This window comes from Arvicola amphibius, chromosome 3 (genome assembly GCF_903992535.2).
Source record: "Arvicola amphibius chromosome 3, mArvAmp1.2, whole genome shotgun sequence".
In the NCBI taxonomy this organism is placed as follows: domain Eukaryota; kingdom Metazoa; phylum Chordata; class Mammalia; order Rodentia; family Cricetidae; genus Arvicola; species Arvicola amphibius.
In genome coordinates, this window is record NC_052049.1 from 107,082,830 (window position 1) to 107,154,918 (window position 72,089).

Sequence of the window (72,089 nt, forward strand, 5' to 3'; positions counted from 1 at the left end):
TGCTTATGTCTGAATCTGTCCTATTGTATTGTCTGTAATTTTCTACTGTCTTGAATAGCATTTAAATTAGGCAGCTTGGTTCCAGCTGCTCTGGATGTTGGCTCCACCTCTCTCTAATTTTAAAATTGTGGACATACCATTTTTGCTAGCTCTAGGGCCACCACTAGGAGCCGCACTCAGCACTTTAACTCTGAGAATGAGCAAGCAGCACATAAACTCTTTTTATCTGAGTTACAGCCAAATCTTCCACGCAGATCACTGCATAGCCTGGAAAAATCTCTGTGTATGGCAGCAAGAATCAGCCTTCTTTACCTTCCTGAGCTTGCCTAGTAGACCTGAGCCTGCTGCCTGCCCAGGCAGAGAGCCCAAAGCCACCAGCATGGTCTCAGGTACTTTGTTCCCAATTCCGAGTGGGCACACAAACATCTGGGCCCACAAATGTTCCATAGCTAGAGTTTGCACTGGTGGCAGAGCCCAGGAAGCCTTGTTTTAAAACAGTGCAGCTTTTTTTTCCTGCTGTTATTGCTGAGTCAGGAAAATCTCTCTGTGTTATGCCACCAGCAAACAGCAAAAATCTGTGTTAAACTCTGTTTTTTATGTGTTTAAAATTGAGCTCTCTCAGGTTTTTAAGTAAATACAGTTGGCCACGTTGGGCCTCCAAAGTATAACACGAGGAGGGTGTGTGTTATTCCGGCCACCTGGATAGCTTACACCCAAAATAATCACACAGAAACTGTATTCATTTAGACACTGCCTAATCCATTATTTCTAGCTTCTTATTGGCTAACTCTCACATCTTGATTTAACCCATTTCTATTAATCTGTATATATCACCATTAGGTCATGGCTTACTGGGAAAGATCCAGCATGTCTGATTCTGGAAGCTCCATGGCAGTTCTCTCACTCTGCTTTCTTTTTCCCAGAATTCAGTTCTGTCTTCTCTGCTTACATAAGTTCTGACATCAAAAAGCCAAGGCAGCTTCTTTATTCAACCAATGAAAGCAACACATAGACAGAAGGACCTCCAACAACATAGAAATCACAGATAAAGAGGGTTTTATGGAGTCTAACACTATAAATTTTTTTCTGTGTGTTCTTAAACCTAAACAAGATGTTACCCATTTTCCAGGGTAAGGTGCATATCTTGTGACAAGCATGCCTTTAAAGTTACTACAAATTCAGGAATAGAAGTTTAAAAAAAATTGAACTCATTAAATGTAAGTATAAAATGTCATATCAGTTATAATGATTTTTATGTAGAAATGGCAGCAGAAATAAATCAAAATTAACCAATGACAAATTTAATAGCTCCTTAATTGATTTTTAAGTGACTTTTAATATAAAGTCTTTATTTGTACAATAATTTAATATATAGATTAAATCCAATTCATATGAAGAACTAAAAATATACTTTAAATTCATTGAAATTGGTGGACTAAGAGAAAAAAAGGGGAATTCAGATCTATTCATGAAAATACAAATCTTAAAATATTACAAAAATATAGTTTATTAGTTTAGTTTTTCTAATAGAATATTAACAGTGACACCTAAAATACCTCTGATCTAGCCAGCTCAGGTGTTATTGAACTGAAATACAGCCAATAAGTCAAAATGATGACTGGTGGTTGATCAATAGGCCTCCTAGTGGCCACCATTTGCCATAGGTCTATCCCACCCCTCTTCCTAAAGCCTTCCACATTTTCTACTTCTTCTGTAGTCCAGAAGGTTAACAAACATTGATTTGAATCTACACAGGGAATTATTTGGTAAAAGCACACATTGCGGGGCTACCTAAATGCAAAACCAGTCAGTCTAGAGTGTATGAGTCCATGGTATTTGGAGCCCAGGTGCTTCTGGAGTTTGGGTGGGAACTAGAACCTGTTTCACAGAGGTTACAACAGAAAAATCCCAACTTTCTCAGAGGCTTGGGAAGAAAATAAAATAAATTCTAGCTGGGTGGGGCTGGGTCTCTTCATGCAACTCCAGCTGGAGCCCCACATGAAACTCCAGCCTGTAATTTGACTAAAAAGCTAGAGGCAAACAACTTTTTCATGAATTATTACACTAAACAATGGGTGCCAAATGTAGCACAAATAAATAATAAAAACTATGAGACAGATATTGAGGGTTGAACCTGAAGATCAGTAAAGTAAAGCATTCAGCCACTAGAGAGCTCTTACCTCTATGACATTTCAGACTGAAAGAGAGTCTCATCACACCCTATATTCTTCTCTACTGTTGGTATTAAAGGTTTTCATCACTAACACCTTCCCTCTATGGCTAACTAGTGTGACTGCTGGAATTAAAGGTGTGTGCTACTACTGTCTACACTGTAAGATTGTCTACTATGGGTGTTTTGTGTTCTGATCTTCAGGCAAGCTTTAGCTACTAAAATGAAATATCACTGCAGAAATGTAGGAGTGGATAGACAAGCAGAAGAAAAGTGGGGAGAAATATTAGGAGGAAAGAAAAGAAATATTTTTATTGGAATGTGAAATAATAATAATAATAATAATAATAATAATAATGAAAAGTACCATTTTGTAATTAAGAATGAAATGTATTATTTTTAAAAGTAATTTGCATCAACTATGATGAAAAATGTATGCAACATGATAGGTTATCCATTATGGGCATAAGGGTCCATGGAATGTTTAATATTTGTTTCCATTGTTGATTCTATAAAATTTTGATAATATGTGGGTTGAAATTTGAATTTAAAAATTCTAATTATCAAGCTTTCCTAACAAATGAGTAATAATAACAGGTATATAAATGTGAACAGTGTCATTTCAAATTATTTATTTCTTTATAATTTTGCTCTATTAAATAATCCTCACATTACTTCTAACTACTTAAATGTTTTTCTTTCAAATATTTTCTTCAAGGTAATATTGACATCCTTATTCCTCGGGCTGTAGATCAATGGGTTCAGCATGGGAACCACAGTAGTATAAAACACGGATGACACTTTCCCTTGGTCCAGCGAGCTGGCTGTAAGTACATGAATACAGCAGATCTAAAGTAGACAGCAACAGCAGAGATGTGGGAGCTGCAGGTGCTGAAGGCTGTGGACCTGATTTCTGTGGAATGAATTTGGAGGATGCTGGCAATAATGAAGATGTAAGAAGTAATAATGGTCAGGACTGGGAGAGAGATGTTCAATGTACCAAAAAAATCAACATTCAACAATTTATTGATATAGGTATTAGAGCATGTAAGCTTCGAGAGCAGAAGAAAATCACAGAAATAGTGGTTGATCACATCTAATTTACAGAACCAAATCCTAGTCATTAATTCTTTGTGAACTGATGAACAGAACACACTAAAAATATACACTCCTGAAATTAAAGAGCTGTAAATCTGATAGGACATAGTTACACTGTAAAGCAATGGGTTGCAGATAGCAACATCACAGTCATATGCCATTGCAGCTAATGTGTAATATTCTGCAATGCCAAAAATAATAAAGAAATAGAGCTGTGTCATGCATCCAGGGTAGGAAATGAGGTTCTTTTCTGTTAAAAAGCTCACCAGCGTTTTAGGACTGACAGAAGTCAATGAAAGACAAACTGCTGAGGAAATAGTACATGGGATTGTGCAGGGGGGAAAACATATCCCTATCATTGTGATCATGCCCAGATTCCCTATTACAGTGACCACATAGATTCCAACAAAGAGGAGGAAGAGGGGCATCTGGAGTTCTGGCTTCTCTGAGAGTCCAGCCAAATAGATCTCCACCACGGGTGCAATGGTTTCCTGCTGCCGTGTTCTTCATTCAGATCATGAACTACTAAAGGAATTCTTTGGAAGGGTGCTTAAAAAATCCCACTAGATGGACTGAAGAGCCACAATTAATCCATTTTAAGCAATCCTACGCCTAACAATCAGGAGATACTTTGGAAGTGTAGATAAGAACATTCTAAGAGGCAGAGAACAGGGGAGTCTGTACAGGAGATTATGTTTTCTGGGTAGGACAAAAAAGTGACTCTGTGAAATCACAACAATATAGTTTGTTTAAAAAGTGCCTAAAATGATTCCTGTTGATATACCAATATCGAAGGAAGAAATTTCAGGGTAGCACTCCTAACTGAAGAAGTATAGGCAATTTCTGATTGTTATATAACCCTCACACATATATGTAATATATTCATTATTTCATATATATATACATATATATATATATATATACACACTCATTGTAGGAGGTTGAGGGTATGATGTAAATACAGAACTAATATGAAATTCTTGGAATTGAATGGAAAAGTATCACATCCGTTGAAATTAAGAATGCAATTTATTATTACTATAGTACTGTTTATAAAATATGAAGCAGAATAGACAACATGATGGGCTATCCATTAAGGACATATGGATCCATATCATAATTAATATTTGTTTACTTTGTTGAGTCTGTGAAATATATGAGATAATATGCACATAGAAATTTGAATTTGAAATTATATCTTAAAATTACCAAACTAGATAAAGAGTTATAATATTGACAGTAGATTAAGATAAATATCATCAACTCACACTCTGTAACTGTGGATCACTGCTCTAATAAATCATCCTCACATTATTTCTGCTTACATGAATGCTTTTCTTTCAAGTATTTTCTTCAAGGCCACACTAACATCCTTATTCCTCAGGCTGTATATGATGGGGTTTAGCATGGGTACAATGATGGTATAAAACACAGAGGACACTTTTCCTTGGTCCATGGAGTTGATTGATGATGGCTTCAGATACATAAATGCTAAAGATCCAAAGAAGATAACGACAGCCAAGATGTGAGAACTACAAGTACTGAAGGCTTTCGACCTGCCTTCTGTGGAGCGAATTCGGAGGATGCTGGCAATAATAAAGATGTAAGAAGTAATAATGGTCAGGATTGGGAGAAAGATGTTCAATGTACCAAAAAATAGAATCAACAATTCATTTATGTAGGTACTAGAGCATGCAAGCTTCAAGAGGGAAGGAAGATCACAGAAATAGTGGTTGATCACATCTAATTTGCAGAACCAAATCCGTATCATGAAACCCGTGTGAAGTGATGCACAAAACACACTAAAAATATACACTCCTAAAATTAAAGAGCTGTAAATTTGATAGGACATGGTTACACTGTAAAGCAGTGGATTACAGATGGCGACATAGCGGTCATATGCCATTGCAGCTAATGTGCAACATTCTGCAGTGCCAAAAATGATAAAGAAATAGAGCTGAGTCATGCATCCAGGGTAGGAGATGAGATTTTTCTCGGTCAAAAAGCCCATCAGCATCTTAGGAGTAACAACTGTGGACTGACAAAAGTCAATGAAGGAGAGACTGCAGAGGAAATAGTACATGGGGTTGTGCAGGTGGGAACTGAGCACAATCAGTGTGATCATGCCCAGATTTCCTGCTACAGTGACCACATAGATTCCAATAAAGAGGAAGAAAAGGGGCATTTGGAGTTCTGGTTTCTCTGAGAGCCCAGCCAAGAAGAACTCAGTCACTGTGCAATGGTTTCCTGATGCCATGTCTTCATTCAGACCCTGATAAAATAAAGGAAGTTTAAGTTTGTCAGACTGACATTATTATTCTTTTCCATGTATACTAATCCCCATGTAAATTATTTCTGCCTTAGAATTCCTTTTCTCTATATATAATCACCTTAACTAAATCATCATAGATACAAAATTTATGTTTTATTATTATTTTTAAATACATTCTTTAAAATTAACAATGCATTTCATATGAAATACTATCTCTGACTTCAAGCTTAAAGTTTTTAAATAGTTCAAAGCAATATCTCTACATTGAGATTTAGAATGGGTATGTGGTTGGGACACCAGATCTTGAGAGGATTAGAGTCACTAAAGGTTAAGCAGTGAGTATATGAGGATTAAGTACTCATTCTCACTCTCAGTAGTGTACCAATGGCACAGTTGGCTAACACTATGTATTTTTTGGTACTGTGAAAAGAAATACATTTTATTGGCACCTTACCATTCAGAAATTCTTCAATACGATTCTTGCATTGTTAGTTCATATTGACATTCTCTCAAATTAAAATCCAGTCAGCTGCTCCCACATATTAAAACCAGTTAAACAGATTCAGGTCAGTTCTTTTTCCCCCATTATATGTTGTGAACTAAGAAGGATTGTAATGCAGAAACATAAATTGAAAATATAATTACCATCCTCTATCCTTCTGAATTGTGAACAAATTAATTACTGTGTGCAAAAAGTACATTCATTGTGTTAGAGTTTATTCATTAAAAGATAAAAATTTGAAATGTTTTTAAAATGTAAACATTCATTTTGCATGGATAACAACATAATTTCAATAATGTTCACAGGTTTAAGTAGATTGATAAGATAGAAGGTCTTGAATAAAATATTGAAGAAATTCTTGGAAGCCCTGGAAGACTTCAACTTCATGATTTCTTAGAAACTTGTAGTGTGGAGCTGCGGGCTGCTTCCCGCCCGGCTCCTGGCCACCCGGCAAGCTTTACCCGAAATAACAACACACAAATTGTATTGATTTAAATACTGCCTGGCCCATTATTTTCAGGCTCTTACTCACATCTTGACTAACCCATATCTAATAATCTGTGTAGCACCACAAAGTGGTGCCTTACCAGGTAGATTCTAGCGTGCGTCCATCTTGGGCTGGAGCTTCATCGCGTCTGGCATCTCTCTCTGAGGAGAGGCACGGCAGTCTGCCTAACTTAGGAGAGGCGTGGCATCTTACTGATCCTTCTACCTCACTTCCTCTTCCTGTTCTGTCTACTCCACCCACCTAAGGGGCGGTCTATCAAATGGGCCAGGCAGTTTCTTTATTAATTATCCAATGAAATCATCAGATAGATAGAAGACACACTTACATCATTTCCCCTTTTTCTGTTTAAACAAAAAAGAAAAGCTTTCACTTTAACATAGTAAAATTACATATAACAAAACAGTTATCATGCAAAAATTACAGTTACAATATTTATATCTACTTTATCTTTTATCATAACAAAGGAAAACAACTATAACTATCTATCTATTCTTCAGCTCCATCAAAGACTCCAGAAGAACACAATATTACCTAAGTACATAAGAAATAAGCAACTTACAAAACTCTAGAAATCACAGAGACATCTTGCTGCCTGGACAGTCACCTAAAGTTCCTTTGTAGCATTGGGGCATCCATCTTCAGCCTATAGGCCCATAGTTTCCAGCAGACATTTCCATAAAGCAGGAAATTTCAAAGGCAGTTCAGTCAGTATCTGCTGTGTCCTGTAGAATGTCTCGCAGACTCTTTCATGAATCAGGAACCCCAAAGAATCATCTCACATTTAGGCAAGTTCAGTAGTCCTCTCTCTGAGGGTTCTCTGTGTCCAGTTTATGCAATAGTCCAGGCAAGAGCAGTTTCTTGCCCAAATGGCTATCAAACTCCATAAGGATCCTCTTCGATGCCCATCATCTTCTTAAAGTAGATTGGTGCTGCCAGGAGCAGATGTGTCTCATTATCATGAAAATTCCTAAGTTATTAAAACATTAAATGCCATATTTTGCAGTCTTTGAAAGATATGAAGAATGTCTATCTAACTGAAATATATCTCTCCATATATAGAAAATCTAACATGACTACAAGCTTAACCATTATTGATGACTATCCATCAACAACCTATATTTCCTAATTATACATTACATTTTAAATGAACTACACAATCACAATACCTTAATCAGTATCAGAAATACATATACATATAACAAAATTGACCTTAAATCTCTATCAATAAAGCAAAATCTATACCAATGCAAACTATTCATATCTATATCATATCTCCCTTTAAATGTAAAAGAACATTTATAAACAATATTTGGGAAAATGGGCACAGTTATTTCTCTCCAAACTGCTTCCTGCTGAATGGGGACGCTGTTAATTAGGTCTTTCATGGTGTAACCTGTGTGCCAGGTTCATCGCAGTCATCAGTTGGGTGAAGTAATTTTCTGAAGGTGTTCACAGCAACCTTTCAGGAGGGCGTGGTCTATCATACCATATTGGGATAGAAGCAATCCATAGGGTCTCATTTTCTGTAAAAATAAAATAATCTCTTTTCCAAAGTATCATATCCTTAGATCCAAATTCTGAAGTCAAAGTATTTTCAAAATATCTATCTTGGATTAGTTCAGCAGCATTTATAAACAAATATCTTTTAGCAGCTGTTGCTCCTTCCTCAGCATTCAAACAATTCAAAGAGAGCATAATAGCATACAGTATCAAGGTTCTCCGTGTATTTTCCATCTTTGTGCAGTTTTGTTTTAACCTCTATTTTGTTTATTTTTACTTTTACTTTTTGAGACAGGTTCTCTGTATATCTTTGTCCTGGAATAACTCTGTAGACCAGGCTGTCCTTGAACTCTCAGAGATCCACTTGCCTCTGCTTCCCAAGTGCTGGGATTAAAGGCGTATGCTACCACACCTTGAACTCACAGAGATCTGTCTGTCTCTGCCTCCCAGGCATTGGGATTAAAGGTGTGTGCTGCCATACCTTGAAGTCACAGAGGTCAATCTACCTCTGCCTCCCAAGTGTTGGAATTAAAGGTGTGTACCACCATAACAAACTACTTCCTTTTTTTTTTTTTTTACTTTTAAGAACTTTAACCTTTAGCCTGCATATATTTTTAACACAGTGTAAACCACTTAGACATTTTCTTCAACTTTGAATTTTTCTTTTACTGTATATCTCTCTTTCTGACTACATGAGTCTTTACTTTACCAAACAATATCAGTAGGACTAAAGCCGTGACTTTGGCGGCTAGATCCAGCCCATTCCCCAGCTTTCCAGCCTCATGGCAGAGGTACCACAACTCTTTGGCGGTTCAAGGTCCCTGCCAGCAAGCAAGCTGCAACAGTGTTAAACAACATTCAAAAACTCCATAGTCAGGACCGCCTGCTTGAAAGAGCCAGAGTTTGCCCTGTCAGGATGGCTCAGAAAGCCGGCATTTTAAAACGACACAGCTTTTTTCCTGCTACGGCTGAAAACCGAAAAGCATGCAGTTAATTTTCATCAACAACATTTAAGTGTTTCGTAGCCGAACCTCTTAAAGGAGCTGCAATGTTTTGCAGCTGAAGCTGAGTCAGGAAGCCTCTCTTAGATGAGAGTGCTTGCTTGCCAGACCCAAAAAATAGAGCTTTACTCTATTCTTTCCCAAGCTTTCTCAAGCTTTCTGTGGATTCGGTTATCCACGTGGGCACCATTCTGTAGTGTGGAGCTGCGGGCTGCTTCCCGCCCGGCTCCTGGCCACCCGGCAAGCTTTACCCGAAATAACAACACACAAATTGTATTGATTTAAATACTGCCTGGCCCATTATTTTCAGGCTCTTACTCACATCTTGACTAACCCATATCTAATAATCTGTGTAGCACCACAAAGTGGTGCCTTACCAGGTAGATTCTAGCGTGCGTCCATCTTGGGCTGGAGCTTCATCGCGTCTGGCATCTCTCTCTGAGGAGAGGCACGGCAGTCTGCCTAACTTAGGAGAGGCGTGGCATCTTACTGATCCTTCTACCTCACTTCCTCTTCCTGTTCTGTCTACTCCACCCACCTAAGGGGCGGTCTATCAAATGGGCCAGGCAGTTTCTTTATTAATTATCCAATGAAATCATCAGATAGATAGAAGACACACTTACATCAGAAACTCACACACAAATAAAGAAAAATGAAACATACAATGATGCTAATCATAAAATGGAAGAGGCCAGAAAAAATGTAGGAGTGAAAAAAATAAGAAGACCTGTGACAGCTTTTTTCTTGGAGTGACACAGGCAATGTGGTCATGATTTCACAGCAGCAGTGGCTGTCACAATCGCCTGCATGAGACTAAACCTATAAATAATATTTCTTCACAATTTGGATGGTGGGAGGGCATCTGACACTTCCACTCCTACTGGCCATTGGGCTACTCATAGAGTTTGGAATGGTGCCAACATAGTCGTTGGCTTTGTACTTACTAATAAGCTCTCCATACACCAATGGATAGTTTTAAACTTACGACTTATGGTCACACTGGTTAAAATATATTGGTTAGAAAACAAAGCAAAAAAATCATGGACATGGTAAAGATACTTACGGTGAGGAGAGACCATAAATAGGGGGATATTGGATGTAATACTGGTAAGGGTGATAATAATCAAAATATGCATGTGGAAGAATGTGCAAGCACACACATGGGTGCCTGTGTGTGTCTGTATGTGCACATATATGAAGTTGTCAAAAACTTTGATAAAAGATGATAATTAATATTCACATCATCTTAATTTAAAACTATACCCTCTTCCAAAGGCTCAATAGTCACTGTGGAAATGGATAGAAAGCATGTAAGATCCAGAACTTATAAGAAAACAGTTTATCTAGTCAGCTAGTGGTGGACATGCCTTTAATCCCAGCACTAGGGAGGTAGAAAAAGGTGAATCTCTGTGAGTTTGAGGTCAACCTAGTCTACGAGAGCTAGTTCCATGACAGCAAAGGCTATTGCACAGAGAAATCCTGCCTTGAAAAACCAAAAAAAATTACAAATAAAATAAAAATGGGAAGAAAGGCAGTAAAATGTATGATTAAATTTATTATTACTGCATCCTGATAGGCTTATATTAAGTATGAAAATGAACAAACATTCAAAAGTAATGTTGCATGAGAAAAAAGTGTGAATAAATTTAAAACCATGAAATTTTCAATGACACCATCTCTATTCAATTCTAAAACATGATGCTAATTATTTTTATTTTTATTATACATAAAAATATTTTTATTATCCAATTATTCCAATGTCTATAGATTTAACAGGGTTCTCTTAAATTTCTTTTGCTTAAAAAACACCTTATGGTCCCCAATGATCATCAGGATGAATTAAAATGCAAAACCATATTATACTTAACGTTATATAACTAGTATGATGCTTATGTATTACAAGACAGTTTATGATGTTTGACAGACAATATACCCAGTAATATATATATAAGTGACAATTATGTCAGTTTCTTATTTTGAAAGGGGACAAGTTAATTATACCTGTTCATAGACATGTGAAGCCCTAAGTCTGATAATAATTCCCTTTCAAAGAATTAGAGAAAAGATTCCCTTAATTTCTTTTATAATACCACAGTTGTTCAGCCACATTGATCCTGCTAAATTCTTCATGCATACAATCCTCTCCTTCTGTGATGGACACAGTGGCTACTTACAGTTCTAGACTATTGACAGTTATTTCACTGTGTACATTTTAAATTGCTGTTCATTCGACTTGCAAGAGTGTCATTTTTGCTTTGTTATCTGATAAATATGTATTTCTGATTACATCCATTCTAAACCTAGGATTGACTGGAGGTGATACTCCTTAATTGTGTATTGGATTCATCCTTCCTATAACATGCTCAGGGTGATGTAATTTCTGAAGTGCACACTTGTTACACTACTATCCAAATGACAAGTTGGACTTATTTTCATGTTTCCCCAGCAATATAATTCTGCCACATTGCACGTTTTTAAAGGTACTTTTAGAAATAAGTGAATAATTGCATTCTGTCTGACATAAGACAGTTATTACTCCTGACTTCAGAGTCCTAAATGAATGACCTGTGTGATTACATGAGACAAATACACCCTACTTCAGCTGCAATTTTCAAAATCAAGTTTTATTTGCCACTTGCAGACAGTACTAATTCTAGAATTTGGAAAAGCATCTTTGAGCATAATACAGTTAGTATTGAGAAGGCCAGACCAAGTCTTCAATGGCTCCATACCTTTCAGCTTGGTCTGCATCTCTTGTCAACATCTTCCATGTATCACTTTGTGCTTCTGCTGATCCTTAGACCCCTAAAGAGTTGTGAAGCGTTGTGCTGAATTTAACTTCTTAAAGTGCTCTCTGTTAGCAAATAAACATTCTCTAAGGACGTTTATTATTCTAGAAACATGCTCTTGAGAAAAATAAGCAATTATCAGTATTAATTCCCCAATGGCCTAGTTATTCTTCAAATGGATGCCTGTAGTTTCTAAACTTGAACATTATGATAAAGATTTTGATTATGTGGATCACTAAAGAACTGTGTTAAAAATGATTACTTTGATCCTTAGGCATGGGTGTCTGTGAGATTTTATGTATTTTTCAGAAGCTTCCAGCTAACACAAAAGACAGAGCCCACACTAGGATAACTAGACTCCAGAGAAGAAATGTGTTTTCTGTTGAATTATAGCTTATTGATTATACATTTGATAATGTTTAAAATATAAATCTATTCAGTACTTTTCAGATCACATGAATATTATTAAGTTTCACCAAGATTAAAACATGTCTTCCTTTGCTGCTGATTCAATGGATCCCAGGAGAATAATAGGATCATCTAAATGAAGGAGATTGGGGACACCTCTGGAACTATAGAAGCAGATGAGTTATTTCAATATTCAATAGTTAGAAACCAGAAAAGTATAAATTTTCAAACTGTCAAAGTAGTTTATAAGACTAACCTAAGTAGAGTCTGTGCTGACAAGCTTATTTTGTTTTACATAATTTGTCCCTTATTGCTTCTTTTCCAAGTAGCAAAGATACCAAATTCTCTGATTAATAGATATCACATAAAATATAATTAGAACATTATGCCATTCAAAGCTACATAAAACTTGATGTTATAAACAAATTCAGTGTATATTTGGTGCTAATCTGCATATAAAAGATTTATAGGAAACCGACATACATACTCTGACCATTCAGGGAAATGCATCAATGTACATATTTAATGACAACAGTAACTTATTTGAGGTATGGGAAATTTTGACAGGTTGAAAAAAATTCTCAAATACTATATAAATAATAATTCAGAGAACTGAAAGCAAATGAAAGCTTATTGCACATATAATAACCATCTTCAAGTGTTCAGCATATTTTGTACTTAAGAAGTTCTTGGTTCTTATTTTAGGTTTTATTTTTATTAGGACTCATATATATGAATATATATACATATATAAGTGCTAATATTTATATTTATAGTGTTATATATAATAGTGTATAATTATAGTGTTATATATATAATAGTATATAATTGTAGTTGAGTGTGTTATTTCCATCCATGCACAATAGAGTCACAGTAGAATTCTCTTAAGCTCAAATTAGCAGACACCATGAATAAATATACTGAGAATGTGAGGTCTAACTATATGTTGTACTAAATTTGACATATGGAATAATTTTGAGCACTCAGGGTACAATATCTAGAGCTGTGGCCATTTTCCTTGTTTCTCTTCACTTTCATCTAAGGATCAGAGCAAACCTCAATGTGGGGAAAGAAAAGACTGTGAATAAAAATAATAGATGAACTGGTGAATAGTTGGTGGATTTAGCCACCCCCCATAGCATAAATAAGTAAATAAATAAATGAGACAAAATATCTCTCCTGGCTAGTCAGGTTACTATACATAATATTATGGTTCTTTTCATTTTGCCACATTTACTACACTGTTTTTTACATATATTGCTGAATATGTACCATGTTTATTTAAGGTCATCATAGGTAGAATTTTGTTTTATTCTAGGTATTAATAATTGTCAGTAGTATAAGGGCATTGTTTTAGTGAACCCTAGTCCATAGATTTTCATTATTGAACCTTAGATTTTTACACTTAATTATTTTTAACTTTCTACAAGCTTGAAAATCAATAAAAACTAAACATCTTTATGAACTCAGAAATCACTTTTTCATATATTATCTCACAGGAACTGGTTTGCCTGAGAAATTCTATTCAAGACTAAAACTTTTAAATCTTTATGTAAAATAGGTCAGAATATCATTAGTTTAGCATATCTTTAAAGTATACATGAAAATGAACCTTAAAACATGTACTAATTTGAGCATACTTTGGCAGCAATATATACTACGATTGGAATGATAGAGAGAAGATTAGCATGGCCCCTGTAAAATGCTGGCATACAAATTCATGAAACATTCCATTTTTTTCCAAACGTGAGTGTTTTATCACAAGTTACCCCACTTTTAATGAGCAAAGGAAAAGGGAGATAAAGGATATAGTTAGAAGATCTAACAGCCAAAGATGTAGACTTGATCCTTGAATCTGAAGAAAACTTTAGAAGAAGTATGATCAGTATTATGAGGTGGATCCAAAGGGAGGTTGAAAATTTTTTTTATTTTTACTTTTTTGATATCCTTATTATAAAAAGTTTAATGGATGTCCTGAATGTTTTACTGTGCACGATTGAAGCAAACATAAATGAACAAGAAGTTGCAATGGGGGGGGGGGGGGGACTAAGAAGACATTGCAACTGGTCAAGAAGATTGTTGACAATGAAAGGTTAAGAGAGAGAGGGGACAGATTGCAAAACTCCAGCATCCAACTTTAAGTCAACATTTTGTGCATCAACCACTGGAAATGGTTTGTAAATAATTTCTTCATTCCATTATTTGCCATTATAAGGATGATATTTTCTTTGCTGTTTATGATACAGAAATCTTAGGGAAAAATGTTTAATGTAGTACAAGAAATTTTACCCTATTGGAGATTACAAATTGCTCCAGAAAAAAAAATTTAAAAAAAGATTCTCTAAATTACTTAGGATTTAAATTAAGTAAAGAGCGAATCCAGCCACAAAGGGTACACGCTCAGTGTATTCTTTAGAAAAAAGTCAATTGCACACACTCAGTTATTTTCAAAAATTGTTGGGTGATATTAACTGGTTCCAACCCACCATGGACTCACTACTCAAGAATTAAGTAATTTGTTTCAAATTTTGCAAGGTGCCTTGGATTTAAACTGTCCAAGACAATTAACAGCAGAAGCAGAAAAGTAGTTGCCCCAATTAGAAGAAAAATTGCACATATATTCTCTAGATTTCAATGTGGATCTACTTTAAATTCTGAAAAGGCTGATTCTATAATTACACATATTATTAGAGGCAATGTCTATATTGGACCTTCTGATAATGATAATGCTCTTCAATATGTTTCCAGTAAAATAAAACAATTTTTCACATTATAAAGTAAAACACATTACAGTGATACCATATAATCTTACAAGACAAGCAATTATTGAAAGATCTAATTGTACTTTTAAACAGTAGGAGGATATAAGAACACCCATGGATAGATTGCATAATGCTTTACTAACTTTAAATTTTTAAATGCTAATGAATTAAGGACAACAGTTGTTGAATGGTATTGTATTGTGGAAAAAATTACAGAATTGTATCAATTTGTGTGTTACCAGGATGCAAGAAGGTATAACATCAGTATGGAAACGAGTTAAAGTGCTATGTTGGTGCCAAGGGTATGCTTATGTTTCTGCAGGAAACAAAAGTTGTAGTTATCATCAAAATCGATAAAAATTCAACATGAGCTGGAGGAGTCTCTTGGATGCCTTGGCTACTGATATGGGTGGCATGACTCTCAGAAAGAAGAGATGCAAAAAGACTTTGAAGCAGGTGGCTGATCTTCCCACCTGGGGACAGTTTAAGAATTGGTGTGACAAAGAGGAGATGATAGTTTGACTGGCTAGGGAAGCTTTGAATGCTACAGCCCTATTCGTTGCTATGCTGTTTGTGGGAACTAAATAGATACAGATTGTCCTTATGCCTCTAATCCTCCAATTAACCTTGGGGAGATATGGATAACCCTGTGGTAGCTGATGAATCTTCTTGGCCACCTGGTCCTTATCACAACTAAGAATCTGCTAAGCTTATAGAGGAGGGTAAGGAAATTATAAATTATACTGTGGGCGTACAAGGAATTCCTATTTGTGTGGGAAATGGAATTTAATATCTAAATAAAACCTGTCGTGTGGTTATCTAGTTAATTCTACCCAGGATTTTCATAATACGTTTTATATGATTATGTATCTAGTTTTAGAGGACAGGAAATTAATGTTAATAGTTCCCTAAATCTATCATTTTTGTGGGATAAAAGTTACCAAAATGAATTCTGACTGGGTATATTGACATCAGTGTAAGAATGAGAACCTTTGAATGCTTGGAAATACTTCCAGTAGAGACATTATCAACTGGAACCATGATGGCTTCCCTAAAGGAAAATGTTGTCAATCAGAATTAAGATGGCTCAATTATAGTTCAAATGGAACTAAAGAAATTAGTCTACTTTTAATGAACTTATTCAACAGAATGGAACTGAAATGTTAAGTCCTCTCCTGCAATTTGGCAATTCAGTTCAGACTAACTTGTGGAAATTAACAAGTCTCTCCACCTTCTTATAACATGAGAAAGAAAGTTTGACTTTAGGAATGATCACTATATTTATTTGTTTTTTAGATTAAGTTGATGTCACCCTTTTGTAGCATGTGTATCATTACCTTATTTATGAATGAAAAGGCCTGTGCAATGGCTCCCTAATAATTATAATATCACTTAGTGACATTGTACTATCCATACCTGTGTTAATTATAGGATTTTTTAATGCAGCTTTTGAAAACTTATACATTTGTAGAGCAAGGCCAACAGTATGGATACAAGTGAAGATGTCAAGACTATGGCGAGACACACCTTCGGTGATTCTAGTGCTGAAGCTTATTGAAAGAGTACTAAGAGAAACTTGCGTAGGAAGTGGTCTCCTGTGCCCATATATTGTAGACTACTTCCCACTTTCTCTTCTATCAGAATCAGTGTGGTCAGATTAATATTCAGGTCTTTAATCCATTTGGACTTGGGTTTTGTGCATAGTGATAGAAATGGATCTACTTTCATTCTTCTACAGGTTGACATCCAGTTATGCCAGCACCATTTGTTAAAGATGTTTTCTTTCTTACATTGTATACTTTTAGCTCCTTTGTCGAAAATTAGGTGTTCATAGGTTTGTGGGTTAAGATCCAAGTCTTCTATTCAATTCCATTGGTCGACTTCTCTGTTTTTATGCCAATACCAAGCTGTTTTCAATACTGTAGCTCTGTAATAGAGTTTGAAGTCAGGGATGGTAATGCCTCCAGAAGTTCCTTTATTGTACAAGATTGTTTTGGCTATCCTGGGTTTTTTGTTTTTCCATATAAAGTTGATTATTGTTCTCTCACAGTTTGTGAAGAATTTTGATGGGATTTTAATGGGGATTGCATTGAATCTATAGATTGCCTTTGGTAGAATTGCCATTTTTACTATGTTGATCCTCCCAATCAAAGAGCAAGGGAGATCCTTCCATTTTCTGGTATTCTCATCAATTTCTTTCTTCAAAGACTTAAAGTTCCTGTCAAATAGATCTTTCACTTCCTTGGTTAGAGTTACCCCAAGATACTTTATGCTATTTGTGGCTATCGTGAAAGGTGATGTTACTATGATTTCCCTCTCTGCTTCTTTATCCTTTGTGTATAGGATGGGTACTGAGGAGAAAGTGGGAAGTACTCTACAACACATGGGAACACGAGACCACTTCCTTTGTACAACTCCAGCAGCACAGACATGAAGAGCAACATTGAATAAATGGGACTTCCTGAAGCTGAGCAGCTTCTGTAAAGCAAAGGACATTGTCATTAAGACAAAAAAGCAACCTACTGACTGGGAGAAGATCTTCACCAACCCCACATCAGACAAAGGTCTGATCTCCAAAATATATAAAGAACTCAAGAAACTAGCCTTTAAAATGCTAATTAACCCAAATAAAAAATGGGGCATTGAACTGAACAGAGAATTCTCAACAGAAGTTCGAATGGCCAAAAGACACTTAAGGTCATGCTCAACCTCCTTAGCGATTTGGGAAAAGCAAATCAAAACAACTCTAAGATATCATCTTATACCTGTCAGAATGCCTAAAATCAAAAACACTAATGATAGCCTATGCTGGAGAGGATATGGAGTAAGGTGAACACTCATCCATTGTTGGTGGAAATGCAAACTTGTGCAACCACTTTGGAAAGCAGTATGGCTTTTTCTCAGGAAACTGGGAGTCAACCTACTACAGGACCCAGCAATTCCACTCTTGGGAATATACCCAAGAGATGCCCAATCATACTACATAAGTATTTGTTCAACTATGTTTATAGCAGCACTATTTGTAATAGCCAGAACCTGGAAACAACCTAGGTGCCCCTCAATAGAAGAATGGATAAAGAAGGTGTGGCAGGTGTGGCACATATACACTTTAGAGTACTACTCAGCGGTAAAAAACAATGACATCTTGAATTTTGCATGCAAATGGATGGAAATAGAAAACACCATCCTAAGTGAAGTAACCCAGACCCAAAAAGATGAGTATGGGATGTACTCACTCATAATCGGTTTTAGCCATAAATAAAGGACATAGAGCCTAGAACTTGTGATCCTAGCGGAGATAATAGGAAGGTGAACCCAAAGGAAAACATATAGTTATCCTCCTGGATATTGGAAGTAGACAAGATTGCCGGGCAAAGATTGGGAACTTGGGGGTGGTGTGGGATGGGGGCAAGGGGAGATGGAGATAGAAAAGCATGAAGAGGAGGATGGGGAGAGCTTGGGGGAATGGGATGCTCGGGATATAGGAAGGGTGGATATGGGAGCAGAGAAGCATATATCCTAATTAAGGGAGCCATCTTAGGGTTGTTAGGAGACTTGACTCTAGACGGGTTCCCCGGTATGCAGGGAGATGCCCCCAGCTAGTTCCGTGGGCAGCTGAGGAGAGGGAGCCAGAAAAGGCCAGATCCTATAGCCATACTGATGAATATCTTGCATATCACCATAGAACCTTCATCTGGCAATGGATGGAGATAGAAGCAGAGCCCCACACCGGACTGAGCTCCCAAGGTTCTGATTAGGAGCAGAAGGAGGGAGAACATGAGCAAGAAAGTCTGGACTGCGAGGGGTGTTCCCATCCACTGAGATGGTGGGACGGATCTATTCGGAGCTTACCAAGGCCAGCTGTACTGGGACTGAAAAAGCATGGGATAAAACCGGACTCCCTGAACATGGCGGACAATGAGGGCTGCTGAGAAGCCAAGGACAATGACACTGGATTTGGATCCTACTACGCATACTGGCTTTGGGGGGGCCTAGCCTGTTTGGATGCTCACCTTCCTGGACCTGGATGGAGGGGGGAGGAACTTGGACTTCCCACAGGGCAGGGAACCTTTACTGCTCTTTGGACAGGAGAAGCAGGGGAGTGGAGGGGGAGGGGGGTAAATGGGAGGCTGGGAGGAGGCAGAAATTTTTAATAAAAATTAAAAAAAGAATCGTTTGAATGGTTTCGTCAAGGAAGTCCAAGTGACTCCCAAGATAATGCAAGCTAATAATGTAACAATGTAGGGGTTTTTTTACCTCTAACTTTATATTTATTGATCCATCATTATAGATAACCCTGTTTAGTTTCAGAAATCAAAAGTCAACATACTCACAGTTCTACAGAGTAAATAGATGGAAATGATTTTATATTAGTTTTGAATTAAGCACAAACATTCATTGTCTTCCTTGAGGCCCCATTAAAATCACAGTAAAAAAATTATAAAAGAACATAATCAGTACAAGGGATGTTGGTAGAGTAAGCATCTAACTACAAAGCTGAAAACACTGAAGGAATTGAAGGGCTGAATCATTTTATTTCCAACAGCATAAAGTCAAACAAACAACAAAATGCTATTGGTTTTCTGACATGTTTTCTCTGCTGAAATCAGTCATCCTCCGATTGATCAGAAGTCTTAGTTAAGACCATCAGTGGACTCTAAAAGAAAGTGCTCCAGGAGAGAGGGAGGGAGGCATAGAATCTAGTGACTGTTCTGAAATGGAGTTCTTCAGTGACCTTGGGCATAGACATTGTCATTTTCTTCTACAACTTTTTTGTTGTTGTTTATCAGTAATCTGACCTTGATGTATTGAATCAAATACCTAACTGGATAAAATCATACTAAACAAATTTATATTAAAATTGGTCTACTTTCTGGCCCATTCTTTCTTTTCCTTCACAATTGATAGTGATTTTCTGAATGAAACTTGCCAATGGTGAGAAAAAATGTCAAATTTTATCATTTCCCACATGAATAATGACATGAATGTATACTGCAGTGAATGGTGAATGAATATAATTTCTGAGTCTGAACTGCAGAAAGGTAGGAAAGAAAAACACCATAACTCTACATGTCTAGAAATATGAATATAGAATTATTTGAAATTGAGAAGGAGTCAAAAGGCAGTGTGCACAAATAACAGATAATAAATATTAATAGTGCTTCTGTTCCTTCTTTTTAATAATTATACCTCTAGTTTAAGATAATGAATCAACATTTTTTTGTAGGAATATGACACAGCCTATCCTTTGGTTCCATATACACTAAAAAAGTTCTAAATTCTTTTCAAGTCTCAGAGTTACAAATTTTTTATTTCAAATGCTTAATGATACAAATCAGAAATCTACATTTCAAGCCATTTGCCAATAAATCAATGCTATCTACAATATATTGAAGCAACCAAACAGTATTGATAAATTTACTTCCAAATTAATTTAAGTGAGGTTTGTCTAAAAAGAACTGGGCCAATTAAGTAAATATAAGCAACCACACAATGGGCTGTAAAGTATTGTTGGGAGATTATATAGGTTGTTATCTGTGAATAAACTCTATTGCTAAGGAAAACTGTTCTTTGTTAAGAAGAAACTTATGTTTTCTAGTAACTTCTTTAGGGCAACTTTGACATCTTTATTTCTCAGGATGTAAATCATAGGATTCAATATAGGCACAACAATGGTATAAAACACAGATGATAATTTCCCTTGGGTCAGGGAGTTTACTGATGATGGCTGAAGATACATGAAAGCTAAAGAACCATAGAAAATAGCAACAGCCAAGATGTGAGAGCTACATGTGCTGAAGGCCTTGGATCTGCCCCCAGTGGATTGAATGTGGAGGATGCTGAATATGATGAACATGTAAGAGCCAAGGATGGTCATAGCCGGTATAATAATGTTAAATGCACTAAAGGACAATGCTAGTACTTCATTGATAAAAGTACTAGAGCAAGAGAGCTCCAGTAATGGGAAAATATCACAGAAGTAATGCCTTATTAAATTAGCCTTACAAAAAAGCACTCTTAGCAGGAAGACAGTGTGAGCAGTAGCACTTAGTAAGCCCATACCATATATCCAGGCTACCATCCATAAACAGACTTGATAGGACATGGTTACATTGTAAAGCAAAGGGTTAGAGATAGCCACATAACGATCATATGCCATTACAGCTAACATGTGACATTCTGCGACAGCAAAAGCACAGAAGAAGTAGAATTGAGCCATGCATTCTGGATAGGGGACAACATTCTTCTCTGTCACAAAGTTTACCAGCATTTTGGGAGTAATTACAGTTGACTGACAGCAGTCAATAAAGGACAGACTGCTGAGTAAATAATACATGGGTGTGTGTAAATGAGAACTAAACAGAATCAAGATGATCATGCCCAGGTTTCCCACAACTGTAATCAAATAGACTCCTAGGAAGATGAGAAATAGGGGCACCTGGAGCTCTGGATTCTCTGTTAACCCACTGAGGATGAACTCAGTCACTGTTGTTTGATTTACTTCTTTCATCCTCTATTGGAAACTCCATTTAAGATGAAATTTTACATAGAAGTAAAAGTTGAGTATCCATTGTCATATCACTCAATGAATTTGAACAGAATTCAGATATGTTCAGGTATCTCAAATCATCTGTCATCCTCTTTTCTATAAAAGGAGTCACAGATTTTGTAGACCTGGAAAAGGAAATATGCAATGAAATAATCATACAGATGATTACATATTTTGTCTTTATCATAGGAATTATACGTACTGGTACCCATTTTCTATCACATGAAAACCACTCCAGCACTCTCTATTGGCTGTTTCATGCATTTCTCATGAATTATTAGTAGTTTCTATCTTTTGATAGAAAATGTTCTGTATGTGGTAAGGGAAATAAATTGTGCACAAGACATCCATAATTACAATTAGTGGTGAAGGAATTGAGAATTCTTTTTTTAAGGATAGTATCAAGAAGGAATTTTAGTGAGTACTGAAAATTTGCCCATCTTTAATTTCCAACTAGCTAATATACCCTTGATTTCAAAAGGTAGGAATAGAACAAAAGGACTGCATTAGCATACAAACTGAAAGTCATGAGGTACATTCAGTCATTTATGCCCTTGACTCATGCCCTAGACCAAACAGTCTGTAGGCAAACAACTCCCTGTGTGGAATCCCAAGTTATTTCTGTTATGGTTTTCGGCTCTTTAAGAGACAAGCCACGCCCACTCCCACCCCCACCCCCCTTGCCATCTTAGCTTCTCTGCACCTGTGTTCCCCTTCTCCTGCTCTCTTCCTCACTATCTCTGTCCTCTTCTCTCATCCCTTTCTCTCACTCTCCTTTCTTCCCCCTCCTAAGTAATAAATATCTAATTCTACTCTGTAAGATGTGTCTGTCCACGTGTCTCCCACCCCTTCGCCACCCAGCCGCTCACCCGCTGGGAAACTGCACCTTCTGGGGACTCACTGTCGCCTGCCCAGCTGCTTGCCGCTTGGCTAGGCCCTGCACAGGGCTAGAGGCTCTTGGGACCCTCTGTCCGGCCACCCCGCTGCTAGGGACCAGGCACCGGGACCACTGCGAACTGCTGGGACCCACAGACAAAAATCATAAAAATTTCCATAAAGGGAACTAGAACTTAGTTGGATCCTTAGACGTTTTTAAAGGCAGGAACCTATTTCAGGAGCAGGAGCAGGAGGTCTGGCAACTAGCCACACCTCTTTACAACAGCAGTGAGAGAGCAGAGCTCTGATTTACAACTAGCTGGGATCTTTGTTTGAGTTAGAGAAACAATAACCTTGAATGAACTAAAAACAAGACCCAAACTCTCTGACCTCTGGCCTTTTTGGCCACAATTCCTTCCTTTTATTAATTTTAATCAATCCTGTGCTTCTGCAACAGGACAGAGGAACATATCTGCCTTGGGACACATACTTTTCCATTTCCCAGTCTTACCTATCTTTGGGATATGCATTCTCATTTATGCAAGTCCATGCCTTAGGTACCTGGGGAGAAAAAGGATCAAAGCTCTTCCTTGACTGCCAACCTCTGTAAACAAAGGGTTACTGTCAAGAGAGTTCATTAGCAAGTACTTAATGCTAAATAAGTAGATAACACTTTGCGCATGCATACTTCAATGGCTTATATATCTCCTTAGTAAAGAAATAGAAGATCACCAGGGTTAGGAATGCCCACTTGTGAATTGGTCTAGAGTATCCAGCTGTATCAAACTCTAAATATGTCTTATCAAACATATAAAATTCAAGAATCTATTGCTTGTGTCAAACTTTTCTTAGACAAGTTCTAAACATTTTCTAATAATTAACATCTTAAAGTAAACATTGCTAGTGTCAAGGTTTTCTCAGACAAGTTTTAAACATTTTCTAATCATTAACATCTTATAGTGAATATTACCAGAGGATTTTACAATAAAATAATGAAGAATAGAATTGTCTACCTCTTCATTTAATTATAGATATTTAGTTGGAGAAATCATATGCAAAAATGATATGAAAGGAAGATTTGAAATCAAGAAGATAAAACATCTTCTAGTACATACATATACTTGAACATATAAAAAAATCAAAATTGGTTATATCAAGGTAATGTTAGAAAACAGAAATCACAGTATAGTTGAAGAAATTTTAAGAAAATCACCAGCAAACCCAGGTGAGATCTTGAAGTTGTTTGTCCCTTGTTTTCCTTTGAGTCAGTAGTTGTTTCTGCCCACCTACTACAAAGAACAGATATCTCTATTCTGGCCAGATGATAAATCATAAGCAAAAACTACATAATGACTACAGGTTGATACTGTTAACTCATATTATATTGTAACACCAGAACTCTTAGTATCCTAATTACTTATATTTACAGAAGATCTCATTTCTATTTTAATGCTTCTCTTAAGTACACTTCTACTATAAAAAGCTGAGAACCATAAACTATGGCAGAATGTGTCTTCCAAATAAGATGTGTCAGAAACAACCCCCAATATAATATACTAAAGAAGTTGATCCATTTATAAGGAGCGTAGGTCCTGTGGCAAAATTATGAATGCTGATATGAAGGGGGTTAATTACCACAGGTGTGGAATCCTAACATGGGGAGAATACTGTTTATGTGTTTCTTAATATGCTTCATTTGAACTGCTATTGTTTTTTTCAGGCTTCTGCCATTTCATGATGTATCAAAAAGATCTTCCCTTGAGATGGGCTTTTAGCCTTGAATTTCTCAACCTTCAGAGACTTATATCAAGATAAATACAGTTTTGATTGCTACATATGTTCTTCCTGTGACATTCTATTTCACCAAAAAGAACACACCAGGACACACATCCTTCTGCAACTCTTAGTCTGTTCTCTGCATAGTTTTACTGTATTTCTCATGCTCTGAAAAATTTCCCAGGAAATATTTATCTCTGTCACAGAATCACCATTTTCTGTCTGTAAATTAGGGTAGATCAAACCATGCTTGTGGTCTGTGACCAATTTCAGTGACTAACTTTCCCTGCATCCCAGTTTTAGCAAGTTCTCTTAATTCCATTGCCTTCTGTTCAGCTCTATTGGTATCATCTGAGTGTTTGATGCCTTTGTCCTTAATTGAGAATTCATCAAAAGCTTTTTTGCATCAGTAGTCATGGGCCTCCTTTGTCAGATGCATAATAAATATTAATAATCATGAGAAAAATGACAAAATGGAATTTTTGACAAAGAATTGTATATCAGTAAATTGAGTTGAATATATATATATTTCATTAGTTTATCCTTTATAAATGTTCATCTCACCAGCACACCACTAACAATATAACTGATGTATTTATCACTTCCCTAAGCTTCTTTGTAGCAATTTGTCTCCCTTGCTTGTCTATCTTTGTATTTTGATAAGAATATTTATTATAATATTCACCACCAAATTGTTTGCATTATATAATTTCATATTTTCAACTTTCAGCATAATACAACACCAAATATCTTTATGAGGATATTCAGAAAATCTGCTTTATGTGAAATATCTGAGACTATGAAATCATTGAACAAGTGTAATATGTATGTTCTCCTCCCATGTTCTCACAACCATGTTTGCATTCCCCTACTCACTGAGTTTTACTACCACAGAAAATTAGTATAAATGGATCGATGATGCAGTCTTCTTCTTTTTATTTTGCATAGTAAAATGTCCTCCAGATTCATCAATAGTTTTTTAATCAGTGCAAATTGCTTTATAAGGAAAAGAAAGAGTGAAGATTCAGAACTATAAAATTTTTATCCATAATATTTGTATCATTCAAGATTCAATAATTACTAATAGAAAATATGAATGAGTTAGCTATAGTAACCTGTTTCAATAAATCATTTGTTATATATAATACTTATAAAATACAGGTGAAGCAAAGTCTCATAGTAATATGAATCCAAGAAATATCTAATTTTAATGTGCAAATGCTTAATGTGTTACATTTTTGTTCTGCATATTTAATTCTGTCTTTAACAGCATTACATTAATAATTTGGATGAGACCCAATAATAAATTACTGACATTTATTATTAATAGGAACGAATATTTATTTGCTGATAATGATTCAAGTAGATATTTTATGAAATTCACATGGATCAATAATAAAACCAAGTTAAATGTGTTAAGCGTACACTTTCCTGCGGCCTTGAGGAAAAAGAGTTAAAGAGTATAATCTGCCCTTTAAAATTCTACACTATATCGGCAAATAAGACATTGGAATAAATAGGCATTGAAAAAGGTCCTGAACGACCACAGCCACTATGGTGCTCCTTCTTACTCACTGACAGTATCAACAAAAATATTTAGAGAATTACAAAAAGTAAAATTTTCTTTCTTTTTGACCAAAACATCACATTGCATGAGTGACACAGAAAAGTACATGGATGGTGCCCCAGGTCGAAGTCGTAATCTACCTTTAAGCTTTACTCTTCTCCTTCACACATTTAACATAATTAGCTGCTGTTCTTAAAGGTAAGATTTATGATTTTACTCAATAGTTATTTAACAATTTAAAATAAAAATCAATGCTATAAAGCATCATTAGCCTTCAAAATGAGCACCATCTTAAAACTCAAACAAATGTTTATTACCAGAAAGATTTTTTAAATTTAATATAATTGATCATATTTTTCCACTATGTCCAAGTTTTCCCGGTCCTTCACAACTCTTTATACACCCATTTTAAAGTTTTTTTTTAATAAACAACAGCAAAAAATCCACCATAATGACAAACGTCTCAAATCAAGAAAACAAAATAAAATCATGTGACCCCTTCAATAAAACCAATCTGTAACCAAAAAAAAGCACACACACACAGAATCTCTGGAGTTGATTGCCCATTCATCAACTACTTTTAAACATGAAGCCTGTCCTGGAGTGGTTAATCTATCCTACAACACTCTGTTTGAAAGAAATATTTTTTCCTATTCCAACAGGAATAAGTGACAGTTCAATTGTTAACCTTTGACCTATTTACTAGGTTTTCATTTATCCATTCATTTAAAAAATATATTTAAAAATGTATAGAAAGAAAAAACAAAAAATAATAACATTGAAGTTGGACAAGACAAACGAACAGAAGAAAAAAAGGCCAAGAAAAGGAGCAAGAATCAGAGACTCACTCATTTACACACTTAGGAATCCCATAAAAACATTAAACTGGATGCATACATACAGGAACTGGTACATTTTGTGCTTATTTTATGCTTCTTGGGTTTAGATCCAGCAATTACTTAACTATATATTTATTATTATAAGCCAAATGCCACATTTGCATCCATATTAAATTGCATTTGTAGTAATTAACATCATGCCTTAAATATATGAATTAAAATTATTCAACAAGTTAAGTTAATAAACAACTTCAATGTGACTGTAAAGCAAACTCCCTGAGTTAAAATTAGTATACACAGAAGTGTTTCTGTAATTTTATATTATGGTTAATGGGAGAATGCTTAGGGAAGCTGGAAAAATAAAAATTTCTGGATCTTAAATGATTTAAGTTGACATGACAACAAGGGAATATGGGAAATCTCACATGATCAAACCCATAAATGAAGAGCTATAGGTATTTTTCTGTTTTATTGATGTGAGGAAACATCATGGCCAAAAAACATATAGAAGAAAGAATTTATCTAGGTGCTTGAGTAAGTTCCAGACGGTTAGTCTATGATCATCATGGTCAGTAATATGACATCATGCACGCAGGCAGGCATGTACACAGTTGCAAAGAGCTACATCCTAATACATAGACTGAGCAAAAAGAGTAACACTAGGTCTGACATAAGCCTTTGAAACATCAAAGTCAATCTACAGTGACAAATCTCCTCCAACTAGGCCATATCACTTTCGAAAGGTCATAACTCCTAATCCTTCCTAAACAGCCCACCAACAGGGATCCAAATATTCAAATACTTGATCCTATATTTGCCAGTCTCATTGAGCTTATGGCAACTATACAGTCTTAACTGATTAGTCCTAAACACATACACATATGAGCAACACTGAATGGACTCATTATGTTCTTTGTGTATATGCATACACACACATCACACATATATGTATATATATATATATATATACATATATATGTGTAGAACATATCATATAGGTATGTATATATGTAACAGTAATTAAAGAAGTCAATAATTTGACAGCTGTTGAAGAGAGAACAGAAGTTGGAGGAGAGAGAGGGAAATTTGAAATAATAAAATACAGACTATTTATCTATAAAATTCCCAAAACAATTTTAAATTTCAATTAACATTAATAAAACTGTATTTTCAAATCTACTTTTAAAAGGAAGTGAGGTTCTTGGTAGGAAAATTGGTCTGGAGAGATAAAAATCAAACATGTCACTAACAGGAGAACATAGAACAAAGTAGGGGAGTCTTAGATATTTAGGAGCTAAGGACTTGTATTTGAACATACCTCTCCTCTGTTTCACACAGTTCAATGTTGCATGATTTTCTTCTCCTTTACACTAAAAGGAAAAATTGCCCTGAGTATATTAAAGGAAGGGTATACAGAATTATCTGTTGACCAATTATTTCTGAAAGCTGGATTTCAAAGTCATTTGTTGTTCTACTAAGTTGGGTTGGCATAAACATTTTATATGCAGGCACAAATAACAGAAGATTGCATGTGAAAAGAATAGTGCGAGTTACTTATTTCTCTCTAGAGTCTCATCCATCAATTTTCTCTCCAGGGAAATCAACAACCAAAATTATTAACTATTCCCCAGTTGTTCTCTAGTGTATAATGTAATCCAGTGGTAGAATTCCTGGTTCTTTTTAAAGTATAGACTTAATAAAAGCATCTAGAAAGCACTAAAAATCATCCTGAAATTTTAAAGATATACACTAAGGGAATTTTCTTTTTTTAATTTATTTATTTTTATTTAAAAATTTTCACTTCCTCCGCTCCTCCCATTTCCAGGACAAAAACAGATTTAAACAATACATAGCCACAAATCCAGCCTTACAGAAAGTAATAGAAGGAAAATCACAAACCAAGGAGTCCAACAATGCCCCCAATAACTCAGACATCTAGCGACCCATCACCAGCACAACTCAAAGATGGAAAACACACAAATTCTACTACTACAAAAAAAAAAATGACCAGAGTTAATAACCACTGGTCATTAATATCACTTAATATCACTGGACTCAACTCACCTATAAAAAGGCACAGGCTAAGAGATTGGATATGAAAACAGGATCCAACATTCTGCTGTTTACAAGAAACACACCTCAACCACAAAGACAGACATCTACTCAGAGTAAAGGGTTGGGAAAAGGTTTATCAAGCAAATGGACCTAAGAAACAAGCCGATGTGGCCATACTAATTTCCAACAAAGTTGACTTCAAACTAAAATCAATCAGAAGAGATGGAGAGGTGTAACACCCGATTCTGTGTTACCCCCTCGGTACAGTTCGCGCGCCACTGTACCTTAACGCGAGTCGGACAAGGGCCCGGAGATTGAAAGAACACACAAAGAGAACTGGGTCATTCTAAAGGAGATCAGCCGAATGCCATTTATTTAGCCTTGGGGAAAATCTTATATACCCCACCCAGGCAGGTGGGAAATTACCTTATCTAACTGCTGCACAAGGACTTCCACCTAGGCAGGTGGGAAATAACCATACCAACAATAGAGTCAACAATGCCCTACAACAAATCACCAGGCGGGGCAGAGGGAGCACAGGAACAAACAGGATGCTTAGTCATCTGACCAGAAACTGTCCTCAAGGTGAGCCCCAGGAACAAGGGCAGACCCGGGCCCTACAGAGAGGGACATTTTATACTCATTACAGGAAAAATCCATCAGAATGAAGTCTCAATCCTGAATATCTACAGCCCTAATAAAAAAGCACCCACAAATGTAAAAGAAACATTACTAGATCTCAAGGCAGCCATCAAACCATACACACTAATAGTAGGAGACTTCAACACTCCTCTCTCACCAATGGACAGGTCAACCAGACAGAAACCTAACAGAGAAATAAGAGAATTAATGGAGATAATGAATCAAATGGACTTAACAGATATCTATAGAACATTCCACCCAAATAGGAAAGAATATACCTTCTTCTCTGCGGCTCATGGAACCTTTTCGAAAATTGACCACATACTCGGTAACAAAGCAAATTTCCACAGTTACAAAAAAAATTAGTAAGCACCTGTGTCTTATCAGATCACCATGGATTAAAGTTAGAATTCAACAACAATGCTACCCCCAGAAAGCCTACAAACTCATGGAAACTGAACAGTCAACTACTGAACCACACCTGGGTCAAGGAAGAAATAAAGAAAGAAATTAAAGTCTTCCTAGAATTTAATGAAAATAAAGGTACAACATTCTCAAACCTTTGGGACACTATGAAAGCAGTGCTAAGGGGAAAGTTCATAGCACTAAGTGCCCACTTAATGAAAATGGAGAAAGCACACATTGGAGACTTTACAGAACACCTGAGAGCTCTAGAAAAAAAAAGAAGCAAAATCCCCTTGGAGGAGTAGAAGACTGGAAATTATCAAACTGAGGGCAGAAATCAACAAAATAGAAACACAGAAAACAATCCAAAGAATCAATGAAACCAAAAGCTGGTTCTTGGAGAAAATCAACAAGATTGACAAACCCCTAGCCAAACTAATCAAATGGAAGAGAGAGAACACGCAAATTAAGATCAGAAATGAAAAGGGGTCATAACCACAGACACAGAGGAAATTCAGAGAATCATTAGATCTTACACAAAAGCCTGTGTGCCACAAAATTGGAAATTGTTAAAGAAATGGACATTTTTTAGATAAGTATCATATACCAAAGTTAAACCAGGACCAGGTGAACATTCTAAATAGTCCTGTTAGTCGCGAAGAATTACAAACTGTTATCAAAAACCTCCCTACCAAAAAGAGCCCAGGACCAGATGGTTTCAATGCAGAATTCTACCAGAACTTCCAAGAAGACCTAATACCTATACTCCTTAAGGTATTTCACAATATAGAAACAGAACAGTAATTGCCAAATTCCTTTTATGAAGCTACAGTTACCCTCATACCAAAACCACACAAAGACTCAATCAAGAAAGAGAATTACAGGCCAATCTCACTCATGAACATTGATGCAAAAATTCTCAATAAAATACTGGCAAACCGAATCCAAGAACACAGTAGAAAAATTATCGATTACGATCAAGTAGGCTTCATCCCAGAGATGCAGGGCTGATTCAACATACGAAAATCTATCAATGTAATCCATCATATAAATAAACTGAAAGAAAAAAAAAAACATATGATCATTTCATTAGATGCTGAAAAAGCATTTCACCAAATTAAACACCCCTTTATGATAAAGGTCTTGAAGAGATTAGGGACACAATGGTCATATCTAAATATAATAAAAGCTATTTACATCAAGACAACAGCTAACATCAAATTAAATGGAGAGAAACTCAAAGCCATCCCACTAAATTCAGGAACATGATGAGGCTGTCCACTCTCTCCTTATCTCTTCAATATAGTACTCGAAGCTCTAACAATACCAATAAGACAACATAAGGGGATCAAGGGGATCCAAATCAGAAAGGAAGAAGTTAAACTTTCGTTATTTGCAGATGATATGATAGTGTACATAAGCGACCCCAAAAACTCCACCAAAAAACTCCTACAGCTGATAAACACCTTTAGTAACGTGGCAGGCTACAAGATCAACTCCAGAAAATCAGTTGCCCTCCTATACAAAAGGAAAAGGAAGCAGAGAGGGAAATCAGAGAAGCATCACCTTTCACAATAGCCACAAATAGCATAAAGTATCTTGGAGTAACTCTAACCAAGGAAGTGAAGGATGTATTTGATACGAACTTTAAGTCTTTTAAGAAAGAAATTGAAGGCCGGGCGGTGGTGGCGCACGCCTTTAATCCCAGCACTCGGGAGGCAGAGGCAGGCGGATCTCTGTGAGTTCGAGGCCAGCCTGGTCTACAAGAGCTAGGTCCAGGACAGGCTCTAAAAAAGCTGCAGAGAAACCCTGTCTTGAAAAACCAAAAAAAAAAAAAAAAAAAAAGAAAGAAATTGAAGAGGATACCAGAAAATGGAAGGATATCCCTTGCTCTTTGATTGGAAGAATCAACATAGTAAAAATGGCAATTCTACCAAAGGCAATCTATAGATTCAATGCAATCCGCAACAAGGTCCCATCAAAATTCTTCACAGATCTTGAGAGAATAATAATCAACTTTATATGGAAAAACAAAAAACCCAGGATAGCCAAAACAATCTTATACAATAAGGGAACTTCTGAAGGCATTACCATCCCTGACTTCAAACTCTATTACAGAGCTACAGTATAGAAAACGGCTTGGTATTGGCATAAAAACAGAGAAGTTGACCAATGGAATTGAAGAGAAGACCTGGATCTTAACCCACAAACCTATGAACACCTGATTTTTGATAAAGGAGCCAAAAGTACACAAATGAAGAAAGAGGGCATCTTCAACAAATGGTGCTGGCATAACTGAATGTCAACCTGTAGAAGAATGAAAGTAGAGCCATATCTATCACCATGCACAAAACTCAAGTCCAAATGGATTAAAGACCTCAATATTAATCTGAACACACTGAGCTAGATAGAGGACAAAGTGGGAAGTACTCTACAACATATGGACACAGGAGACCGTTTTCTATGTATAACCCCAGCAGCACAGACATTAAGGGCAACATTGAATAAATGGGACCTCCTGAAGCTGAGCAGCTTCTGTAAAGCAAATGACACTGTCACTAAGACAAAAAGGCAGCCTACTGACTGGGAAAATTTCTTCACCAACCCTGCAACTGACAAAGGTCTGATCTCCACAATATATAAGGAACTCAAGAGACTAGCCTTTAAAATGCTAATTAACCCAATTAAAAAATGGGGCTCTGAACTGAACAGAGAATTCTCAACAGAAGAAGTTCAAATGGCCAAAATATACTTAAGGTCATGCTCAACCTCCTTAGCGATTTGGGAAATGCAAATCAAAACAACTTTGAGATACCATCTTACACCTGTCAGAATGGCTAAAATCACAAACACCAATGATAGCCTTTGCTGGAGAGGATGTGGAGTAAGATGAACACTCATCCATTGCTGGTGGTATGCAAACTTGTGCAACCACTTTGGAAAGCTGTCCGGTGGTTTCTCAGGAAATTCGGTATCAACCTACCTCAGGACCCAGCAATACCACTATTGGGAATATATCCAAGAGATGCCCTACCATATTACAAAAGAATTTGATCAACTATGTTCATAGCAGCATTATTTGTAATAGCCAGAACCTGGAAACAACCTAGATGCCCTTCAGTGGAAGAATGGATGAAGAAACTGTGGAATATATACATGCTAGAATACTACTCAGCATAAAAAACAATGACATCTTGAATTTTGCAGGCAAATGGATGAAAATAGAAAACACTATCCTGAGTGAGGCAACCCAGACCCAAAAAGATGAACATGGGATGTAGTCACTCATAATCGGTTTCTAGCCATAAATAAAGGATATTTAGCCTATAATTTGTGATCCTAGAGAAGCTAAATAAGAAGGTGAACCCAAAAAAAAACATATAGTTATCATCCTGTATATTGGAAGGAGACAAGATTGCCAGGCAAAAATTGGAAACTTGGGGGTAGGGTGGGATTGGGCTAGGGGAGATGGGGAGGGAAAAGTGTGAAGGGGAGGATGAGGAGAGCTTGGGGGAATGCGATGCTTGGGATAAAGAAGGGTGGATATGGGAGCAGGGAAGTATGTATTTTAATTAAGGGAGTCATTTTAGGGTTAGCAAGAGACTTGACTCTAGAGGGGTTCCCAGGTGTCCAGGGAGCTATCCCTAGCTAGTTTCTTGGGCACCTGAGGAGAGGGAGCCTGAAATGTCCCAATCCTATAGTCATAATAATGAATATCTTGCATATCACCATAGAACCTTCATCTGGTGATGGATGAAGTTAGAGACTGAGCCCCACATTGGAGCACTGGACTGAGTTCCCACAGTCCAAATGAGGAACAGAAGGAGGGAAGTCATGAGCAAGGAAGTCAGGACCGTGACGGGTGCACACATCCACTGAGATGGTGGGGCTGATCTAATGGGAACTCACCAAGGCCAGCTGGACTGGGACTGAAAGAGCATGGGATAAAAACCAGACTCCCTGAACATAGCGGACAATGAGGGCTGCTAAGCCAAGGACAATGACACTGCGTTTTGATCCTACTGCATGTACTGGCTTTGGAGGGGCCTAGCCTCTTTGGATGCTCACCTTCCTAGAACTGGATGGAGGGGGGAGAAGGACAGTGGACTTCCCACAGGGCAGGAAACCCTTACTGCTCTTAGGACTGGAGAGGGAGGGGGAGAGGAGTGGGAGGAGAGGGAGGGAAATAGGAGCCTGGGAGGAGGCGGGTAGGAGGCAGAAATTTTTAATAAAAATATATAATAAAAAATGTTTGCAGGTGAAAAAAATTTTTTTCACCTCCTCCCCTCCTCCCATTTCCTTCCCCCTTCCCTCCATCGCCCTCCCCCTCCCTCTTCTGTCCAAAGAACAGTCAAGGTTCCCTGCCCTATAGGAAGTCCAGGTCCTCCCCGCTCCATCCAGGTCCAGGAAGGTGAGCATCCAAACAGACTAGGCTCCCAAAAAGCCAGTACATGCAGTAGGATCAAAACCCAGTACCATAGTCCTTGGCTTCTCGGTCAGCTCTCCTTAACAGCCACGTTCAGAGAGTCCGGTTTGATCACATGCTATATCAGACCCAGTTTAGCTGGACTTGGTGAGCTCCCAGTAGATCAGCCCCACCATCTCAGTGGGTGAACGCACCCCTCGCGATACTGACTTCCTTGCTCATGTTCTCCCTGCTTCTGCTCCTCATTTGGACCTTGGGAGTTCAGTCCAGTGCTTCAGTGTGGGTCTCTTTCTCTAGCTTCATCCATCGCCAGATGAAAGTTCTATGTTGATATGCAGGATATTCATCAGTATGGCTATAGGATGGGGCCATTTCAGGCACCCTGTCCTCAGCTACCCAAGGATCTAGCTGGAGACACCTCCATGGACACCTGGGAACAACTCTAGAGTCAAGATTCTTGCTAACTCTAAAATGGCTCCCTTAATTAAGATATATACTTCCCTGATCCCATATCCACCCTTCCTCCATCCCAACCGTCCCATTCCCCAAGCTCTCCCCATCCTCCCCTTCTCACTTTTTTCTCCCCACTTCCCCTTACCCCCACACCATCCCCACCACCCAGTTTCCAATTTTTGCCTGGCAATCTTGTCTCCTTCCAATATACAGGAGGATAACTATATATTTTTCTTTGGGTTCACCTTCTTATTTAGCTTCTCTAGGGTCAAGAATTATAGGCTCAATGTCCTTTATTTATGGGTAGAATTCACTAATGATTGAGTACATACCATAATCATCTTTTTGGGTCTGGGTTGTCTCACTCAGGATAGTGTTTTCTATTTCCATCCATTTGCATGCAAAATTCAAGAAGTCATTGTTTTTTACCACTGAGTACATATTCCACAGTTTCTTTATCCATTCTTCCATTGAGGGGCATCTAGGTTGTTTCCAGGTTCTGGCTATTACAAATAATTCTGCTATGAATACAGTTGAACAAATGCCTTTGTAGTATGATAGAGCATCTCTTGGCTGTATTCCCAAGAGTGGTTTACTGGGTCCTGTGATAGGTTGATCCCGAATTTCCTGAGAAACCGCCACACTGCTTTCCAAAGTGGCTGCACAAGTTTGCATTCCCACCAGCAATGGATGAGTGTTCTCATTACTCCACAACCTCTCCAGAATAGGCTATCATTGGTGTTTTTGATTTTAGCCATTCTGACAGGTGTAAGATGGTATCTCAAAGTTGTGAGAAGTAGATATGGTGAGAGAGAAGGGAGAAAGGAAAGACTGGAGAGAGCTTGAGGGAGTGGGAGGGTGGACATGGATGAAGGGCAGATATAGGAGCAGTGATGAAGATATCTACATTGAGGGAGCCATTTTAAAGGTTGGCAAGAGACTTGGCTGTAGAGGGGATCTCAGGTTTCCTCGGAGATGTCCCTAGCTAGGTCGTTGGGCAGCAGAGCAGAGGGTGCCTGAACTGGCCTTATCCCACAGCCACACTAATAAATATCTTGCATATCACCGGCGATGGATGGAGATAGAGACAGAGACCCTCACTGGAGCACTGTACTGAGCTCCCAAGGTCCAGATGAAGAGCTGAAGGAGGGAGAAGATTAGCAAGGAAGTCTGGACCATGAGGGGTTGTTTCACCCACTGAGACAGTGCGCCTATTCTAATGGGAGCTCACAAATCCAGGGGGACAGGGACTGAATGAGCATGCGATTAAACCGGACTCTCTGAATGTGGCTGACAATGGGGGCTGACTGAGAAGCCATTGATAAAGACACTGGGACTTGTTTCTCCTGCATGTACTGGCTTTTTGGTACCCTAGTCTATTTGCATGCAAAGCTTCCTAGGCCTGGATTTAGGGGGAATGGCCTTGGACCTCACACAGGGCAGAGTTCCCTGCCCACTTTTAAGGAGGGAGGTGAAGGGAGGAAGATGAGTGGGGGAGTGGGAGTGGAATGGGAGGAGGGGAGAAAGTGTAAATTTTTTAATGGAAAAAATAATAAATAAATAAATAAATAAATAAAAGATTATTTATTTATTATGTAAACTGTGTTATGCTTGCAGATATGCCTTCATGCCAGAAGAGGGTACCAGATCATTATAGATGTTTGTAAACTACCTTGTGGCTGCTGGGAATTGAACTCAGGACCTCTGGAGGAGACTGCGCATAACCTCTTCTTTTTGATCTAAATATTCTTGATTCTTCTTGTTTTAAATATTGAGGAAACCTGAAAAGAACAGACTGGGCTATGGCCATGTGTGTAACCTTTTCACATCTAAATGGATAAAACCATAGCAAGCACATTTATAATAAAATGGTATCTTAAATTATTTTTTTAGTAACCCTAACCCTAATCTAGAGTTTCCAGAACAAGAACTTTCATCACTTTCAGGTATCCCTGTCTGACCCCTATTTTTCCTTCAAAATTGCTTATGAGTTCATGAATGAGGCTTATCATTATTCAGAAAAAAATGCCAGTTTTATCTTTCTCCATTGTAAATAAGGAATACAAATGGATGCTACAATGAAAGACTATAACTTCTGAGTCTGAAGCTCAGAGAGCTAAGAGAGCAAACAAAACAACATGATTCTACATTAAGAAGAATTATGATTATAGAATTATAGGAAAATGAGGAGTATTCATGCAGTTGTGTGTACAATATTGCACAGATAACCATGAAATGCATTGTGCCTCCCTTCCTGTTTACCATCGCCTTTCTAGTTTAAGATAGTATAAAAACCTAGTGGGTGGTATGATGATAGAACCTGTCCTCTGTTTACATATGCACTGATATACTGCTGGATACTTTTCAATAATCATAGTTACACAATATTCCAATTGCATAACTTATTTTATTACAATTACTTCACTTATGGAATTATTGATAGTATTTCTTGAAATATTTACTAATTGAACAAGAAAACCTTCTACAAAGGCAACAAAGAAATTTTGCAGAAAATTATATTCACCTATCTTAATAAAGTTATGTTTGGCTTGCCTAAGCAGAGTTTGGTTCATATATGCAAATATAAACAAATAACAAAGGCTTAGGAAATTTTCAGCAGGTGATGTACGATGCTATCTTGAATAAACTCTCATTTACTAAAGAGTAGCACTTCTACATGTGTATGAAGGTGAGAATCCACTTCTACCTTTGGTACATTTTTTCCAAATACCATGTACTAACAATGATTTCACATTTGGTGTTAATAATTACTGTATATTGGCTTCATCTTTTGATGAATTTCAGAGTTATACTCCATTGATAATGAAAATCAGTCATTGTTAAGTGAAAACTGACCTTTTGAATTAATTTTCTTAGGGAAATCTTGACATCATTATTTCTCAGGCTGTAGATCATTGGATTCAACATAGGCACTACAATGGTATAAAACACAGATGACAATTTGCTTTGGCCCAGGGAGCTGACTGAGGATGGCTGAAGATACATGATGGCTAAAGACCCGTAGAAAATAGCAACAGCCATGATGTGGGAGCTGCAGGTGCTGAAGGCCTTGAGTCTTCCCCCAGTGGAATGAATATTGAGGATGCTGACAATGATGAAGATGTAAGAACTAAGAATGGTCATAGCTGGTATAAGAATGTTAAATGAACCAAGGGACCATACTAGTACTTCATTGATAAAAGTACTAGAGCAAGAGAGCTCCAGTAATGGGAAAAAATCACAAAAGTAATGCTTTATTATATTAGCCTTACAGAAAAGCAATCTTATCAAGAAGAAAGCTGAAGCTGTGGCACTAAGGAATCCCATACTATATACCCCAGCAATCATCCACAAACAGACTTGATAGGACATGGTTACATTGTAAAGCAAAGGGTTAGAGATAGCCACATAGCGGTCATATGCCATTACAGCCAACATGTGACATTCTGCAACAGCAAAAACACAGAACAAGTAGAACTGAGCCATGCATTCTGGATAGGAGATGACATTCTTCTCTGACACAAAGTTCACCAGCATTTTGGGAATAATGACAGTTGACTGACAAAAGTCAATAAAGGACAGACTGCTGAGTAAATAATACATGGGTGTGTGAAGATGAGAACTAAATATAATCAAGATGATCATTCCTAGATTTCCCACAACTGTAACCAAATAGATTACCAGAAAGATGAGGAAAAGGGGTAACTGGAGTTCTTGATTCTTTGTTAACCCATCAAGGATGAATTCAGTCACTGTGGTTTGATTTACTTCTAACATTCTTTTCTGGAAACTCTACATAAGAAAAAAATTATATAGAAAAAATTTTAAATATCCATTCTCTTATCACTCAGTGAATTTTGAAACACAATTAAAATATTTTCAGGTATCTCCAATCAGCTGACATCCTCTTTTCAATCTAAGAAGTCAGAGATTTTGTACTCCTGGAAAAAGAAAGTATGCAAAGAAATAATCAATCAGAAGATTGCTTATTTGTGACTTTGTAATAAGAACTATGTGTACTCGTACCCATTTCCTACCACATGCAAACCATACTAGCACCCCTTAGAGAGTCTTTCAAGTATTTGTCATGTCTTAGCAATAGCACCTCTTATTATTAGAAAATGTTTCATGTGTGGTAATGTAAAAACATCATGAAGAGACATCAATGAACAAACTCAAATTAATGGTGAATAAATTTAAATATTGATATAATTGCTTACAGTAGTTTTTGTATTGTTCCTAAGTATATGTGAAATATCAACACATTTGCAACTATATAAAATGCTAAAATGCTTTGCATTTTTGTAATGATTTTATGAAAATCATTTCATGAATGAGCTCAGTGGAAAGATCTTGTTGCTGAAGATACCCTGTACTTGGTCACAGAACATGAAGATATACGGATGATACTTCCAAGCCAGTATCATCCTTATTGACTGCCTTTTACAGGGTTGGAAATTATCTTGGACACTACTCAAGGAGAAAAATGCTCAAAAATATTATCCAGCTGTGCATATTGTGAGTTATAAGAACTTCTGGACAGGCATGACATTCTCATTAGTACATTAGTGGTATGAACAAAGGGGAATCTTGAACAATTTTTTTTTTGCTCCATAGATAAAACTCATATCTGACAATATTGTCAGAATAAGAACTCCTGATATCCTGATATTGCTGCCCATAAATGCACTGCATTTGCTTATGAATATTTCAGTTGTTTATTTTTTTAATTATTTTGTATAGATATTCCATGTACACAATGACCTTTTTGCTTCTTTTATAATATCTATTGAGCAAAGCACTGTAATACCTACACAAAAATTTTGTATACCATTTTTTGTACTTTAATTATTAAAACTTGAGTCACATCTTTTTCTCACTGTTAGGAGATATTTTCTATTTGCTAATATACTCTTTGAAGCCTATTTTGTTTTATATAAAGACATCACCAATAGTTTTGGAGTTACTAGTCTTTTATGTCAGTTAACTCTGTGTTTTGACTTTATTAACATGTGTCCTTATATTAAAACACACTTCAATTCATTTTTAATTAAAAAAGCAATATTAATAGAATAAACTATAAACAGGTTAGCACAAAATATGTAAATTCAATCTAATAAAACACAAACAACCCTTATATTCTGGATCTTTATGCAGTCCTGAGAGGACTTGAAGAAAATTCTGAGAAGTGAAGAACCTCACCATAGAATTTTTAAAATATTCACCATGGTAAAAAGAAATGAAGGCTCACAGAGTGAAGTAGAGGTTTGTCATAATACAATTAGTGGATTTCACATATAGAATTACAGCTTTTAAGGCATCATTGTAGTACTTAAGCAACTTTTGTCTACTTTGGATTATTTCAGAATTGACATAAAGTATCAATATAGCATAATATTAAAAAATGTGTCTTAAAAAGTAACAATAGGAGAATCTGGAAACTCTGGAGATATGTAATGTTCAATACTAAAATTTCATCTTGAGTCTCTCTGTGTGCAACAGTCATATAAACTATTAACAAGTATTTTAATTTCATATTATAAATGGTATATTTATTATTATTATTAATTGTGTTTGTTTCAATGATATGCATGTGCATTGGTGTATATCATGGCACACATGTGAAGGCAACAGAATAATTTTGAAAAGCATCTTCTCTTCTCAATCATGTAGATTCTGAGGATTGAATACAGGTCATCAGCATTGTGTGGCAAGTGCGCTTACCCTCTGAGTCAATTTGTCTGTCCAGTAAGTGACCTAATTTCGAAGAGAATAATGTATGTAGTAGCTTTTCAATCAAATGTAAAACTATGATGAATATGAAATATGAATTAATTGTTTCCAATGTTGTTATTCATCAAAGTTAATTAAAATAATTCCAATAATAATAAAATTTACCAAATCAAAAATTTAAACATTTATATGAATAGAATAAACCTTGTTGCACTTTTTGATTTTAGTCTTAGACTTTTCCCAAGAGAAAGCTGAATCTCCACAGAACAGATCCAATTTTATTTTTAACCTTGCTTAAGGTAACATTCGCAGCTTTAAATAATTTGTCCTTATTTTATTTCAGGATTTATTGAATATTAGCATTATATCAACTTACCATATTCTAGACTCAGCTATAAAATTAATTAATTACATCAATTAAGCCAGTGCCTTCAGGTCATCTCTCATTTGGGTATTTGGAAGTTATGTTATATTGTAGATAGACTAGTAACTTATACAACCATTAAAAATATTCAAAATTATAAACACAACAATTAAATTTATTTAATTATAGAACTTTTTACTCCATGCTAACCTTGATGATTATGAATCACTTCGGAAAGCTTGTAGAGATCTGCACTGCAAAAAGTATCAGAATAAAACTGTACAATCATAAAATAGCAAAATTGTGCATTTGGAAGGCATTAAAGTAAGTAAAATCAGTCTAATTTCATGCTTCAACAGCAGTTTCTAGCATTGTTCTCCCCTACCCATTTTTTTTGCTTTGCCCCAGCTCTCTCTCATTCTCCATTTCCATCTAAATATTACTGAGGTACTAAGGAAATGACAATGACCTCAGGTCATTGAAGCAGGAAAATGTAAAGTGACATCCACTCTGCTTTAAAGAACACACAAAGTAAATCTGGAGTACTAGCACATATTTATTGGAATGGGCTCCAAATACGTGATAAATTTTGCAGAAAAAATAAAGCTAGCAGGTACAGGCAGTACATGTGTAACTTAATTGATTAATACTGCAACCTGATAGACTTAGGCTAAGGATAGGTATGTACCAATACTCACATCAATGTTGTACAATAAGCAAAATTTTGGGCTAATTCATAACCATAAAATTTGGAAATCATCACCTCTATTGAGTTAATACTAATATTAAATGCTAATTATTTTTTATTTTTATCTTTCATAAAATGTTTTACTATATAATTGTTTAAATGTCTATAGATTCAATATGATTCTATAAAAATTTCTTTTGCTTGAAAAGCATCTGATAGTCCCCAGTGATTATCAGGATGAATTTAAAATGCAAAACATGTTACACTTAAGCTTAGTTGTTTCAAATTAGTTACCAAAGCAAAGCTAATTTAGTGGGGCTATACATTCTTTAATTAAGAGGAAAACATCTAATTCAGTCATTGAACTTAATTGCTTGAATTACAGTTATCATAACAGGGAATCACAGATTAAGAGGGTTTTATGGAGTCAAACACTATGAAACATTTTCCTTTGGGAGTTAAACCTGAGCCAGATAGCACACATTTCCCAGGGTAAGTTGTACTTCTTGTGGTCAGCATGCCTTCAAACTTACTTCAAAGAGAAATATAACAGGGAAAAGTATTCACAGACCAACAAATTTCTTAAAAACTTCAAGACTTAATTAGTAATATATGAATTATATGGATGAAAACATTTCTTTGTGTGCAAGATAAATGATTTGATTCAATTCATGTGAAAACACCAAAGCATAAATCCTTATTAGGTCAAGAGAGTCCATGCATCCCTGTATGATGCATAAGGAAATGAACATCTAAAACATCATTTATATGTAAGCCGTGATTAAATTGTGATAATACTTCAAAGAAGAAATAAAATACACATTTCAGTTCAAAGGCATACAATTAGAAAACAGGAAAGATTCAGCATGTGCTGAGGTGCTGAGTTTAGTCTTCATTCTCCTGTGGGAAACATGGTGGTTCCATTAGAAAGCACGGCCCTCTTCTACTCATCCCATTATGCTGTAATTTTAATGCCATTATCTATGTTTTCAAGAATTTGGGAACACTATTATACATAAATACATGCTTCTGTATGGTGAAGACAATGGTAGATATCCTCTTAAAGAGGGGCAATGACAGAAAAAAATTCATACAGAATATACATTTTCTTAAGTAATGTGATTTCTTGAGATTTTCTTATATGCTGAGGGGAATAAAAGGGGAGCGCTTCATTTAGTGTATGATATCTAAGATATTTTAGTATGCTAATATTAATTAAAATAAAGAAATTAGGAACTTATTCCTGGGCATAAAATGTGTTCAGGCAGTGATGTAGACAGACTATTCCAATTTGTACACCCACATTTTTGGTAATTATTTACTTCCTTTTAAATCTTCATTAAAATGGAACTGACTGAACCTTCCTACTGAATAATAAAAAACACTACACTAATAATTGAATAAATGAATCTAGTAAGTAGTACAGTACAAATTTTGACAGTGGTTCCTCTAGACTCGTGAATCACACTCTTTTTCTCTAACAGTCTCAGTACCAATTTTACTTCCCACTCACAAACTCTCTAATACTGATGTGCTCAGTATTGTGCAGTCATCACTGCTGAGGCCCCAGGGCCCTGTGCTTAGTCTCAGAACTACATCTGATGTTGATGTAATGACAACCCTAAGCTATTCTTGAGCTCTAGTGTAGGCAGCACTCTCACCTTTTGCAATCACCTGAGCATTTCTGCCTCCTATCATCTGAAGGTGTACCTTAGAATTATATATGCCAACACCAAATAACATGATCACATAGTCTCCAAGGATTTTCAACTCTCAGGGAGAAAACTCTTGAAAGGGAAGCAAATGGTATATCCCAGCTGGTTAATCTTTTTTTCTGTTATCAAAATCAGTCTCCACCGGTAGTAAAGGTTTCTTTAGAAGTACCATCTAATTATAACCAATATTTTGACAAATGAAATCTCAATAGAATTTGAGATTCTACATTTCTTATAAACTACTAGATAATACTGTTGATATCAGCACACAGTATCATGAGTTGGTCTTAAAGTCAGAAGATAGTCTGACACACCTTATTGAAAAGCAGTTAGAGAATTTCAAATAATAAACTAATTTCTATTTCACAAAAGGTTGCTATTATATCATATCCAACTCAACAATTTGTATATTTGAGAATTTGTGCCTCTTCTACCCAAGTAGGTGGGATTATAAGCAATTAGTAATGTATGAAAAGCTTATTTATTTATTTGTGTATATGTCTGCATGTAAAGAAGTTGCAAGTGCATGCATCTGCATGAGTATGTGCAGGGCAAAGGACCAGTTCTGGTGGTCCTCAGGCTGCCCACATTTTTGGATGTAAGGTCTCTCACTGGCCTGGAATTAGGCAAACAGCTGGTCTGGGTGAATAGTTTCCCCTAGCACTCTAGATGTCTCTACCTCACAGTTCTGTGCTTGCATTTGCGGGTCAACATCCCTGGTTTTTAAAATAGATTTTTTTGATAACTAACTTGAAATCCTGATGTTCTCAAAGCAAGTACTTAAAGAAATGAATTACTTTTTCTACCCCTATTTTTAAATAACTTTTTTATGTCATGATTTATTTACTGGGGGATTAGGTAATTTAATTTGTGGCTTCTTGATGATCTGTATATTGTTTTCTAAAAGCATAATGAAAAAGCAGTGCACTTTGTTATAGAGTCTCCGAATTGGTTTCAGCTGACAACTTGACAAACACCTAGAGTCACCTGGAGAGAAGGAACATCAGAAGAGCAGGCTGACCTTTGTCCCTGTGTGTGAAGCTTTTTCTTAACATCTAATTGGATCAAACCTTAGCAAGCACATTCAGAGTAAAACATGGTATTCTTCCTTTAAATAATAAAAAAATCTTAATTTAGCAAAGGAAAGCAAGAACATTCAATATTTGGAGACTCCCAGGCTATACCATTTTTTTCATTCAAAATTAATCATAAATTTGTGAATGGGACATTATAATTAATCAGAAGACAATTTTCCAATTTTTAAATCATTTTCCTTAGTGAGTAATGATACCAATACATACCACAGAGATAGAAAATATTTTTTCAGGCTGAGAATCAGAATAGTAAGAAAGAAAGACTCCATAACTCTGTATTAAAAAGAAATATGAACCAGACCAATGACTCTTTGCAATGAACACATGCAGGTAAAGGTGTACAGACAAAAGGGTTTACTGCATGACTCACTGTGTCATAGTACAGCTTCCATGAAAAGATATTTCATCTTCTCTTCCTTTCTTTTTTCTTTTCTTTCTATTAAATTTTATCTGGGATAAAAGGACTGAAAAAACATGAGGCAGATTTGCAGGAACAGAAAATGAATGGGATCAAGATGTATGATTTGAAAGACACAAAGAATAAATAAAAAGAAGGTTAAAAAGAGAAGAAACTTGGATATAGAATTATAGGTAATTGAGAAGGAATCATAACATAGTATGAAGAATATTACACAGATAACCACAAAAATTTACAACACCTCCATTCCTGTTTAGCATTGCCATTCTAGTTCAAGACAGTAAAAATAGCTTAAAGGTAGGAATATAAGAGAACCTGTTCTTTGCCTTCATGTACACTAATACAGTGTTGTATACTTTTCAATAATCACAGTAACACAGTATTCATATTGCATAACTTATTTTTTAAATCATTTTTATTATTGATTTTATTGAGTTACACATTTTTCTCTTTTCCCCTCCGTTTTTATCCCCTTCCCTTCTACTCTCTCTCATGGTCCCCATGCTCCCAATTTACTCAGGAGATCTTTACTTCTTTTTTTTAATTTTTTTATTATTAAAAATTTCCACCTCCTTCCCACCTCCCATTTCCCTCCCCTCCTTTAACTCCCCTCCCCCTCCCTTGACAGTCCAAGGAGCAGTCAGGGTTCCCTGCCCTGCCCCTGCAGGAAGTCCAAGGTCCAACCCACTCCATCTGGGTCCAGGAAGGTGCGCATCTAAAGAGACTAGGCTCCCCAAAAGCCAGTACATGCCCTGGAATCAAAACACAGTGCCATCATTCTTGGCTTCTCAGCCAGCCTTCATTGTCAGACACCTTCAGAGAATCCAGTTTGATCCCATGTTTTTCAATCCAGGTCACACTGGCCTTGGTGAGCTCTCATTAGATCAGCAGGCAGTCTCAGTGGGTGGGTGCACTCCTTGCATCCTGACTTCCTTGCTCAGGTTCTCCCTCCTTCAGCTCCTCATTTGGGCCTTGGGAGCTCAGTCCTGTGCTCCAGTGTGGGTCTCTGTCTCTATCTCCCTCCATCGCCAGATGAAGCTTCTATGGTGATAAGCAAGATATGTATCAGTATGGCTATAGGAAAGGACCATTTCAGGCTCCCTCTCCTCAGCTGCCCAAGGAACTCGCTGTGGACATCTCCATGGATACCTGGGACCCTCTCTAGAGCGAAGTTTCTTGCTAGCCCTAAAATGGCTTCCTTAATTAAGATATCTTCTTCCCTGAACCCCTATCCACTCTTCCTCCATCCCAACCATCCCATTCCCCCAGGGTCTCCCCATCCTCCCCTCCTCACTTTTCTAATCCACGGATATCTCTCTTAGGGTGCTCATTGTTGTCTAGGTTCTCTAATGTGAATTTTAGACTCAATTTCTTTGTGAAAACCATGTGAGTGACAATATATGATATTGGTCATTCTGGATCTGGGTTACCTCACTCAATATGATGTTATTTGTTCCATCCATTTGCCTGCAAATTTCAAGAGGTTATTATTTTTTTCTGCTTTGTAGTACTTCATTGTGTAAATGTTAAACGTTTTCCTTATCTATTTTTCATCTGAGGGATATTTTGGCTGTTTCCATGTTCTGGCTATGACAAGCAATGCTGCTATGAACAAAATTGAGCACATATCCTTGTACGATTGAGCATTCCTTGGGTAAATACCTTAAAGCTGTATTGCTGGGTCTTAAGGAAGGTTGTTTTCTGATTTTCTGAGAAATCACCATACTGATATCCAAAGGGGCTGTATCAATTTGCATTCCCACCAGCAATGCAGGAGAGTTCACATTAACCCACAACCTCTCCAGCATAAGTTGTCATCAATGTTTTTTATCTTGGCCATTCTTACAGGTGTAAGATGGAATCTCAGAGTTGTTTTGATTTGCATTTCTCTGATGACTAAGAATGTTGAGCATTTCCTTAAGTGTCTCTCAACCATTTTAGATTCTTCTTTTGAGAATATTCTGTTTAGGTCTGTACTCCATGTTTTTTTTAATTGGATTATTTGTTCTTTTGATGACCTACTTCTTGTGTTCTTTGTATATTTTGGAGATCAGTTCTCTGTCTGCTGTGGGTTGGTGAGGATTCTTTTCCATTCTATAAGCTGCCATTTTTGTCTTCTTGATCATTTTTTTTTGCTTTATAAAAATGTTACAGTTTCAGGAGCTCCATTTATTATTTCTCTCAGTGTCTGTAATAATGGGGTTATATTTAGGAAGTGGTCTGTGCCAATGCATTCAAATGTACTTCCCATTTTTTCTTCTATAAGGTTCAGTGTGGTTGCACTTATGTTGATGTCCTTGACCCATTTGTATTTGAGATTTGTGCATGGTGTTAGATATGCATCTATTTTTATTCTTCTACATGTTGATACCAGTTATGCCAGCCCATTTTCTAAATATGTTTTCTCTTTTCCATTTTATATTTATTGCTTCTTTGTCAAAATTCAGGTATTTTTGACAAATTGCTTCTTTGTCAAAATTCAGGTATTTGTCAAAATCCTAGGTGTGTGGATTAATATCTAAGTCTTCAGTTTGGTTCCATGGGACCTCCCGTTTGTGTTTATGCAAATACCAGGAGGTTTTCAGTACCTCATCTTTGTAATAGAGTTTGAAGTCGGGGATTGTGATGTCTCCAGAAGTTCTTTTATTGTTCAGGATTGTTTTGGCTATCCTGGGTATTTTGCTTTTCCATATGAAGGTGAGTACCATTCTTTTGAGGTCTGTGAAGAAATTTGCTGGGATTTTGATGGGCATTGCAATGAATCTGTAAAATGGATTTGGTAAGATTGCCATTTTTATCATGTTAATTCTACCTACCCAAGAGCATGGGAGATCTTTCCACTTTCTGGTGGCTTCTTCAGTTTCTTTGTTCAAAGATTAAAGGTCTTGTCATACAGGTCTTCCAATTGTTTGGTTAGCGTTACTTCCGGATATTTCATGCTATTTGTGGCTATTGAAAAAGGTTATGTTTCTCTGATTTCTTTTTTTTTTTTTTTCTTTTTTTTTTTTTTTTTTTTGAGACAGGGTTTCTCTGCAGCTTTTTTAGAGCCTGTCCTGGAGCTAGCTCTTGTAGACCAGGCTGGTCTCGAACTCACAGAGATCCACCTGCCTCTGCCTCCAGAGTATTGGGATTAAAGGCATGTGCCACCACCGCCTGGCATCTCTGATTTCTTTCTCAGTTCATTTATAATCTGTGTAAAGAAGAGCTGCTGAGTCATCTTTTATCCTGCTACATTACTGAAAGTGTTTATGAGTTGTAGAAGTTCCTTGGTAGAATTTTTGGGTCACAAGTTATAAACTATTATGTCATCAGCAAATAGTGAGAATTTGAGTTCTTTTCTGAATTGTATCCCCTTGATGTCCTTTTATTGTCTTATTACTCTAGTTAGGACCTCAAGAATTATATTGAATAGATATGGAGATAGTGGACAACCTTGTCTTGTTCCTGACTTCAGTGGTATTGCTGTAACTTTCTCCCTATTTATTTTGATGTTGGCTGTTGGCTTGCTGAATATTGCAGTTATTATGTTTAGGTATGTTTCTTGTATCTCTGCTCTCTCCAGGATCTTTATCATGAATGGATGTTATATTTTATTAAAGGCTTTTTCAGCATCCAATGAGATAATCATTGTTATTATTTTTCAGTTTGTTTATATGATGGATTACATTGACAGATTTTCATATGTTGTTGTCTTTCTTTCTTTCTTTCTTTTTTCTTTCTTTCTTCTTTTGGTTTTTTTTTTTTTTTTTGAGACAGGGTTTCTCTGTACCTTTGGATATTGTCCTGAAACTAGCTCTTGTAAACCAGGCTGACCTCAAACTCACAGAGATCCTCCTACCTCTGCCTCCCAAATTCTGAGATTAAAGGCATGCACCAGCACCACCTGGCTAGATTTTCATATGTTGTACCATCCCTGCATCTCTAGGTTGAAGCCAACTTTATGTGGCAGTGACTACATACCATATTTATATTTTTGTATCTGGGTTATCTCACTCAGGACAGTGTTTTATACTTCCATCCATTTACATGCAACAATTCAAGATGTCACTCTTTTTAACCACTGAGTAGTACTCTAATGTGTAGATGTGCCATACTTTCTTTATCTACTCTTTAATTGAGGGGCATCTAGGTTGTTTCAGGTTCTGGCTATTACAAATAATGTTGTTATGAACATAGTTAAATAAATGTTTTTGTATGATTGGGTAACTTTTGGGTATATTCCCAGGAGGGGTATTGCTGGTTCCTGATGTAGGTTATCTCCCAGTTTTCTGAGAAATCGGCACAGTGATTTCCAAAGTGGTTGCACAACTTTGCATTATCACGATCAATGGATGGGTGTTCCCCTGACTGCACATCCTCTCTAGAATAATTTATTTCTGATATTTTTAGACATTCTGACAGGTGTAAGATAATATATCAAAGTTGTTTTGATTTGAATTTCCCTGGTAGCTAAGGAAGTTGAACATGTCCTTAAGTATCTTTTGGCTATTTGAATTTCTTCTGTTGAAAATTCTCTGTTTAGTTCAGTACCCCATTTATTAATTGGGCTGTTTAGAATTTTAATGTTTAGTTCTTTGAGTCCTTTATATATTTGGGGGTTCAAATCTTTGTCAATGTGGGGTTGGTGAAGATCTTCTCCCATTCAGTAGGTTGCCTTTTTGTCTTAATGACTGTGTCCTTTGCTTTACAGATGCTTATTAGTTTCAGAAAGTTCCATTTATTCACTGCTGCTCTTATTGTCTGTGCTACTGGGGTTATACATAGGAAGTGGTCTCCTGTGCCCATGCATTGCAGGCTACTTCCTACTTTTTCTTCTATCAGGTTTAGTGTGGTCAGAATGAAATATAGTTCTTAATCAACTTGGACTTGAGTTTTGTCCATGGTGATATATGTGAATTTATTTTAATTCTTCTACTGGTTGACAATCAGTTATGCCTGCACCATTTGTTAAAGATGCTTTCTTTCTTCCATTATATAATTTTAGTTTCTTTTTCAAAAATCAGGTGTCATAGGTGTGTGGATTAATATCTGGGTCGTCAATTAGATTGCATTGGTCAGAGTCTCCGTTTTTATGCCAATACCAAGCTGCTTTCATTACTGTAGCTCTGTAATAGAGTTTGATGTCAGGGATGGTAATGCCTCCAGAAAAACCTTTATTGTATAGGATTGTTTTGGCTATCTTGTGGTTTTTTTTTTTTTTTTTTTGTTTTTCCACATAAAGTTGATTGTTATCCTCTCAAGATCTGTGAAAATTTTATTGGGATTTTGATGGGGATTGCATTGAATCTATAGATAGCCTTTGGTAGAATTGCCATTTTTACTATGTTAATCCTACCATTCCAAGAGCATGGGCTATCATTTCATTTTCTGGTATCTTCTTCAATTTCTTTCTTCAAAGGCTTAAAGTTGTTGTTAAATAGGTCTTTCACTTCCTTTGTTAGTGTTACCCCAAGATACTTTACACTATTTGTGGCTATTGTGAAAGGTAATGTTTCTCTGATTTTCCCATCAGCTTCTTTATCCTTTGTGTATAGGAGGGCTACTGATTTTTATTTGAGTTGATCTTGTATCCTGCCACATCAGTGAAGGTATTTAACAGTGATAGGAGTTCTCTGGTAGAGTTTTTGGGATCACTTATGTACACAATCATATTATCTGAAAATAACAAAAGTTTGAATTCTTCCTTTCCAATTCAATTCCCCTTGATCTCTTTATGTTGTCTTATTGTTATTGCTACCACTTCAAGCACTATGTTGAGAAATATTGAGCGAGTAGACAGCCTTGTCTTGGTCCTGATTTTAGTGGAATCATTTGGAGTTTCTGTTCCTTTAATTTGAAGTTAGTTTTCAGCTTGCTGCATATTGCTATTATTATATTTATATATAATCCTTTTATCCCTAATCTCTCCAATACCTTTGTCATAAAATGGTGTTGAATTTTGTCAAATGCTATATCAACATCTAGTGAAATGATCATATAATTTTTTCTTTGAGTTTATTTATATCATGGATTACATTGATAGATTTTTTTATGTTGAACCAGCCATGCACTTCTGGGATAAATCCTCCTTTATCATGATGGATGATTTTTTAAGTGTTCTTGTCCCCCTTTTTATTTCTAATTTTGTTAATTTGGGTGTTCTCTCTCTACCTTTTAATTAGTTTGGAAGGGGTTTTGCTAGTCTTGTTGATTTTCTCAAAGAACCAGCTTTTTGTTTCATTGATTTTTTTGAATTTTATTCTGTGTTTTTATTTTGTTGATTTCAGCCCTCAGTTTGAAATTTTCAGTCTTCTACTCCTCCTGGGTGAGGCTGCTTCTTTTTTTTCTAGAGTTTTCAGGTGTGCTCTTAAGTCTCTAATGTGAACTCTCTCTGTTTTCTTTATGTGGGCACTAAGTGCTCTGAACTTTTCTCTTAGCACTACTTTCATAGTGTCCCATAGGACTGGGTATGTTGTATCTTCATTTTCATTGAATTCAAGAAAGACTTCAATTTCCTTCTTTATTTCTTCCTTGACCCAGGGGTGGTTCAGTAGTTGAATGTTCTGTTTTAATGAGTTTGTAGGCTTTCTGGGTGTAGTTTTGTGGTTAAATTCTAACTTTTCTCCATGGTGATCTGATAAGACACAGGTGATTACTTCAATTTTTTGTATTTGTAGATGATGTAGGTGTGTCTTCTATCTATCTGATGATTTCATTGGTTAATTAATAAAGAAACTGCCTTGGCCAGCCCTTGGGTGGAGTAGACAGAACAGGAAGAAGGAAGTAAGGTAGATGGCTCAGTCAGATGCCACGCCTCTCCTAAGTTAGTCAGACTGCCATGCCTCTCCTCAGGGAGAGAGATGCAATGAAGCCAGCTGCCAGGTCAGACATGCTGAATCTTTCCTGGTAAGACAATACTTTGTGGTGTTACACAGATTATTTGATATGGGTTAGTCAAGATGTGAGTAAGAGGCTGAAAATAATGGGCCAGGCAGTGTTTAAAAGAATACAGTTTCCGTATAATTATTTCGGGTGTAAAGCTAACCATGCAGGAGCCGGGCGGGATGAAAAGCAGGCCTGCCTGTAGCTCCTCACTACATGTAGATGTTTGCTTTGTTACCAAGTATGTGATCAATTTTTGAGAAGAATCTATGAGGTGCTGAGAAGAAGGTTTTTTTTTTTTCTCATGGTTTATTTTTTTTTATATTTAAAAATTTCCATCTCCTTCCCTCCTCCTCCCCCCTCCCTCCCCTCCTCCTCCCCCTTCCCTCTCCTCCTTCTCCCCCTTCCCTCCCCTCCCCTCCACCCATACCTCCCCTCCCTCCCTCTCAAGGCCAAGGGGCCATCAGGGTTCCCCACTCTATGCTAAGACCAAGGTCCTCCCAACTCCCCCGAGGACCAGGAAGTGATCAACCAAGCTGAGAAGGCTCACACAGAGCCCGTCCATGCAAAAGAATCAGAGCCCAGCGCCATTGTCCTTTACTTCTCAGTCAGCCCCCACTGTTGGCCACATTCAGAGCGACGGGTTTGGTATCATGATCCATCAGTCCCATTCCAACTGGAGTTGGTGATCTCCCATTAGTTCTGTCCCACCGTCTCCATGAGTGAACGCACCCCTCAAGTTCCTGACTTTCTCCCTCATGTTCTCGCTCCTTCTGCTCCTCATCAGGACCTTGGGAGCTCAGTCCAGTGCTCCAATGTGGGGCTCAGTCACCTTCCCCATCTGTCGCCAGCTGGAGGTTCCCTCACGGTCCTGACTTTCTTTCTCATGTTCTCTCTCCTTCTGCTCCTCATCAGGACCTTGGGAGCTCAGTCCGGTGCTTCAATGTGGGGCTCTGTCATTTTCTTCATCTATCGTCAGGTGGAGGTTCTATGGTGATATGCAAGAAATTCATCAGTATGGCTATAGGATCTGGCCTTTTCAGGCTCCCACTCCTCAGCTGCCCAAGGAACTAACTGGGGCCGTCTCCCTGGAAACCTGGGAACCCCTCTAGGGTCAAGTCTCTTGACAACCCTCAGGTAGCTCCTTAAATTAAGATATATGCTTCCCTGCTCCCATATCCACCCTTCCTATATCCCAAGCACCCCATTCCTCCGAGCTCCCCCCGTTCTCCCCTTCACACTTTTCTCTCCCCATCTTCCCTTGGCCCAGTCTTGCCCAACCCTCAAGTTCCCAATTTTGCCTGGCGATCGTGTCTACTTCCAATATCCAGGAGGATTACTATATCTTTTTTGGGGGGAGTTCACCTTCTTATTATCTTCTCAAGGATCCCAAATTTATAGGCTCGATGTCCTTTAATTATGGCTAGAAACCGATTATGAGTGAGTACATCCCATGTTCATCTTTTTGGGTCTGGGTTACCTCACTCAGAATAGTGTTTTCTATTTCCATCCATTTGCCTGCAAAATTCAAGATGTCATTGTTTTTTACCGCTGAGTAGTATTCTAGCATGTATATATTCCACAGTTTCTTCATCCATTCTTCCACTGAAGGGCATCTAGGTTGTTTCCAGGATCTGGCTATTACAAATAATGCTGCTATGAACATAGATGAGCATATGCTTTTGTTGTATGATTGGGCATCTCTTGGGTAGATTCCCAATAGTGGAATTGCTGGGTCCTGGGGTAGGTTGATCCCGAATTTCCTGAGAAACCACCACACTGCTTTCCAAAGTGGTTGCACAAGTGTGCATTCCCACCAGCAATGGATGAGTGTACCCCTTACCCCACAACCTCTCCAGCAAAGGTTATTATTGGTGTTTTGGATTTTAGCCAATCTGACAGGTGTAAGATGATATCTCAAAGTTGTTTTGATTTGCATTTCCCTGATAGCTAGGGAGGTTGAGCATGACCTTAAGTGTCTTTTGGCCATTCGAACTTCTTCTGTTGAGAATTCTCTGTTCAGTTCAGCGCCCCATTTTTTAATTGGGTTAATTGGCATTTTATCGTCTAGTCTCTTGAGTTCCATATATATTTTAGAGATCAGACCTTTGTCAGTTGCAGGGTTGGTGAAGATCTTTTCCCAGTCAGTAGGCTGCCTTTGTGTCTTAGTGACAATGTCCTTTGCTTTACAGAAGCTGCTCAACTTCAGGAGGTCCCATTTATTCAATGTTGCCCTTAATGTCTGTGCAGCTGGGGTTATGCGCAGGAAACGGTTCCCTGTGCCCATTTGTTGTAGAGTACTTCCCACTTTCTCCTCTATCAAGCTCAATGTGTTCGGATTAATATTGAGGTCTTTAATCCATTTGGATTTGAGTTTTGTGCATGGTGATAGATATGGATCTACTTTCATTCTTCTACAGGTTGACATCCAGTTATGCCAGCACCATTTGTTGAAGATGCCCTCTTTCTTCCATTGTGTACTTTTGGCTCCTTTATCAAAAATCAGGTGTTCGTAGGTTTGTGGTTTAAGATCCGGGTCTTCTATACGATTCCATTGGTCAACTTCTCTGTTTTTATGCCAATACCAAGCTGTTTTCAATACTGTAGCTTTGTAATAGAGTTTGAAGTCAGGGATGGTAATGCCTCCAGAAGTAGCTTTATTGTATAAGATTTTTTTGGCTATCCTGGGTTTCTTGTTTTTCCATATAAAGTTGATTATTGTCCTCTCAATCTCTGTGAAGAATTTTAATGGATTGGGATTGCATTGAATCTATAGATTGCTTTTGGTAGAATTGCCATTTTTACTATGTTGATCCTCCCAATCCACGAGCAGGGGAGATCCTTCCATTTTCTGGTATCCTCTTCAATTTCTTTCTTCAAAGACTTAAAGTTCTTGTCAAATAAATCTTTCACTTCCTTGGTTAGAGATACTCCCAGATATCTTATGCTATTTGTGGCTATTGTGAAAGGTGATACTTCTCTGATTTCCCTCTCTGCTTCCTTATCCTTTGTGTATAGGAGGGCGACTGATTTTTTGGAGTTGATCTTGTAACCTGCCACGTTACTGAAGGAGTTTATCAGCTGTAGGAGTTCTTTGGTGGAGTTTTTGGGGTCGCTTATGTATACTATCATATCATCTGCAAATAATGAAAGTTTAACTTCTTCCTTTCCCAATTGAATCCCCTTGATTCCCTTATGTTGTCTTATTGCTATTGCTAGAACTTCAAGCACTATATTGAAGAGATAAGGAGAGAGTGGACAGCCTTGTCGTGTTCCTGAATTTAGTGGGATAGCCTTGAGTTTCTCTCCATTTAATTTGATGTTAGCTGTCGGCTTGCTGTAAATAGCCTTTATTATATTTAGGAATGACCCTTGTATCCCTGATCTCTCCAAAACCTTTATCATATAAGGGTGCTGAATTTTGTCAAATGCTTTTTCAGCATCTAATGAGATGACCATATGGTTTTTTTTCCTTCAGTTTATTTATATGATGGATTACATTGATAGATTTTTGTATGTTGAATCAGCCCTGCATCTCTGGCATGAAGCCTACTTGATCGTAATGGATAATTTTTCTAATGTGTTCTTGGATTCGGTTTGCCAGTATTTTATTGAGAATTTTTGCGTCAATGTTCATGAGTGAGATTGGCCTGTAATTCTCTTTCTTGGTTGAGTCTTTGTGTGGTTTAGGTATCAGGGTAACTGTAGCTTCATAGAAGGAATTTGGCAGTGATTCTTGTGTTTCTATATTAAGAACTACCTTAAGGAGTATAGGTATTAGGTCTTCTTGGAAGTTCTGGTAGAATTCCGCATTGAAACCATCTGGTCCTGGGCTCTTTTTGGTAGGGAGGTTTCTGATAACAGTTTCTAATTCTTCACGACTAACAGGATGATTTAGAGCGCTTACCTGGTCCTGGTTTAACTTTGGTATATGGTATTTATCTAAAAAACTGTCCATTTCTTTTACATTTTCCAATTTTGTGGCATACAGGCTATTGTAGTAAGATCTAATGATTCTCCGAATTTCCTCTGTGTCTGTGGTTTTGTCCACCTTTTCATTTCTGATCTTATTAATTTGCGTGTTCTCCCTCTGCCGTTTGATTAGTTTGGCTAAGGGTTTGTCAATCTTGTTGATTTTCTCCAAGAACCAGCTTCTTGTTTCATTGATTCTTTGGATTGTTTTCTGTGTTTCTATTTTGTTGATTTCTGCCCTCAGTTTGATTATTTCCAGTCTTCTACTTCTCCTAGGTGAGTCTGCTTCTTTTTTTTCCAGAGCTTTCAGGTGTGCTGTTAAGTCACCAATGAGTGCTTTCTCCGTTTTCTTTAAGTGGGCACTTAGTGCTATGAACTTTCCTCTTAGCACTGCTTTCATTGCGTCCCATAGGTATGTTATATATGAGTATGTTCTGTCTTGGTTTTCATTAAATTCAAGAAAGACTTTAATTTCTTTCTTTATTTCTTCCTTGACCCAGGTGTGGGTCAGTAGTTGACTGTTCAGTTTCCATGAGTTTGTGGGCTTTCTGGGGGTAGCATTGTTGTTGAATTCTAATTTTAATCCATGGTGATCCGATAAGACACAGGTGGTTACTAATATTTTTTTGTAACTGTGGAAGTTTGCTTTGTTACCAAGTATATGGTCAATTTTCGAAAAGGTTCCATGAGCCGCAGAGAAGAAGGTATATTCTTTCCTATTTGGGTGGAATGTTCTATAGATGTCTGTTAAGTCCATTTGGTTCATTACCTCCATTAAGTCTTTCAATTCTCTGTTAGGTTTCTGTCTGATTGACCTGTCCATTGGTGAGAGAGGAGTGTTGAAGTCTCCAACTATTAGTGTGTGTGGTTTGATGGCTGCCTTGAGTTCTAGAAGTGTTTCTTTTACATAAGTGGGAGCTTTTATATTAGGGGCATATTCAGGATTGAGACTTCATTCTGATGGATTTTTCCTGTTATGAGTATAAAGTGTCCCTTTCCGTCTCTTCTGATTGATTTTAGTTTGAAGTCAACTTTGTTGGAAATTAGTATGGCCACACCCGCTTGTTTCTTAGGGCCATTTGCTTGATAAACCTTTTCCCAACCCTTTACTCTGAGTAGGTGTCTGTCTTTGTGGTTGAGGTGTGTTTCTTGTAAACAGCAAAATGTTGGATTCTGTTTTTGTATCCAGTCTCTTAGCCTGTGCCTTTTTATAGGTGAATTGAGTCCATTGATATTAAGTGATATTAATGACCAGTGGTTGTTAACTTCAGTCATTTTTAGTAGTAGAGTTTGTGTGTTTCCCTTCTTCTAGTTGTGCTGGTGGAGGGTCGCTAGATGCCTGCGTTATTGTGGGTGTTGTTGGACTCCTTGGTTTGTGATTTTCCTTCTATTACTTTCTGCAAGGCTGGATTTGTGGCTGCGTATTGTTTAAATCTGTTTTTGTCCTAGAATATCTTGTTTTCTCCATCAATGGTGAATGCAAGCTTTGCTGGGTATAGTAGTCTAGGCTTGCATCCATGTTCCCTTAGTGTCTGTAGCACATCTATCCAAGCTCTTCTGGCTTTCATGGTTTCCATTGAGAAATCAGGTGTAATTCTGATAGGTTTCCCTTTATATGTTACTTGACCTTTTTCCTTTGCAGGTCTTAATATCTGTTCTTTATTCTGTATGTTTTGTGTTTTGATTATTATATGGCGTGGGGATACTTTCTTTTGATCCAGTCTATTTGGTGTTCTGTAGGCTTCTTGTACATCCTTCTTTAGGTTGGGGAAGTTTTCTTCTAAAATTTTGTTGAATATGTTTTCTGGGCCTTTGAGTTGTAATTCTTCTCCTTCTTCTACCCCAATTATTCTTAGGTTTGGTCTTTTCATGGTGTCCCAGATTTCCTGAATGTTTTGTGTTAAGAATTTGTTAGATTTGTTTAGTTCTTTAATCTGTCAGTTTATTTCCTCTATAGTATCTTCAGAGTCCGAGATTCTTTCTTCCATCTCTTGTATTCGGTTGGAAATACTTGTCTCTGAAGTTTCTGTTCGTTTACTCAGAGTTTCCATTTCCAGTCGTCCCTCAGATTGTGTTTTCTTCAATACCTCCATTTCATTTATCAGGTCTTATACTGTTTCTCTTACCTGTTTGATTGCTTTTTCTTGTTTTTCTTGTTTTTCTTGGGTATCTTTGAGAGATTTATTTATTTCGTCTACCTTTTTGTTTGTCATCTCCATTTCTTTATGGCAGTTTTTTACCTCCTGTTTAAGGTCCTCTATTATTTTCATAAAGTACTGTTTAAGGTCAGTTCCTTCTATATCTTCTGGGGTAGGGTGTTCAATTCTTGTTGTTTCAGGATGTCTGGCTTGTGGTGATGTCATGTTGCCTTTCATGTTGTTGGAGGAGCTCCTGCATTGGCGCCTGCCCATCTCTTCCTTCAAAAGGAGCCAGGAGGCGTTTGGTGTCCTAGACAAATCTTTGCTGTGACTGAAACTGGTTGGATCTCCCCAGTGCCAGAGGAGGACCTATTCCTTGCGTCACAATCTGAAGAAGCCCGCACTCCCTTGCAGGAATCCTCAGACCTGCCTGGAGGCCAGAGTCTGACCCCTCTGGGTGGATGGCCTTAGAACAGGAGCAGGACACCTGAGAACACTAGGGAAAGCTTGGGAGACACAGGGACGCCGAGAAACCGACACAAGACTGCAGAGGGAAGTGGGGGTAGGGGGTCTGTGCTCTCTTCCAGGGCAGGTTGCCCCAGGGTCCGCATTCACTCACCAGTTCAGATGGCTTATTTAGAAATTATATATTTATTTTGGAGATCAGACCTCTATCTGAAAAGGAGTTAGTGCCTTCTCCCATTTTGTAGGCTGCCGTTTTGTCTTGTTGACCCTGTCTTTTGCTTTACAGAAGCATTTCAGTTTCAGGAGGTCCCATTTATTAATTGTTTTTCTTAGTGTATGTGCTGCTAGGGTTTTATTTAGAAAGTGGTCCCCTGTGCCAATGCATTCAAGTGTACTTCCCACTTTCTCTTCTATAATGTTCATTGTGGCAGGCTTTATATTGAGGTATTGAGGTCTTGAGTTTTTTACATGGTGATAGATAAGGGTCTATTTTCATTCTTCTACACGTTGATATCCAGTTATGCCAGCACCATTTGTTAAATATGATTTCTTTTTTCCATTTGATATTTTTTGCTTCTTGGTCAAAAATCAGGTCTTTGAATGTGTGTAGATTAATATTCAGGTCTTCTCTTTGGTTCCATTGGTCCTTCTGTTTGTTCTTATGCCAATAACAGGTTGTTTTCAGTACTGTAGCTCTGTGGAAGAGTTTGAAGTCAATGACCGTGATGCCTCCAGAAGTTCTTTTTTTTTGTTGTTGTTGTTGTTGTTGTTGAAAACATTAAAGGAAATTTATTTGATCCTTTCAGTGTGCTGACTTTTTCTGAAACAGACATTTGGAACATAAAATCAGTAACTGTTATTTTCCACCAGTTCATTCGGTGTTTGGTATCTATCTGGTGACAGCAAATTACACAAATACAAAAAGAGCTAAGATGACCTTGTTGACCAGGACTGCACAGAGAGCACAGTGCAGTTAAACAGCTAAACACCAGATCTGTTTCCAGACATGCTCAACTGTAATCAAAGAAAAATGAAGTAAGCACCCGAAGCCTGAGCTGACTCGGGATGCCCCTGATTTAGAGTGACTATAAAACCAGACTACACAGAGAAACCCTGCCTCAAAAACCTACCACACTCCTGTTCCAAGGGCGTGGATTTAGTGGGTCTAAGATGAGTCGAGTTCTGAGATCGAGGGAACCTCTCCCGTGCAACAGCACAAGCCCTGAGGGACTGAGACTAGGGAAATAAAACACGTGTCTTTGTTCCGCTAAGAAGAGCTGAGACTGTACCCTTTAGGAAACACACACTCACAGAAGTTGAAAGACTAGATCATCTGGTTCAGAAACTGAAAATGGGCAACTTCAGGTCAGGCATACTAAGCCTCCATATCATTTTTAAAAAACTAGAAATTGTAAACATTTAAGTTTTTTGGGGGGCGGGGTGGGTCTTCGAGACAGGGTTGCTCTGTGTAATAGCCCTGGCTGTCCTAGAACTCACCCTGTAGGCCAGGATGGCTTAAAAATCACAGAGATCTACCTGCCTCTGCCTCCCAAGTGCTGGGATTAAAGGCATGTGCCACCACTGCCCGACTAACAATTAATTTTAATAATATTCACTCCAAGACTAGAGAGGTGGTTCAGCTAGTGGGAGTGCTTGCCGCTCTTCCGGAGGACCCGTGTTTGGTTACCAGCACTCTATCAGGCAGCTTACAATTGCCTATAACTCCAGCTCTAAGGGACCCAGCACTTCCCTGGCCACCATGGGCATATGTACACACATGGCATACATTAACACAAACATACACACATACATAAAAGAGGATCTTCACTTCAAAATCTAGCTTGTTAGGTGCTTAAGAAGATAAAACAACGCTAGATGTTGGTCACAAACCAACATTCAGTTACCTGTCGACTGGTCCAGTAACTCCACTGGGGCACCTGTTCTTGGGTCTGTCACTGTCACCACCAGCCTGATTAGTGGACAGGATTCTGCAGCACAAGGACACGGAAATCCAAGGTCTTCGTAATACTAAGAAAAGCCAGACTGCCTAGTAAGCAGCAGCAAATGATGGACACTTATTTCTGCAGCAGATTTTAAAGGAAATCTCTGGTGTAAGGACACCTTAGAGACACTCTTGATCCGGTGTCCATCTCATAGCAGTCTTGAGAGACATGACCAGTGTGTAAGCCATGTGGCATGTCAAGGCCACCCTCCTAAGTTCTTGTGCTTGCTGATAAATTACCAAGATAGTTTCAGTCCTAGCGAGTGATTCTCAGAATTATTTTGGGACTCTTCGGAGTTCATTCATGAGCCAAAGGGCACCACTAAGCAGTGCCAAGGAGCCTGACTGGTGTGTGGCAGCCAGAGGAGTTGGAACATACATAAGCAGAGTGCTAAAGCCCAAGGTCACCTGTGCATATGCCAAAGCGAGCAGAGTCACTGCTGCCATCTTGGTCCTTCGAGGAAGGGGGATTCTCCGGGACAGGAAATAGAGCACTGTAATGGCAGAGACCGACGTGATGCCCAGAAGCCGGTGATCAAACTGCACCATGGTGGGATTCTCAAAGACATTCTTCAGGATGGGAGAGAAGGTAAGGAGATCCTCTGGGATCCAAGAGTCTCCCATTTTGGGGAAGGAATTGTAAACAAGCCCAGCATCCAGCCCTGCCACAAAAGCCCCTGAGAGAGCTGTGAGGAACACCAGGCCTGCTGTGCCTCCAGCAAAGCGTCTCAACCACAGCAGCTGTCGGGTTTCAGGTAACTTGTGCTGAGGGAGCAGCAGGGACAGTGAGGTCCACAGGCTGGCACAGTAAAGAACCAGTGCTGACCCCAGGTGGGCTGCGAGGCGGTACTGACTGACCCGAGGGATATCATAGGACTCTGGTTTTTCTTCTAACCCACTTTTCACCATATACCAACCCAAGAGACCCTGGAAACAGACTAAGCCACAGAGGGCAAGAACACGTCCTTTCATGCCACGGCTGAGCCAACCCTTTCTCCAGAAATAGGCAGCGGGCAGGATGTACGCAAGGCCTACAGCTCGACCCCACATTCGGTGCGAGTATTCCATGTACCAGATGAACTTGAATTCTGCCAGTGTCATGTCATGATTCATGATTTTAAATTCTGGAAATTGCTGGTATTTCTGGAATTCTGCTTCACATTCTTCTTGGCTTGTGGGTGGCTTCATCTCCTTTATTAAATGCCAGTCTACCATTGAGAGGCCAGACTCCGTCAGCCGAGTTACTCCTCCGAGAATAACGGCTCCAGCGACCCACTGCCTGCTCAGCTGCCTTCGAGGGAAGGGGCACTGCACCTTTTCCGGATTGCAAAGCCACTTCAGTGACGGTGCCATATTGCCCTGGCCTCAGAGGATGCCTGCTGCCAAAGCTGCAACCACACTGTGCTCTGGACGCCGCCCTAGGGACTAGAAGCCCGACCCTGCGGCTCCCCGTGAAGGCCGGAAGGAGCAACCGTTGCATATTGACGGTGCACCGCCTCCGCCGGAACGGCCCAGCGATGTGTGCTCTCCTTCTCCTCCCCGGAAAGGAGGCCCTCCAGAAGTTCTTTTACTGAACAGGATTGTTTTTGCTATCCTGGGTTTTTGGCTAATCCATATGAAGTTGACTACTGTACTTTCATGGTCTGTAAAGAATTTTGCTGGGATTTTAATTGGTATCACATTGGACCAGTAGATTGCTTTTGGTAAGATTGCCATTTTTACAATGTTACTTCTGCCTACCCAAGAGCATGGGAGATCCTTCCACTTTCTGGTGTCTTCTTCAATTTGTTTCTTAAAGATTTAAAGTTCTTGTTAAAATTCTTCCACTTGTTTGGTTAGAGTTACTTGGAGATACAAAGAACTCAAGAAATTGGTCATCAAAAGAACAAATAATCAAATTAAAAAATGGAGTACGGACCTAAACAGAGAACTTTCAACAGAGGAATTGAAAAACACTTAAGGAAATATTCAACATTCTTAGTCATCAGAGAAATGCAAATCAAAACAACTCTGAGATTCCATCTTACACCTGTAAGAATGGTCAAGATCAAAAACACTGATGATAACTTATTCTGGAGAGGTTTTGAGGTAAAGGGAACACTCTTGCATTGCTGGTGGGAATGCAAGCTGGGACAGTCCCTTTGGATGTCAGTGTGGCTATTTCTCAGAAAATTAGAAAACAATCTTCCTCAAGACCTAGTGATACCACTTTTGGGTATATAGTCAAAGGATGCTCAGTCATGCCACAATGACATGTGCTCAACTATGTTCATAGCAGCATTGTTTGTCATAGACAGAACCTGGAAACAACCTAAATGCCCCTCGACAGAATAATGGATAAGGGAAATGTGGTACATTTACACAATGGAATACTACACAGCAGAAAAAAAAATGATAATATTTTGAATTTTGCAGGAAAATGGATGGTGTGAGAGTGTAAACCTTTACAGAGTGTGATATCATGCTGTTTGAAGCTGGCATATGTAACTCCAGGTTTCAATTTCAGAATGTATAAGGCATAACTGTTCAGGTGGCTGTAAAAAGTGAGACTGTTATTGATTCCAGAGCTGAAGAAGCTCTTGGTCATGATAACCTAGCCTTAGATCAACTACAAAATTAGTTCTGAAACTGAGGCCCTGATCTCTCAGCCCTGTTGACTATAGAATGTTGATCACATGTTACTACATTTTAGCTATAGTGGTTTTGCAAATGGCAAGTAGAACTTGATGCTGAGGTTTTTGGATATATGGAGAATAGTTTGCTCACCCCAACAGTGTTTAAATCTTTACTTAGAGGAACAACTGTGAAAAGTCAGGAAAATACATCTTATTAGATTCATTTATTCAATATTTCACATAAACTTTTAAATTTTATAGAATACATCAGCAACTTTCTAAGGCCCTGAAGTCAGAGTTTAGCCAGTCCCCTGCATTCTGCTCTGGCTCACAGTATAAAGTTGTGCTGCTTTGAAGTTAATTTTGTAGTATTGGATAGAAAGTTTAGTCAGTTATGATGAACTTGAGAAGGTTTGCGTGATTAATTCCATTTTAAAAGACACTTAAAACGAAGTAAACTTTTACAAGAATACTGAGTGGACAAATTGGAATTTGTTGTTTCCATTAATGACTGAATACATTTTATGGCCAGGAATAAATTTCCACTTTATTTTGATTGTTATTTATATAGTTAAGTATATTAAATATCATATACAAAATAAATGTCTCATTTCGTTTAGGACATACTAAAATTCTCGCCAATGTCTGCGTTGTTTAAGAAACATTATATTCTGGATGATTTTATTATTTCAATGTCCCTATTAAAAGGTGGCATCAACCATTGACTATACAACCCCGATACCATGCATCCATGTAGAGTAGTTCTTACAACTTCTTGAACACATACACGATGGCGCTATCAGTACATCACAATGGAATGAGTAGAAGAGAGTTGTTATTTCTGATCGTAATCAGCAGGCCTATCTACACCAGCATAAAGACAAAATCCAGTATCTCAACACATTCTGAACCTTTCCTGAGGTTCTGAATTTGTACTTTTTCAGTCAATTGCATGTTGCATTTCTTATTTGGATTGCTATCAGAAAATATCCACTACTTATTTATTAATGATGACTCTGGTGTCCATTTCTTTTGCATCATGCAAGTTGTATGGATCTCCCTGACATGGTAAGGAATTACTACTCAAACTCTAATATGGATTGCATAAGACCATGTATCTGGGATATGAAAAAATTATTTTCACACCATACATTCCTCATTTAATGTAAAATTTCTTTTATTCTATTGATTTTAATTGAGCTCTACATTTCTCTGCTCCCCTCTCTGCCTCTCCCCTCCCCACTTTAATCCTCCCTCAAAGGTCCTCATGCTCCCAATTTATTCAGAAGATCTTGTCTTTTTCTACTTCCCATGTAGATTAGATATACTTAAGTCCCTATTAGTGTCCTCATTGTTTTCTAAGTTCTCTGGGAATGTGATTTTTAAGCTTGTTTTATTTGCTTAATGTTTAAAAACCAGTTATGAGTGAGTACATGTGATTATTGTCTTTCTTCCATGATAACAAGTGATACAAATAGATGCTACAATGAACGACTATAACTTCTGAGGCTGAAACTCAGAGAGTAATGGAGAAAACAACACAACATAACTCTAAATTATGACTATAGAATAATAGGAAAAATGAGGAGTCATACAGCCATGTGAAGAATATTGCACAGATAATCATGAAATGCATTGTGCCTTCCTTGCTGTTTACCATTGCCTTTCTAATTTAAGATATTGGAAACACCTTGTGGGTGTTATGATGATAGAGCCTGCCCTTTGTTGACATATGCACTAATATAGTGGTGAATAGTTTTCAATAATAAGACTTACACAATATTCCAATTGTGTAATATTTTATTACAATTACTTCACTTATAGAATTATTGATAATATTTTGAATCATTTGCTAGTTCAATAAGAAGACATTGCAGTCGGTGGTGGCACACGCCATTAATCCCAGCACTCAGGAGGCAGAGGCAGGCAGATCTTTGTGTCTACTAAACCTAGTTCCAGGACAGGCACCAAAAGCTACAGAAAAACCCTGTCTGGAAAATAAAATAAAAATAAAAAATAAAAACAAGAATACATTCTTAAAATCATTGAAACTACAAAGAAACATTGCAGAAATTTATGTACACCCATCTTAATAAAGTTCTGTTTGACTTGCCTAAGCAGAGCTTGGTTCATACATGCAAACATAACCAACCAAAAAAAGGCTAAGGGAATTTTCAGCAGGTAATGTAGGACACTATCTTAATAAACTCTGGTTATACAAAATAAAAGCATTTTTCCATTTGTATAAAGGCAAGAATCTACTTCTACTTTTGGTACATTTCTTCCAAACAGCCATGTGCTAACTAACAATAGTCTCACATTTAATGTTACTAATTCCTGTATGTAGGCTACATCTTTCGACGAATTGCAGAAGTTATACTGTGTTGCTAATGAAAATCATTCTTGGTTGAGTGGAAACTTAACTTTTGAATTAATTTTCTTAGTGAAATTTTTACATCTTTATTTTTCAGGCTGTAGATCATGGGATTCAACATAGGCACAATAATGGTATAGAACACAGATGACAATTTGCTTTGGTCCAGGGAGTTGACTGATGATGGCTGAAGATACATGAAAGCTAAAGAACCAAAGAAGATCGCAACAGCCAAGATGTGGGAGCTGCAGGTGCTGAAGGCCTTCCATCTTCCACCAGAGGACTGAATGTTTAAGATGCTGACAATGATGAAGATGTAAGAACTGAGAATGGTCATAACTGGTATAAGAATGTTAAATGAACTAAGGAACAATACTATTACTTCATTGATAAAAGTACTAGAGCAAGAGAGCTCCAGTAATGGGAAAAAATCACAAAAGTAATGCCTTATTATATTAGACTTACAGAAAACCAAACTTATCATGAAGAAAGCCAAAACAGTGGTACTAATGAATCCCATACCATATACCCCAGCAATCATCCACAAACAGACTTGATAGGACATAGTTACATTGTAAAGCAAAGGTTTAGAAATAGCCACATAGCGGTCATATGCCATTACACCCAACATGTGACATTCTGCAACAGCAAAAGCACCAAAGAAGTAGAACTGAGCTATGCATTCTGGATAGGAAATGACATTCTTCTCTGTCACAAAGTTCACCAGCATTTTAGGAGTAATGACAGTTGACTGACAGCAGTCAATAAAGGACAGACTGCTGAGTAAATAATACATGGGTGTGTGAAGCTGAGAACTAAACATAATCAAGATGATCATTCCTAGATTTCCCACAACTGTAACCAAATAGACTCCCAGAAAGATGAGGAATAGGGGCAACTGGAGTTCTGGATTATCCGTTAACCCATCTAGGATGAATTCAGTCACTGTGGTTTGATTTACTTCTTCCATCCTTTTCTGAAAGCTCAATGCAAGAAGAAAATTTTATATAGAAGAAAAATTTGAGTATCAATTTTCCTATCAATCAGTGAATTTTAAAACATAATTCAAATATTGTCAGGTATCTCCAGTCAGCTGACTTCCTCTTTTCAATCTAAGAAGTCAGAGATTTTGCAGTCCTGGAAAAAGGAGGTATGCAAAGAAATAATCAAACATATGATTACAATCTTGTGACCATGTAATAAGAACTATGTGTACTGGTAACTATATTCTACCACATGCAAACCACACTAGCAAGCCTTATAGAGTGTTTCAAGTATTTGCCATGTGTTAGTAATGGTACCTCTTATTATTAGAAAATGTTTCATATGTGGTAAAGTAAAAACATCAATAGCCAATCTCATATTAATGGCGGATAAGCTAAAGTATTGGATATAACTGTTCACAGTAGTTTTGTATCATTCTTAAGTATCTGTGAAATATCAACACATTTGCAACTATATAAAATGATAAAATGCTTTGCATTTTGGAATGATTTCATGTGTGTATTGTGTGACTGTCTGATTTACTTTGAGCAGTTATCTTCTCATATCTTATATTACCGTGGGCCACAAGAATTAGACAATGAGAGCACAGCAGGTGTTATCCCTAGGCTAATATCCAGCTTGCAAGGCTCTGGGGAAATTTCCTTTCAAAGAGTCACTGTTATTTTTGTAAAACCTTGTGAAGTCATAGTGTCCCACTTTTTCCAAGTGGGATTCTTCCACAAATATCCCAGCCATGTTTAAATCATTAATTGAGCGTAACTTCTTCCTGTACTGGCAACTGAATGATCAGATCCCACACTGTGGGGCTGAGATGTGAAACCTTTCACTCAGTCAAACCCTTCTTCCCATACTCAAATCTAAATAAAGCTGGTCCCCTACAAATATCCTGTATGGGAGGACATCAAACTAGCAGAGAAACCTTGCAAACAGACCACATAAGAACTTGAAAAGACAGTCACTGAGTGGAAGAAAGAGCATGTTTGCCTTTACTGATAAACAGGACAGAATTATCCAGAATTCTCTAACAGCTGATTCAGGAGAGTGGAAGCCTACTAACTTTTGCTCTACTGTAAAAAATAATAGTAATATTCTGTATTTAACTCTGCCTCCGTTTTGTTTGCCAATGATCTACATCTAGGAAATTAACTGTTTGTGCCTTTATGCCTACAGGGAAAATGATTGGATCACTAAGCCAGCCCCAAGGAAAAAACTGTTTCTCAACTAGGAGCCAGGGAGTAGGGTACCCTGCTTGATCCAGGATAAAGTGTCATTGCTTTCTTTCTGTAGCTTATTCTGGTTTCCATAGTTACCACAAACACAGACGTGGAAGGAAGAAGCAGAAGTGCTCGGAGAGTGCAATGGCACTGCTGAGTTTTCCTTCACTTTTTCTATACATTTAACAATTACTTTGTATAGATATTCCAGGTAAACAATGACCTTTCTGCTGCTGCTATAATATCTATTGGGTGAAGCACTGTAATGCCTACACAAAATTCTGATTACCTTTTTTATACTTTAAATATTAAAACTTGAGTCACATTTTTTTTCTCACTAAGCTATGGTGTATTTTCTATTTACTGATATATTGTTTGAAGCCTATTATGTCTTACATAAAAGCATCACCAAAAGTTTTGTATTTACTAGACTTTCTTTGTCAATTAACTCTTATTTTGATTTAATTAACATTATAACATGTCTCATTATATTAAAACACATTTCAAGTGAATTTTAAATTAAAAACAATAGAAATATAATAAATTATAGTTTAACACAAAATATGTAAATTCAATCTATTAAAACACTAACAATCATTATACTTTGGATATTTTATGCAGTCCTGAGAGAACTTGAAAAAAATTCGGATAAGCAAAGAACACACTGTAGAAATGTTTTTATATTCAACAAGGAAAAAAAATGAAGGCTCACAGGGTTATGCAGAGCTTTGTCATAGTCCAGTTAGTGGATTTCACATATAAACTTATAGTTATTAAGATACCAGTGTAATACTTAAGCAACCTCTCTCTACTTTGGGTCATTTCAGAATTGACAGAAAATATCAATAATAGCATAATGTAAAAAAAATGTGTCTTAAAAAGTAACAATAAGAGAATCTGGAAACTCTGGAGGAATGTCATGTTCAGATCTAAACTTTCTTCATGTATCTCTCTGTATGCAACATCCATATATACTATTAGCAAATATTTTAATATCATTTTATAAACAGCATATTTATATTATTATTAATTGTTTTTTTCAATGATATTCATGTGCATTGGTGTATGTCATGGCACACATGTGAAGGCAACAGAATAACTTTGGAAAACTTCTTCTCTCCTTCAGCCATGTAGATTCTGAGGATTGAATGCAGGTCCTCAGGATCGCATGGCAAGTGCATTTACCCTCTAAGTCAATTTGTCTGTCCAGTAAGTGCCCTAATTTCTTAGAGAATAATGCATATACTAACTTTTAAATCATATTTAAAACTATTAATATGAAATATGAATTAATTTTTTCCAGCATTGTTATTCATCAAAGTTAACTAAAATAATTTCAATAATAATAAAATTTACCAATGCAAAATTTAAACACGTATATAAAGAGAATAAACCTTGATGCACTTTTTAATATAGTCAGATTTAGTCCAAGCTGAGTCTCAACAGAACAGCTCCAATTTTATTTTTCACTTTTCTCAAGGTAACATCCACAGCTGTAAATAATTTGTTCCTATTCTATTTCAGGATTTATTGAATATGAGTATTATGTCAACTTTCTATATTCTAGACTCAGCTAAAAATTAATAGATTGAGTTAGTTAAGCCAGTGCCATTAGGTCATTTCTCATTTTTGTATTTGGAAGTTATGTTATATTGTAGGTAGACTAGTAGCATATAAAACCATTAAAAATGTTCAAAATTATAAATACTACTCTTAAATGTATTTAATTATAGAACTTATACTCCATGTTAAACTTGATAATGGTAAACCACCTCGGAAAGCTTGTAGAGATCGGCTCTGCATAAAATATATAGATAAAACTGGACAGTCATAAAAATAAAAATATGTGCATTTGTGAGGCATTAAAATAAGTAAAATCAGTCTAATCCCGTGCTTCAAAGACAGTTTCTAGCATTGTTCTTCCCCACCCATTTTCTGCTTTGCCCCAGCTCTCCCTCATTCTCCATTTCTATCTAAATATTCCTAAATACAAAGGAAATGGCTATGACCTCAGGTCATTGCAGCAGTAAAAGGAAAAGTGACATCCACTCTGATTTAAAGAACTCATAACCTAAATCTGGAGTACTAGCATATATTTATTGGAACGGGCTCAAAATATGTGATAAATTTTGCAGCTAAAATAAAGCTGGCAGGAAAAAAACAGTAAATTTGTAATTGAATTGATTACTACTGCAGCCTGATGAGCTTAGGCTAAGTACAGAAATGCACCAATACTCTTAGGAATGTTTTACAATAAGCAAAAATTTGAGCTAATTCACAACCATAAAATTTGGAAAGGCATCATCTCTATTGAATAAATGAATATGATGCTAATTATTTTTTATTTTTTTATAAAATGTTATACTATATAATTATTCAAGTGTCCATAGATTCGTTAGGGTTCTCTAAAAATTTCTTTAGCTTACAAAGCATCTATGATCCCCAGTGATAATCAGGATGAATTGAAAATGCAAAATACGTTACATTCAACCTTAGATGTATCAAATTAGTTACCAAACCAAAACTAATTTAATGGGGCTATTACATTCTGTAATGCATCAGAAAAGATCTAATTTTGTCATTGAACGTAATTGCTTGAATTACCGTCATCATAACAGGAATTATAGATTAAGAGGGTTTTATAAAATCTAACACTATGAAACTTTTTCCTTTTGGAGTTAAACTTAATCCAGATATCACACATTTCCCACGGTAAAGTGTACTTCTTGTGATCAGCATGCCTTCAAAGTTACCTCAATGACAAAAATAACCTGGGAAATGCATCCATAGACCAACAAATTTCTTAAAATTTTTAAAACTTAACTAGGAATATATAAATTATAGGGCAGAAAACATTTCTTCATGTGCAAGATAAAGGATTTGATTTAATTCATATGAAACCACCAAAACATAACCCTTACTAGGTCAAGGAAGTCCATGGATCCCTGTATAAATAAATAAATAAATAAATAAATAAATAAATAAATAAATAAATAAATAAATATCTGTATAAGTAAATAAATAAACATAAAGACATATACATCTGAAACATTATTTATAAAGAAGCAATTATTAAAGTGTGATAAAAATGCATAAAAGAAAAGCAATACACATTCTAGTTCAAAGGCATGCAACTTGAACTTCAGGAGATATTCAGCATGTGTTGAGGTGCTGAGTTTAGTCCTCATTCTTCTGTGGAAAACTTAGTAGTTCCTATTGAAAATCATAGCCCTATTCTACTCATGCCATTACACTGTGATTGTAATGCCACTGTCTATTTGTTCAAGAATTTGGAAACACTGCTATATACGATGCATGCCATCTGTGTGGAAGACAATGATATATGTCCTCCTAAAGAAGAACAAGGGCAGAACAAAAATCATTCAGAATATACATTTTTTATTGTGATTTCTCAGCACTTTATTATATGCTAAGGGAAGTAAATGGAGAGAGCTTCATTTAGTATGTGATATCTAAGACATTTAAGTATGTTAATATTAATAGAATAAAGAAATTAAGAACCTATTTGGGGGCATAAAATTTATTCAGGCAGTGATGTAGACAAACTATTCCAATTTGTACGCCTAATTTTTGGGCAAATATTCACTTCCTTTTAAATCTTCATTAAAATTGAACTGACTGGCCCTTCCTACTGAATAATAAAAATTATTTCATTAATAACTGAATAAATGAGTCTAGTAAGTAGTATAGTACATATTTTGGCAGTGGCTCCTCTAGACTCATGAATCATTCTCTTTTTCTCTAACAGTCTCAGCAAAAATTTTACTTCCCACTCACAAATCTCTAGTACTGATGTGCTCAGCAATGTACAGTCGCCTCTGGTGAGGCACCAGGGCCCTGTGCTTAGTCTCATACCTACTTTTGATGTTTATGTAGTGACAGCTTAACAAACATAAGAACTTCCTCAGCTCTAGAGTTAGACACACTCTCACCTTTTACAATCACCTGAGCAGTTCTTCATCCTATACTCTGAAGATGTTCTTTAGAATTATATATGCCAACACCAAATACCAGGATCGCACAATCTCCAAGGATTACCAACTCTCAGGGAGAAAACTTTTGAAAAGGAAGCAAATGCCATATCCCAGATGGTTAATCTTTTTCCTTTATCAAAAGCAATCTCTATTGGTGTTAAAGATTTATTTAGAGGTACTACCTGAATTAAAACCAATTATTTTGACCAATGAAATTTGAATAGAATTTGAGATTCCACATTTTTTTTATAAACTACTAGATAGTGTTGTTGGTTCCAGCACACAGTATAGTGAGCTGGTCTTAAACGTCAGAAGATAGTCTGACACATATTTTTGAAAAGCAGTTAGAGAATTTAAAATAATAAACTAATTTCTGTTTTACAAAAGTTTGCTATTATATCATATCCAACTCAGCACTTTGTATATTTGAAGACTCAGGCCTCTTCTACCCAAGTAGGTGAGATTATAGGCAATCATCAATGTATGAGGAAATCTTCTTTATTTGTCTGTGTATACGTACACATGTAAAGAAGTTTCATGCGCAAGTATATGCACAATTATGTGAAGGGCAAAGGACCAGTTCTGATGCTGGTCCTCAGACTGTCCATATTTTTGGAAGCAAGGTCTCTCACCGACCTTAAATTAGGCAAGTAGCTAGTCTGGGTGGCCTGTTTGCCCTAGCAATCTGCCTGTCTCTACCTTCCAGTGCTGTGCTTGCATATCTCAGTCATCAACTCTAGTTTTTAAAGTACATTTTTGAGAACTAACTTGAATCCTCATACTTGTATAGCAAGTACTTAAGCAAATAAATTACTTTTTCTAACCCTATTTTAAATA

At 37.1% G+C, this 72,089-nt stretch overlaps 5 protein-coding genes, 1 non-coding gene and 1 pseudogene across 6 annotated transcripts; 1 reads left to right on the plus strand and 6 right to left on the minus strand.

Moving 5' to 3' along the window:
* Positions 1–2,851: 2,851 nt before the first annotated feature.
* LOC119809340 lies at positions 2,852–3,778 on the minus strand (annotated as a pseudogene).
* Positions 3,779–4,589: 811 nt separating this feature from the next.
* Positions 4,590–5,525, minus strand: LOC119809821 (olfactory receptor 1537-like). The gene has a single exon (XM_038322970.1). It carries the CDS (start codon positions 5,523–5,525, stop codon positions 4,590–4,592), a length of 936 nt encoding a protein of 311 aa, XP_038178898.1.
* An 8,359-nt stretch (positions 5,526–13,884) lies between these two features.
* Positions 13,885–13,988, plus strand: LOC119810876. Its single transcript, XR_005284820.1, has one exon. It is a non-coding gene; the product is annotated as a U6 spliceosomal RNA (small nuclear RNA).
* Positions 13,989–20,564: 6,576 nt separating this feature from the next.
* LOC119809341 (olfactory receptor 150-like) lies at positions 20,565–21,521 on the minus strand. The gene has a single exon (XM_038322178.1). The coding sequence runs from the start codon at positions 21,519–21,521 to the stop codon at positions 20,565–20,567; it is 957 nt and encodes a 318-aa protein (XP_038178106.1).
* A 15,862-nt stretch (positions 21,522–37,383) lies between these two features.
* Positions 37,384–38,379, minus strand: LOC119809342 (olfactory receptor 150-like). Its single transcript, XM_038322179.1, has one exon. The coding sequence runs from the start codon at positions 38,374–38,376 to the stop codon at positions 37,384–37,386; it is 993 nt and encodes a 330-aa protein (XP_038178107.1). The 5' UTR covers positions 38,377–38,379.
* Positions 38,380–60,299: 21,920 nt separating this feature from the next.
* On the minus strand, positions 60,300–61,529 carry LOC119810243 (cytochrome c oxidase assembly protein COX15 homolog). The gene is given in 2 exon segments (XM_038323628.1): positions 60,300–61,313; positions 61,315–61,529. Coding segments are annotated over 2 exon segments (1,203 nt in total). The 3' UTR covers positions 60,300–60,325.
* A 3,522-nt stretch (positions 61,530–65,051) lies between these two features.
* Positions 65,052–66,011, minus strand: LOC119809343 (olfactory receptor 150-like). The gene has a single exon (XM_038322180.1). It carries the CDS (start codon positions 66,006–66,008, stop codon positions 65,052–65,054), a length of 957 nt encoding a protein of 318 aa, XP_038178108.1. The 5' UTR covers positions 66,009–66,011.
* Positions 66,012–72,089: the final 6,078 nt, after the last annotated feature.

What these genes read in the sequence shown, in the direction of transcription:
- LOC119809821 (XM_038322970.1), bottom strand. Translation starts at nt 5,525, where the DNA reads ATGGCATCAGGAAACCATTGCACAGTGACTGAGTTCTTCTTGGCTGGG.
- LOC119809341 (XM_038322178.1), bottom strand. Translation starts at nt 21,521, where the DNA reads ATGAAAGAAGTAAATCAAACAACAGTGACTGAGTTCATCCTCAGTGGG.
- LOC119809342 (XM_038322179.1), bottom strand. Translation starts at nt 38,376, where the DNA reads ATGTTAGAAGTAAATCAAACCACAGTGACTGAATTCATCCTTGATGGG.
- LOC119809343 (XM_038322180.1), bottom strand. Translation starts at nt 66,008, where the DNA reads ATGGAAGAAGTAAATCAAACCACAGTGACTGAATTCATCCTAGATGGG.